General features: G+C 46.0%; 2 protein-coding genes across 2 annotated transcripts in view; both read right to left on the bottom strand.

The window, feature by feature from the left end:
• Positions 1-15,455: 15,455 nt before the first annotated feature.
• axin2 (axin 2 (conductin, axil)) lies at positions 15,456-54,224 on the bottom strand. Its single transcript, XM_084328162.1, has 11 exons — positions 53,963-54,224; positions 51,540-52,471; positions 48,586-48,717; positions 42,421-42,523; positions 36,755-36,895; positions 36,143-36,630; positions 35,751-35,927; positions 35,232-35,453; positions 34,605-34,742; positions 31,889-32,065; positions 15,456-17,321 (listed from the first exon to the last, which is right to left on the bottom strand). The coding sequence occupies exons 2-11, from the start codon at positions 52,349-52,351 to the stop codon at positions 17,195-17,197; spliced, it is 2,517 nt and encodes an 838-aa protein (XP_084184288.1). The 5' UTR covers positions 52,352-52,471; positions 53,963-54,224; the 3' UTR covers positions 15,456-17,194.
• A 13,546-nt stretch (positions 54,225-67,770) lies between these two features.
• The window catches only part of cep112 (centrosomal protein 112), a 395,959-nt gene continuing 391,640 nt past the window's right edge, over positions 67,771-72,089 (bottom strand). Inside the window, exons 26-27 of the mRNA XM_084329136.1 lie at positions 69,260-69,324; positions 67,771-68,021 (exon numbers count right to left, since the gene is read on the bottom strand). Of these exons, the coding sequence (XP_084185262.1) occupies positions 68,018-68,021; positions 69,260-69,324 (69 nt within the window). The 3' untranslated portion in view covers positions 67,771-68,017. The remainder of the gene's footprint in view (positions 68,022-69,259; positions 69,325-72,089) is intronic.

Here is a 72,089-nt window from a genome sequence, read left to right as displayed (position 1 = left end):
GGTTAAGGTTAGAACGGTTAAGTTTAGGCGTTGTTAAGGAGCTGGTTAAGGTTAGAGTTTGTCAAAGAGAATGGCAATAGACAGCCTATTTCTGCGCGACCTGGGCGCTGGGCGGCGGAAAATGAAAGGCGCATTACTGCACGCCACTACGGTAAATTTTTGCACTGCTTGCTTGGCATAAAGCTACACGCCACCCAGACGGTCCCCATTTAGACCGTGCTCAGTGGCCCACCCCAAGGGCGTGAGACCCCTCTACCTATGTTCAGATCTATTCCGTTAACATCCCCCAGATATGAACGAGAATTCATCGAGACAACCTAGTAAACTGGTGCTCGGAAGAGACAAAACTCCATCCCAGTTGCCCTATAAAAACGCTGTTTTAACAAGCAACCAAGGCGCACTTAGCCCCTGTGTGATTCTGTCACAGAAACACACCTGAGCCAGCACTATGTATGCGTCGAAACCCAAACACATCAATGGATAGTCTAGCAAGACACCAAACATTGTTCCTCCAAGTCGCCTGGGAGAACGACACGGAGCCGTCGTGCTTCATGTACCTTCCTCTTTTTATTCAAAAAAGAAAAAACACAGACTGACATGAATCCCTTGTGACGCCGCTGAGGGTAATTTTTTTTTACATTTTTACATCCCACCACCCTCCCATAGGGAGGAGACGGAAATCCCCAGAGAGACTTCCCACGCGAGCTGTATAGATTGAAAAGAATATATTGCAACATTGAGCCATGTAAAATTTGGGTTAGGGCTCTCCGAGGAGGAGGCACTGAACCAATACACACTCAATAATCGAATTGAATCGAATAACCACACAATAGAGCAGGACTCCTTTTTGAAGTTCTACTCACCTTGACAATCTGAGGAGGAGGCTCTGAACTCTGAGGAGGCTCCCTCATAGGGAAGGAGAGTCCTAACTCACAGAAGGCCCGAGTAGGAGCTTCGTGAGGAGGAGCCCTGACCACTCCCTGAAACAGATCCATCATATGGACCTGAACAACTCACGGAAGTCTTACCAACAGAGACGCGCACAGTGACGTACTCTATGGCGGGGGAATTTCTGCGGTGCACACGCCCAATCTTCCAGGGCGTGGGACCAGGAAACTCCCCCCCCCCCCCCTCTTACCCTGTAACGTGCCGAACAGCAACGTGACAGGAACCTTGAAGGACAGGAGGTTTTAACCCCTGCCCATCAAAAGGGGAGGAAAGGATTACCAGTTCACCCCTTTACGACCCCACACCCATGATACGATGTAATGACAAAAAAGAGCATGACACAGTCATAGTCAGCTACATGAAGTGTCTAACAGCTTCACACAGCTCATGTGCTAATCTGATTTTTACTAAGGAAAAAACACAGAATAGAGAGGGCCCCCTTAAGAGCCCCGGTACCAGACTTACACATGTGCTTCTGTGGCCAACCTAACCCAGTTGTAGATCACAAGACACACACAACCCTTTATCACAACAAAAAATGGCAAGTACACTCCTGCTACAGAGGAACGCCATTTTTCATAACGAGATAATACAGAATCCTCGATTAGTATCGGCCACAGGCCTTGCTAAGCACACACGAAAAGCGACCAAACAATCTTTTCTTTAGGAAAATATAGTTTCTCAAGCGGTTAGCACAACCCCAGCAACTAAGCTAAGGGTTACATCGTATCCCCACAAACACAGTGACACAATATATTGTAAACAACATGTCTGAGAGGAGGGTGGGGAAGCCCCAGGGAACCGGGGGGAACACCCCTCCTACCTTACCCTTGATACGGCCCAGTTGAACAGTTAACCCTGTTAATATGTGAACACACTGTTCATTGTCATTACAGGCTGAGAAAAGAATTCATTCTTCACTCATACGTCACTAAGCATAGCTTTATAGGTTAATTAACCCCCTTAGTTGTGAGTACACGGTACATGAACACACATGATGTTCTCAACACAACTAACCAGATCATTTTTACACATGTAACAACAACCCGATTTGTATGGAGAAGAAGCTATACCAGTGACAAGACAATTCACACACAACACGCGTCGTATCCTCAATGTATTGCAGCAACACCCGTTTTGGAAAACATTGTTATTTACAAAACATTTAGAAGGGAAGGAAGAAGACGTGTTTAAGGTCTGGTCGGGACCTTCCTACCGTGAGCGCAGGCCAAGCGAACTGCAGTCTGGCTAACGGGGCACCGACGGTAAACACAGCATTCCTGTGTTGACAACAAGGGCAGCGTCGCTGCGCCACCCAGCCGCTACGGTTCTCCATGTTGACGCAGTCCTCGCCGGCCGGGCTCCCGGTAGGTTCGACTAACATCCTCTGTCAAAGATGACGTCGTAGTCAGAGTGTTTAAGGCATGTTATAGTCACAGAAAACGTTCAACAGTGTAGTATTAAGCTAATAGCCGCTCTCGACCGATAGCAGCAAGCTAACGTTTCCTAGCCTAGTGACACAACGGGCTAGCGCCGCAGCTAACAGCTGACTGGCTAACAGGTAGGCCACAACTAGCATGCAAGCTAAGCAGCTATCACCTGAACTTGTACACAAACGACATAACAAGCCACACTTCAGACAGGCCGCCGTCTGAAACCCTCCTCATCCTTTAAGAGAGAAGAGAAAAAAGAGATGTCAACACAGTTTACAACGGTGATTTTACCAGACATCCGGCAGAGCCAGCACAAGTCCCATCTGGGCTGCAGCCGACTTGAACATGGATCTTCCGATAACGAACATCCATGCCCACATTTCCTCGTTAGGGTATACTTCCATTTGTATATGAAAGATGGGGCCTGCACGGTGACAGAGAAGAATCCGCTCGTCCAGAGAATCCTGGGATCACCAGTTCCTGGTCGCGGCCCACTAGTTGACTATAATGGGCTTCAGACCAAGATCCTCCGCGGTCGCCTAAGAGGCTGAACAGAGGACCCTAATCTGGGGCCGGCTTTCGTAAAAATTGTCAGCTAGCCCCCATAGCACTAACAGACAAGTGGTGCTCGCAAGCAAACATTACTCACCCAGGCTTGAAAACCAACCAGTCCCTCACAACAGACTTCCACAGTCCAGCTGCATAGCAGGAGGGACAAACCCATCCAGCCGCAGCAAAGGAGGACTGCAGTTTGGGGAGTATATTAGCGACGCGAGCCCCTAATACAAAAAACCGTGGAGGTTTAGAATGATCATCATCTTCCAGACACTCCAGTGACGAAGACAACATCGCCGTATTTTCTCGAAAATAGTGAGAGAGAAAATGAAGATATGATGTCAACATATCTCTTGTTTTCCAACTTTCTTCTACTAACAACCTCGTCAAGTGGGGATCTACCGAAGCCACTTCCTTGTGGTGAAAGTGAAGAAGGAGGCGAGTAGGTGACCACACACCTGCTTATGAAGGTAAGCGGAAGGGGGTGTGGTCAGACGGATGTTGGGATATAAAGGTACATGGTGGAATTTTTTATTCAGTGCATGTGCACAAAGTGAAGTACAGTGCAGAACAGGTGCTGAGCAATCCATTAACGTCATAGAACAACCAAAACCAGAGAAATCTCTGGTCTGGCGCCCAACCGCTGGCGAGTTAACCCGACTTATCTCGTGTTTGGCCTCCATTGTGTTCATATAACTTTATACAATCCTTCTATATACCTAAATACACATGCATATAACCAAAATAAGACTGCACGATAGCATGTAGACCATAGACTGTAACTGTTTTAGCTGATATTTTTTAATTATTTTAAAAGTTTTTTATTTTTACTCACATTTCTGTGAATATTGTTTGTATTATGTACTGTTTACATTTTGTACAATTGTCGTTTCTGTAAATGAGGGAAACCTCAGAGGCTTCCGATTTTAAATAAAGGTTGAAATGAAATGTACAATAATGCCTTATATACTGTATATGTATATATATATTTATTCTTACCGTATAGTATATATCCACATCTCTCTGTACATACCTGCATATAATCCTTTACATATCTGTAGATACTATATCAATAACTGTACAAATCCCTTACCTACTCTTACTAGTTACGCTGCTGGCAAGTATGACTACTACCATAGTGTCCTTATACCTATATCCCTGTACATATTAATACTACAACTCTGTACATACAGCTGATTAGCACTATACTCAATAGTACAAATTTATATATTTTAAGTATAAGTCTTTATTTGTCATCAGATTAACACACACACACACATGCGATGGGCGACCCACAGGAACACACACACATGCACTGAGTCGCTGACAAAATGTTCTATGCACTTCCCATCCTGTCGTCCTTCCCCCCAAGGGCAGCCGGGAGCAGACAAGGGCTGCAGCGAGCACCACGCCCGGGGACCAATCCAAGTGCTCCTGTCCATCTTCGTCAGGGACGCGACAGCGTTAGCGATCTGTTGTGCACGTTTTTCCATTAGGTTTATTTTATTGGGAGGGGAAACCCTTGCGAGCACGGGCAGAACATGCAAACTCCACACAGAAAGGCACTGTACTGTACTGTTACATTTGTACTCTGGTTGGATGGGGGACCCTGATGTAAACAAGACGAAAGTCTTTCTCTGGTCTGCATCACCTTAACAATTGTATGTATTGAGCCGTACTGTATTGTACCCATTCTGCAATCTGTTAATAAAGTTTTCAATTAATCAATCAATCAATGCCAAACCTCTTTTCATTGTTCTGTACTCGTGCTGTATAATGACAATACATTTTAATCTAATCTAATCTAATCTAATCTAATCCTCCCTGTGCATTCAGTAGAAAGCTCCGGATGCAAGCTAGCCTAGTTTAGCATAAATGAATGGAAACAGATACAGACCAGCTAGCCTGTAACACCGGACTAGAGAGCTGTGGCAGACATACACAAAAAGGCTACCGGCCTCCCCTCCTAACACGCCAACATCTCGCTATCTTCATCGCCGGCAGCACTAACAGCTGCGAATGACCCCCCCCCCCCCCTCCCCCCTGAGTGTGCGAGTCCACAGGATGCAGTCAGACACGGCTCCTCAGCAGCAACTGAGAGAACCCCTAGCTCTCTTTCTTTTAACCCCAGAGTCTCATGCAGAGTTTCACAGCCAAGACAGCTGTAGACAGTGCATGATTGCGCAACACCCTCCACAAACGTCTCCTCCTCTCACAACTGGTTTTACTACACTACTCTGGGGACTATCATCATCACACATGAATACGACTGGGCTCATTGGATCCGCAAGAGTATGCAAATACACCATTTTAAAAATAGGCGAAAATAACACTAATAAATAAAATAAAATAAAACTGTATGGTTTCGCCTGGTATTCATAGAACCCATTTTCGTTCAGATATCTTGAGGTAAGAGGTCAATGAACTTCATGCCATTTTTACCCTTGGCCAAAATGTAACCTTCGGAGAATTATTTAGCCCCCTTCCTGATGAGTATAACCCCAATGGATTCCTTTGGTTGTCTAGTTTCATGTGATACCACTGCCTTCATGCTAATTAAAGAAATTAGCTAGAGCCTGCAAAAGTCAGCTAATCAACTGGAGGGTCTGGTGGGATTATGGAGACAAAAGAAAAACACTAGAAGAAATATAGAGGACATGACTTTGGTGTCCTCATTGGTAGCTGGTCATCAGTCTGTAAATCAAAGCTGCATCCTTCATTAAACAGACTTGTTGGAGATACAAGCTTTCTTAGTGAAATAGTCCTCATTTAGCCTGATATTACATCTTCCCAGTGTTGGCCCACGCTCCCCTCTCCTCCCCTCCCCTCCCCTCCCCTCCCCTCCCCTCCCCTCCCCTCCCCTCCCCTCCTCTCTCCTCTCCTCCCCTCTCCTCTCCTCCCCTCCCCTCTCCTCCCCTCTCCTCTCCTCTCCTCTCCTCCCCTCTCCTCTCCTCTCCTCCCCTCCCCTCCCCTCCCCTCCCCTCTCCTCCCGTCCCATCTCCTTCCCTTCCCTTAATTCCCTCCCCCCCGTCCCCGGCTCCTCTCTGTTGCTGACCCAGGCTAATTTTCCTGTTTACTCCATTCAGTGTTTCACAGTTCAGCAGATCAAACACTCTGTTAAGCTGTGGGTTTGTTTACTTCTGCCCCCCCCCACCCACACCCAGCCAGAGACGTACAAGCACCACTGCGTTTTTCCACATTTAGCCTCTCTCTCTCTCTCTCTCTCTCTCTCTCTCTCTCTCTCTCTCTCTCTCTCTCTCTCTCTCTCTCTCTCTCTCTCTCTCTCTCTCCCCTCACCCCTCCTCCCCTCACCATGCTTCCCACCATGACACCAGAGACATTGTGTTTCATCTCTGTATCATCACCATTCATCTCTAGTAGCTGGCTATAGCAGAGACTTTTCACCAGCAAGATGATTCAACCCCCCCTCCCCCCATCCTGTGGGTTTCGTCACATGGGTTTCACAAGATGTGGGTATTACCCCCCCCCCCCAAAAAACAATATATACATTTATATATTCATACCATATCTGTCTGCATACACCTGCATATAACCCATATAACACCGCATGATAGAATGTACAATAATGCTGTATTACATCCCCCCCCCCCCCCCCCCCCCTCCAAATAGGTGTAACTTCCATTCACACCAACTGAGGTCATGTGTCTCTGCACACATTACAGAAGTTCTACTGGCTTGTAGACCCAGCCAGACTGGCTCAGCTATCTCAAGGGCCCCACGATAGTGTCCCTATAAGAGCCACACCCTTTAAGAAACTGTAACAGGGACCATTTTTCATGCCGTTAGCACAGCATGTGTTGCTTCATCTTCCCTATATATCTACCATCTGTGGTCTGACTGCCTCCTTCTGTTCCCTCTCCCTGCCTCTCCCTGCCTCTCACACCATCCTCTTCATCCTCTCTTATGCTCCTCCCATTTAAAATTGTATGCACACACACACACACACAAATTGCTCCCGATGTGCACGTTGGCACCTTGCATGGTTGCCTCCGCCGTCGGTGTCTGAGTGAATGGGTGAATGTGAGTCCTTTGGATAACAGCGCTATGTAAATGCACCATTTACCATTTTTCTCTCTCTCTCTCTCTCTCTCTCTCTCTCTCTCTCTCTCTCTCTCTCTCTCTCTCTCTCTCTCTCTCTCTCTCTCTCTCTCTCTCTCTCTCTCTCTCGCGCTCTCTCTCTCTCTCGCGCTCTCTCTCTCCTCCCACTCTGGTTCCCACAGATTAGGTAAAAGAGGAGGATGGAGAGATGACATCAGACCAGGGGACTCCAGGCTGGAACATTACATCCCACTTTAACATGCTGAGAACTAAACAACCAGCTTAAAAAAGTGCAGAATTATCACAATTATGGATGAACACACATATAGACACTTTACAATAAGCCATTTGAGCTTTGTATACGGGTCAGAGAGATGGATAGAGTGTGTACTTATGAAGTGTCCTGTTCCTCAACGCACAACGTGTATACCGCCACCTAGAGGCTCCAAATTCCTTCTGTAATGAGGTCTCTTTCCACTATACAGCAAGTAATGCATAATGTTCAACCTTCCTTCCGACCACCACTGAATCTCAAATGAGGAAGAAGCAGTGATGTCTTCCTGGGTAGGAAGCAGTTTTCTGAATTTGCCTCTAATGATGCAGTTGTTGTGAGACTGCATTGGTCGTACATTGTAGATAAAGGAACCAAACCGCTCTAGCTTTTTAATCTCTAATATGGTGCAGGTATTATGATGTTTCTTTCTAATACTGTTATGCCGGAAATTAGCAACAGCAAATGATGGAGATGATTTAACCTAAAAGATATAACAACAAAAATACAAGTTGGCAAATGCAGCGCTGAGATTAGGCTTTTATAAAAAAATATAATTAGCTGCGATCAGCCGTTCTATAGGGCACTCTTTCTTTTGATCGGTTGGTCCACAACATGTTCTCTATTCTCCAGCAGCCACAGTTTCTCCCCTGGGAGGCTGAACTCTGGCATGGAGGTCAAGTGTGTGTGTTCATGCCAATTGGTTAAAAGGGGGTGTGGCAACGCGAGTGGTCACAAAAAGGTCTCAGTTATTGTGAATTTGCGCTTGTTTTTTGTGGGGTTTTTCCTTACTTTGGTTCTTTCTGCTCTTGTCTTTCGTCTTTTATTCATTATTTGTGGACTTTATGTTGCCATCGGGTGCATAAGGAGGGAGATGAAGTATCTGGGCTGGATGCTCACACACCTGCCCAGATCGTTGTTCAGTGGTTCAGTTGTTCATGGGTTCAAATATCCCACCGACAGACATCTTTGTAAGTACAAGGCCATCATCCATCACTGAGAACTTAGCCGTGTTCAGTTTCTGCAGGGAATGTGCTCCCTTGTTCCTTTCAGGCAGTATAATATTGATAAGATGTAGCAGTTCCCTGGATAATAGCATTTGAGTGAATGAATGAAAGTTAAACGAGGTATCTTTAACGTTAACGATAATCCCTGTAAACCAGAGGCAGAGGCAATGGGTTCTTCTGACACTGGGAGCAAGAATCTCTCTAAATGACACAACGGGAGAACACAAAGCAAAGAGAATGCCACAATTACTGTGTGTGTGTGTGTGTGTGTGTGTGTGTGTGTGTGTGTGTGTGTGTGTGTGTGTGTGTGTGTGTGTGTGTGTGTGTGTGTGTGTGTGTGTGTGTGCGTGTGTGCGTGTGTGCGTGTGTGTGTGTGCGTGTGTGTGTGCGTGTGCAACACACAACCCAGCAGGCAGCGCTGCCTAAGCCTCCTCACACAGACACAAGGCAGGTTGTGGTTTGTATTTCACATGGTCTCTCTGTCTAACTTTACTACATCCAGCACAGACCCAGAGGCACAACACAAATCTGCTCCCTATCACTTACAACCAACCTGCTGGGAAACGTGGCCAGGGATATCTTAAAACATACAATATGGTGTTTTCTACCAAAGAAACATATGGTGTATTCTCAAAGATGTTACTGAAAATGGACCCTGCAAGTGTGTCTGAGTCTTTTATCTCTGAGAATAAACGGTGGCTTATTTGTCGGGACCCTTGTGTTGTTTGTGTGTTTCTGGTTCACATGGACAGGGCCATAGGAGTTGTCCATATTGTTTAATAATCAGGATGTTTAGAGCACAGATGCAGGTTGAAGCAAAGAGAAACCAGGCCTGCCATCTCTCCACACTGTGGCCCAAACAAGAACCACATGTCTCCAAGTCTCTCTCTCTCTCTCTCTCTCTCTCTCTCTCTCTCTCTCTCTCTCTCTCTCTCTCTCTCTCTCTCTCTCTCTCTCTCTCTCTCTCTCACTCTCTCTCTCTCCTTCTACTCCACTCCCCTCACTCCGCCCCACAACCCGTTCACTCTCCCCAACCCCTTACCCTGGGAGAAAAAAATACGTGGAAGCTCAAAGATCCCAAAACACATGTGGTTGGCTATAAAACTTCATATGCACTCTCTGTACCCCAACCCAGCTTCCAGCCCCCCCCCCCCCACCCCTCCTCTCCAACCACTCACCCAACCAACACATACAGCCCCACTGAACTAGGGGGAGAGAAAAGGCCTACATGAGAGCAGACACAGGGAAACAATGGGAGGAGAGGAAGCGACATGAGGCACCAATCTGAGCGGTCTGTCGGGATGAAAAACAAAAGAGGTTTGGGTTAGGTTGGGGGGGTGGGGGTGGAAGGGGCTTTTGGGTGGGGGACAATGGCGACAGTCAGAGAGAAGGTGACTGCAGGCTACCATTCCAGCATGGGGGGCAGAACAATGGCTATCCTGTGGCTCCGCAGGGCTGCGCTATGCGCTAAGGTGAAACTTAAGACAAACGTAAACACGAGAGGAGCACAATGGCGCTCACTCTGTTCACAAAAGATGCTTTTCCTGCCGCCACGGGGAGGATGCACCCTGTGAAATCCCCCAATGTGACCAGTGGCCCCGGCTGTCACACCTCACGTCCCCAATGTGACCAGTGGCCCCGGCTGTCACACCTCACGTCCCCAATGTGACCAGTGGCCCCGGCTGTCACACCTCACGTCCCCAATGTGACCAGTGGCCCCGGCTGTCACACCTCACGTCCTCAATGTGACCAGTGGCCCCGGCTGTCACACCTCACGTCCCCAATGTGACCAGTGGCCCCGGCTGTCACACCTCACGTCCTCAATGTGACCAGTGGCCCCGGCTGTCACACCTCACGTCCCCAATGTGACCAGTGGCCCCGGCTGTCACACCTCACGTCCCCAATGTGACCAGTGGCCCCGGCTGTCACACCTCACGTCCTCAATGTGACCAGTGGCCCCGGCTGTCACACCTCACGTCCTCAATGTGACCAGTGGCCCCGGCTGTCACACCTCACGTCCTCAATGTGACCAGTGGCCCCGGCTGTCACACCTCACGTCCCCAATGTGACCAGTGGCCCCGGCTGTCACACCTCACGTCCCCAATGTGACCAGTGGCCCCGGCTGTCACACCTCACGTCCTCAATGTGACCAGTGGCCCCGGCTGTCACACCTCACGTCCTCAATGTGACCAGTGGCCCCGGCTGTCACACCTCACGTCCTCAATGTGACCAGTGGCCCCGGCTGTCACACCTCACGTCCTCAATGTGACCAGTGGCCCCGGCTGTCACACCTCACGTCCTCAATGTGACCAGTGGCCCCGGCTGTCACACCTCACGTCCTCAATGTGACCAGTGGCCCCGGCTGTCACACCTCACGTCCTCAATGTGACCAGTGGCCCCGGCTGTCACACCTCACATCCTCAATGTGACCAGTGGCCCCGGCTGTCACACCTCACGTCCTCAATGCCCTCTTCTCTTTTTTTACCAGCAAGATTGTATTTCTGGCCCCAAACGTCAAACCCCTGTCTTCTCCATTTCCCAAAGCATTTGTGAGATACATAATCACTTCAGATCCTTGCCATGTGTTTGGGGGGAGAGAAATATAATTTATTTATAAAAAAAAAAACAGCCTACTTGTCAAGATTAGTTTCAGTCTTTAAAATGTTTTGGTCATTATGTTACCAGCAGCTCGTCTCCTCAAAACAGGAGCTATCTGATGTTTTGTTCCCAAGCCCATAGATCTAGAGGCCTAGATAAGCTTCCCTAATGGTATTCTGTGTTACCTCACTCTATCATGGGTACATCTACGTGACGCCTATATTCCACTCTGTTACGCCGACAGTAATACGAAAATTGAAGAGTCCTCGGAAAGCTAAAATAATAACCCCCCTAATTTGTTTTTGATTGATAGGTTCTTGTTCTTCATCGCCAAGCGGCTGTCATTCAAGGATGTCAGGGATGTGTCATCATTGGTTGAATACAAGGGCCTGGGGTGCCCTCATTGGTTAGAGCACAGGACCAGGCAGTATAGAGTCATGTGATTGGTCACATGTAAGGGGGTTCTGCTACCGCAATGGCGCCTGGCTGGGTGCCAGACGAGGCCCCCTGGTTGACCACAGTCCCACGACTGTCTGGGGAGATGCCTGAGTGGAACGAACGCATGGCTGAGCCAGACTCTAAATTAAGGGGTTCAAGACCCAAAATTGGGGGTTTGGGAGGGGGGAGTTAAGGTTCACAGTGACAGACAGTGAGCATGCAGGGTTGGTTCTCATGGCTTATCTGTGCTCAGCTGTACTCTGTACTTTGATGTCCTTCATCATGTTCAGTTATGTTGGACCTCCTGTTGTACTACTGCGCCATGACTTCCTCCACATGTGAAAAATACCTTCACTGTCTAAACTGATTGAATCCACTTAGAAAGACATCCCTCTTGGGGGATTTCCAGCTCTGCGTGGTGGATTCTGTTTGTTCTAAGGTCCAGGTTGTGTTCTTTCCTACCTAGAACAACCCATTTTGGAAAGCAATTTACCGGCAGAAATGGACGTCAACGCTTTGCCTCAGCCAATCGCGGCATATCTCTGTGATCCCAGTTCCACTTCCTGTTTGTGGTCCCAATGTGGCATGTTGGCCGACAGGGCCTTTGATCTCCCCACTCTGTGCTGGGCGGGACAGACAACAGATGTCGGTTATCATCACCAGGGAAACGATAGCAGACTGAGATGTGGACAGGAGGTGGTTGAGGTGGCAGACTGGCACAGAGGCTTGCCAATTCATTATAATCCATTGTTGATTTGTATTAGTGGGAAGTGCTGATAGCTGTCAGTGTTCATTGTCGGAGACAAGTTCCTGAGGGCATGGATGTATAGAGAAGAACAGACGTGTGTTGATTCCAAATGTGATTATGATGATAAGTAGTTCTGGCTGACTTTGAGAGGATGTTCAGGAACATACAATATATATACAGTAAATTTCGCTGAGTAAATTTTACTCAAACTGAGTACATTTTACTCAAACTGAGTAAAATATTACTTACTTGGGCTCAAATGGACTCAGTTTGAGTAAAATGTACTCTGCGAAATTTACTGTAGGGTCAAACAAAACATCAAAAGATAACAAATGTTACTTTTTAGTCTTCCTCAGAGATTCAAGGGTTACTATATTCAAATAAAAGGGCTTCCTACCTTCAAATGCATGCAGATCACAATGCCTCCTTGAAGGAAACCACCTACATGATTTTGAATAGCGATCCAGGGCCTACTGAGCCCAGTGCAGCCTTCAGAAGATAACCCGATCCAAAATAACCCTCTGTACAAAAAGCAGTTCACAGTCCCTTTGACTGGAGGTGCCACTGAATGAGAGGTTCACAGTTCTGAAGACTCCAAAGGACAGCCTTCAAGTGTATGCACTGACCTTTGCTGATGAAAGTAGAGAAAATGGTATTTTAACAATATCATGATGCCCTTTCAATATGAAAGGCAGCAGAAGGAACACTCTTAGCCAATGGAAGTGCAAAGAGGGAGGGTGGTGGGGGGTATGGGGGGGTGCAAAGGTTTGTGTGTGTGTGTGTGCATGTGTGTGATTCAGAAAATACAACCTCAAACCAGGTATATTGACAATAAGGGTTTCTGAGCCATTTCCAGAACAGCAACAACTTATGAGACATAATTGAGCATGGGAATGGCCCTTATACACTCTAAACCTTCAACATGTTAATGGGTGCCTAACCAAAACACACAGATTTATAACTAGACAATCTTGACACACATAGTGCTGAGCTGCATCCCAAATTAATCTTCAGGTTCCCAGCTTGCAGATGATGTGACCACTTCTATGTGGCGTCTACTGTTGACCTGCTATTTCCCGCTAATGACCCCCTGTCCCTCTAAATAAGACAAAATTGGGTCTGTGTGGTGGGCCAGGGAGAGACTTCAGTGATTTAGTCTAAAGTACAACACTGGAGGACACAGATTTAAGGCGATAAACTTTATTTTCGACGCAGGGTGTGTCTCCATCGGGGGCTTCATCTGCCCTACTCTGAGAGCACTGGACATGCCTATGTTTCCTATTTATGCGGGTTGGTTGGAGCGCGTGTAACTTCTACCTGGATCTATGTGGGTCTCAGAGGGTTAACCTGGCCCGCCAGATGGTCTGTTACACAGAATCATCTGAGAAGTCGTCCTTTGAAATTATTCGGAAAACAGGGCCGTCACTTTAAAAAAAACGTTTGAGTGTCTTTGCCTGTAGTCGCCAGTAGTTCCTCAAATTATGCTATTGGTCCGGGACTCCGGGCACAAGTGCACAACTTGAAGCCTGATAAGATGGATTCTTGAGTGAAGCCAGCTGCAAGGTTAGTAAGTTCTGAGCACTCTCTCAAAACGAGGCATCTTATGTACAGCATCGTATAAACCCACCAACCTTACCTCAACCCTAACTTGGACCTCATGTCCCACCTTAATTGCCCATTGAACACAGTACATGGCATGTTACATGACATGCCTGGTTCTTAGTGAATTTCCTAAATTCTGTTATATATTGATATATAAAACGTCCATGATCATAGAAGAGGGCCAGTAAACACATCATGACCAGTGTGTGTGTGTGTGTCCAAACCGCATGAACTTGGAGGAAAGGGTTTGAAATTATTATTCAATTGGATTTGTCTGATATAAGTTCAATGCACAACATTTCTATAACATTTGAGAAAAATTCCCAAGGCACACCTGGGGGGCTATATCCATAAAACTCCACTTGGAATCCATCTACAGCTTGATCTTCAAGGATGGGTTTGAGATTCCTGTCACCTATATATTATGTATCGCTCACGTACAGACCTGGCAACAGCCTCCGAGAACAATGAGCTCTGTGACGGCTGTAGTTCAGACGACGTGCCTCTGGTGCGAAGCCTCCTCGCTTCCAGCTAAAACAATGCCTCTGTATAAACGCTCCCGGGAGAAATCCCACTCGAAAAAGCAGCAGAAATAATCCTCTGAATGACTCTCGTCAGAAATGTTTTTGGGGATTGTTTTGTCATCTCTGGCATTACACCGCTTTGTATAATCACTTATACCTTACCTATACTTAGTTCCTTTTATTTATCACGTTTCACACATGTGTGTGCGTTAAGTCAGGAGGCTGGGGTAGAGCAGGGGAACTCTTTCATGTCACATTCCAGGTCTACAAATGACATTGACCTGATTTCCACCGTTCTTAGGTAGACCTTTCCGCACAGCCTTTTAAGAAAGGGTGCAGGCCTACATTACATCAACACAGCAGCCGAGCCAGATTTACCGTTCCAGTAGCGAGCTACATATAGACTGGAATGTAATCAGGCTCTTGTACCCATCCTAGCCGCTTAGGAGCAGTGGGTAGCCACAGACTGGTCCCTTCGACCCTCCAGGGACCAACTCCAGTTGTAATGTCTGCGCCTTGGTCGAGGCCAGTGGCCGGAGTGTACAGTACCTAGCATGCAGGTCTTGTATGGTGTGGGAGGAAACCTGGAGCGCCCGGAGAGAACATGCAAACCCAAGACACTGTTGCTGTGAGGCGAACAGCGCTAACCACTGTGTGATGTGTAACTTGTATTAGGCTCTAATCAAACGCTTACTACACTATACATTACACACACACACACATGCATGCACATGTACACATACATACACACACACCAAATTGTAAAGAGCCACAGGAGGCCAAATAGTTTACCATGTAAACAGAATGGTTCTCCTGAATGAAATCGGGTTGTGGCACATTTCTGCCTAATACCTCATTAACACAGTATTCTGTCTCAATCACACATGCTTGCTGCTTCTCTCTCTCTCTCTCTCTCTCTCTCTCTCTCTCTCTAACACACACACAGGCTCTGGTGGCCAAATTAATGCTGCATGTTTTAATTTCCAACAGGGAGTGAATTAAGAGCTGATAATGGATGTAAATTTGGCAGAGATGTCTCACAGGGTCCAGTGATCTTCTCTCTTCCACAGCAGGGTGTGTGTATGTGTGTGTCTAACACGGTTGTTCTGCATACACCACCATCCCTATGCCCTAATTAGGACTAGCATAAAATCCATAGAAACACATAGGAAATTGCACGGTTGCACACATACACAAACACATGTACACACACAATAAACCAGAGCAAGATGTTAATTCATTTGAAAAATATAACATTTTAATAAAGGCTACATCTCTTCATAATTACAATAATTAAAGTACCGAGGGATGTGTCCAACGGACTTCTATAGAATGCATCATTTACAGGGTTGTTGTTTTTTTACGAGTGGAACCCAAGAAGCCATGAAAAATATTAGAAAACATAAACATGATTAAAACGGATACTAAAAGGCATAAAAATATCTTTTCAACATAAGGCCCCTTGTGAAAACCAAGGGAGTAAGAGGACCCTGAAAACTGGGTAAAACACGGCATAGAATCCATGTAGGCACAGCTACTGTACTCAGTTACAACACTATCCACATAGTGTAACACCATCACCACCACCATCATCATCATCATCAGCATCATTATCTGCAGTTGGCAATGCAGGCTTTGCAATACACACAGATTAACTCTAGTCAACACAACAGGCAAAAAAGTAATTTGGGGTACACATTTTTAGAGCTTTTGTTGTAAGGGCATTAATATCGGTGCCAAGTGTAAACACATTTTAGGTACTCAAGGACCTCCTGGGGACGACACTCCTCTTACTAAAAAGGTAGGCTATTTGTGTGACGCCTGGGCCGCGGGGACTAAAGGCACTAAAGATGCGACACACCAAGGCTTAGCTGGAAGGGGTCCCAGAATAGGGGGCGTAGACGTTAATAGTATTTACTTTCTGTAGTACACTCGGGGGCCCTTCAGAGCAGATAGGGACACAGCCACAAATAGCAACAGGAGTGGGGAAGTGTTATCATAACGTAAGTGTATGAGAGATGTTCTCAAAAGCTTTGAGCGGTGAGGTCTCCAGCAAGAGAGACGTCACGCTGAAGCTCTGGGAACACACGGCCGACGCTTCCAAAGACGAGTTTATAGTCCAGCGCTACCGTCCGGAAAATTAAACCGTACACATGTAGATTCATAGGGGGGGATCTTGGTTTGAATGTCTGTTCTCGCATTTGGAACACTGGAGAACATTTCCCCTTGTTTAGTTTGGAACACCGGAGAACGTAAATTCTTGTTTCGTTTGGAACACCGGAGAACGTTTTTCCTTGTTTCATTTAGAACACTGGAGAAACATTTTCCTTGTTTCATTTGGAACACCGGAGAACGTTTTTCCTATTCCTCCAAGCAGCTTGCTGGACGTCCATATGGACAGTGGGGGTGGGAGGACGGGCAAGGACAGGAGAGGAAAGGGACATCTTCAATAAATAGCAATATAAATCTTTACATAGCAACACAAGTTATCATAATACAACTCAATGTACATGTATATCTGCATATACATTTATGGGGTGTGCCAGCGAACATGCCACTGGCGAAGACGGGGTCGGAGTAGGCGCGGTCAGTCTGAACTTTGACCCCACACTGCCCCGGTTCTTCCACAAGTGGTCATTCACCTAGAGAGTTCACTGAAAGTCCCAACGTTTTCTTCACTCCTCAAGGAGGGATATTTGAGTGAGTAGTCCTGCAATGACGATAACGTTCCTTCTTCCACCTTTCAGTCCGTTTATCCATCCATCCATCCATCCATCCATCCATCCGTCCATCCATCCGTCCGTCCATCCGACCTTCATAAGCCTACAGTCCTTCAGCAGCACCTCCAGTCCCAGCAGTCTTAGCTTAAAGCACACACACCGACCCTGCTTCCACTGTGTGTGCCAAGGAGATGTCCGTGGAAGTGAGTGAGGTGCCCGTAGGAGGGTGCATTCCGTGGGGTGGGGTTGGGATGGAGTGTGTGTGTGTGTGTGTGTGTGTGTGTGGGGGTCTCACTCCACCCTCTCCACCTTGCCCAGGATCTTGCCCTCGTAGGCGGGCAGCAGGGAGCAGTCGTCGGAGACCTCCTCGAACACGGCGCCACACTCAAACTCGTCACTGGCCTTCTTGAAGTAGTACCTGCAACACAGAGAGAGGGGGAGAGTTAATTCCAAGATACATGGAGCGACAGTATGGAGGGGATTCAGCTGATCCATCTCAAGACACAGCTCACACCGTTCAAAGTACATTTGGTCAAACAAAACGCTGTTGTAGTGGGCAAGGCACTCGCCACCAATGTGGAGACGCTGGGTTCGCGTGTTCGAATCGAGCTCTCCACATTGTTTTCAGTTTAGCTGGTCGTCCGCAGTAATACACATTGGCCGTATTACGGGGAGGGAAACTGAAGGGTGGGGATCGGGCGTTGTGGACAGTGACTCCTACAGGTCGGTTGGTGCGCCTGCGCAGTAGAATCAGGAAGTGTCGGGGGCAGCGTGAGCCTCCCACGCGTTACTCCTCGCCACTGAGAGATCGAGCTGCGCAGGTGAAAAGATGCGACTGCTGTTACCTCAAGTACCGGAGGGGACTTGTGCTATGTATGACTTAGTCCACATTGCAGCCGGCTTGTGGGAGGCAAGAAACAGCGTTCGTGACAGGGGAGGGTTGAATTGGATGATACGAAATTGGGATGGGAGAAAATATAGAAAATGGGAGAAAAAGTGGATAAAAAAAATAAAAAAAAACGCTGTTGTTGTTGTTGTTGTTATGCATTGAAACCTGCATATGTATGTACTTTTGTGTGTGTCGGCCACCTGTTTCAAGTTCAAGTTTCAAGTTTGTTTATTAGTTGTCACATATAAAATACATGTACTTTACGGTGAAATGCTTGATTCTGTATGAGCCCCTGGGAGTGTGCTTCATACTAGAGATGTTCCGATACCATTTTTTCCTTTCCGATCCGATTCCGATACCTAAGCTTTGGGTATCGGCCGATACCGATACTTATCCGATACCAGTGCATACATGGTAAGCTGCAATATGTAGCGCACGCAATTGGTTACAGCTCCGCTCCCGTTATCGTTAATTTCGTTTAAAAACCTTATTTGGACAGTACCAAAAGAGATTAGACCACATCGTATGTATTGATAAGACCTTCTACTAACTATATCAAAAGACAACATGGTTAGGGATAAGGAAAGGACGGGAAAGAAACAAGAAACGGCAAATCTAACGGCGCCGATTGAAACTCGGTCAAAGACAATGACAGGCGACGCTGTGGCAGTTCCGTTGGTGAGCCCCGGCGCGGGGAATATAGAGGAGAATACACAGGGACCAAAGACAAATGTCCCCGAGAGGGAGACAACAGATGACAACATAACAGGAACATCAGAAAAAAATACCGTGAAGGAAAAAGCAGGCGATTTTGAGAAGATAATAGCAAAATCATCCATCGGATCCCTCACTGCTCCAACAACATCAACTGACACAAGCAGTTCAATTACACAACCCGACTTCAACTCTCTGACTATCCTGATAAAAGAACAGATGGTCGCTTTCAAAGCACACGTTGAACACATCGATACTAAATTCGAAGAGGTTATGAGAGCGGTCGCTTTACAGTCCATGCGAATCACGACAGTGGAGAATACGGTGACAGAAATCACAAAGGCAGTCAAAGCGAACGAAGGTGGCATGACAGAGATGGGAAATGAGATGGAAAGAGTGAAAGAAGAATATCGGAGGGAAATACAAGGGCTTAAAAACGAAGCGGCGGAGAGGCTACTAGAAACCCAACGCTACCACAGGCGGAATAACATCCGCATTGTAGGGCTTGAAGAAGCAGTAAACTGCGAAGATTCCAACTTTCCAACAGTGTTATCAACGATTTTGAGTAACATCGATCCAAACAAAGTGCCAGAAGTGGACCAAGTTTACAGAATCGGTTCTCGGGGGCAAAGAATCAACGGGCCAAGAGTCATCATTGTCACCCTGCGGAAGACTACAACAAGGGATGACATCATCAAATATGCTCGCAACCAACGTGGGAAGCTGAATTATGGTGGTAAACCAATATTTATCTACGAAGATTTGAGCAAAGATGCCATCAACCGACGTCTACCATACAAAGATGTGATGCAAAAGCTGTTCAAAGCCGGTTACAAGCCAAGGTTATCATACCCAGCGCTGTTATCATTCTTGGGCAGTGACGGTCGCAGGTCAGATATACACACGCCTATGGAAGCTGAGGATTTTCTGAATCGAATTGGAGCAAATAACCCAAGGCAGGGCGAAAATGTCGGAAACATATAAGCCTCTTTCACATTGTATACCAGTGTTAGAATGACTTTATTGTGTTCATCAAGGTAGCAGACGATATGCAAGCCGTCTATAACAATGTGTATTGTGTATAATACGATTCATAATACATTATAATTTCAGACTCTGGTCTCTGAGGAGACAAATACATATTGCAAAAAGATCTATCTGGAATATTCTGGGTTTATCGCTCAAATACCCTGAGTCTCTTAGATCATTCTGGAACATAAAATAGTCTAGTCACTAGTATACTCTACAACCTTCTAGAATATAAGGCACCATGACAACGAAGCCTACAACTCTAACAATAAACATCCGGTGTGTATACACATAGCAGATAATAAATTAAATGAAGTTCTATCAGTCTTTAATAATATTTTAAAAATTAACCACACTTAAACGTATGAACACTACAAGGTTATTCTAACAATTTAAGTAATCACTCCATTGAGGGCACATTGAAGCTCTAAAAGGCGCTGCTTTTCTATCATATCTAATCTGTTAATTCGAGACTAGTGGCTTCTCCACGTTGATAATTATTCTATCTCTCATTCCTTATCTATATCTTTCCATTGATTTTTATTTTATTAAATTTTTTCTTCTCATTACTCTATATTTTTTAAAATATATTTTAACTTACATTGTTCTTTTCCAATGTTCTTCACATTAAGGTGTCAATATTGCTCAACAATCTTTTCCTTTTTTCCTTTTTTCCACACGTTAGTAGAGGGTTCAAATGAATATGTTGATAAAAGTTTATTCTCTTTTTTTTATTGTTTATTTTATTTTTTCTGTCATTTATCACAACACTTCATTACAGTAAGGGAAGGGGCAAGACCAAAAGCGACATTCTATTGCAATAGAATGGAAATGTTAGATCCTATGGCAATTAGCATAGGTAGATTAAGATTACAATGCTCAGTTTGGGCAATCCGGTGGACTATGGGAGAAAGTCAATCGCGGAGGATGTGTTCTTGGAACACAGGCCTGTACGACTTTCTGGGTGAGGGGAAATTAGGGGATTTTTATTTGTATATATATATGTTTTTAAGCTCGGCTCTCAACGGGACCTCATTAATTGGATGTACATCTATTGTAGCTTCACACTCCAGAAACATTACCAAAAACTACACAAAAACATGCATAGATTATGGCTAGTTTGAATATAATGGTATGGAACACCGGTGGGATAAACAAACAACACAAACGCAAAAGCGTGCTCACACTGATGAAAAAAGAACATGTGGACGTGGCTCTATTAAGCGAAACGCACATTTTAGAGGAAGACATAAATACGTTAGCGGATAACATATACCATAATATTAGTCACTCTTCTTTTGTTACGAGAACTAGAGGGGTAGCCATAGTCGTCAGACGCAAATTAAATATCGAATTGAAAGGGGTATGGTCGGATGCTGAGGGGCGCATAACTATAGCTAGGATTATACACAATAACAGGAAAATTGCATTAGCAGCGGTATATGCCCCAAATTTGTACGAAGTGGGTTTCTTCACTTCACTAACCGGAGAAATGTTAAACCATCCCGAATACTCATATATAATAGGTGCGGATTTTAATGCCATTTGGAACCCAAGGATGGACAAAACTTACCTTACCTTTTCCAGCGAACAAAAAAATTCATCTAAAGCATTAAAAGATTGGTCGAAATCAACAGGAGTAACTGATTTATGGCGTTCACTTAACCCCATGACCCGCAAGTACTCCTGTCGTTCGTCGAGACACAACACACTATCCAGAATTGATTACGTCTTTGCATCCCCGAGAATATTTGATAAATATGAAGTGGAAATGACACCCAATGCGCTATCAGATCACTGCTACTTAATCCTGAAAGCAACATTTGGTACACTATCTTCCCGGGCCCCAAGATGGCGTTTTAATTCTATGCTGCTTAACAACAATGAATTCATTACACAAATTAAAGAAGCTCTCACAATATTCCTACGGGACAATGCTAACTCGGTGCAAGATCCCAGAATATTATGGATGTCGGTAAAGACTATGATTAAGGATTTCTCGGATAGATTTTCCTCCATATTGCGCAAAAATCAAAACACAAAACTATCTGAAATGGAAACGCTTTACTCAACGCTTTTTAATTCTTTAAAATACAACAACTCTACTAGACTAGAAAACCAAGTAAACATTCTAAAGACAGAGATCAAAGCAATATACAGACAAAAATCGGAATTGCAAATACGCAGCACAAGACAACAGCAGTACTTCCAAGGCTCTAAACCTAGTCACCTATTAGCCATGCGACTAAGAATTAATGCAAAATTTGCAGATATAACTGCCATTAGGAAACAACAAGCCCTAGTAACAGAACCCAAAATAATAAACGATACATTCAAAGAATTCTACTCCGATTTATATAATTCAGAAACGACCTTTGATCAAGACAAATTAGACACATATCTTAATCAAATTACTCTCCCTAAAATTACGGAGGAAGACGCTAAACAGTTAGAAGTACCGATCACATTAGAAGAACTCAAGTAGGCCATATCCGGAATGAAAAACGGCAAGGCTCCGGGAATTGACGGTATCCCATCAGAAATGTACATTTCTTGCTGGGACATATTTGGACCCTTATTACTAAATATGATCATATACTCAGTCAAAGAGGGAAGCTTCCATAAACACCAAAATACCGCACTCATTTCAGTTCTTCACAAAAAAGACAAAGACCCCACTGAGTGCGGTAGTTACCGTCCTGTAAGCCTCCTCGGAACCGATGTCAAACTGTACTCTAAGATATTAGCCATCAGATTGCAAAAGCATATGACGTCTTTAGTTCATCCGGACCAAACAGGCTTCATAAAAGGTCGCCTGATCAATGATAACATAAGGCGAATACTGCACGTACTAGATGCTGACAAAGAGGACACCACACCTAAGGCGATACTATCCCTGGATGCTATGAAAGCATTTGACAGGTTAGAATGGTCGTTTCTATGGGCAGTATTAGAAAGGATGGGGTTAGGAAAAGGATTCATTGATATGATTAAAGTACTATACAAGGACCCATCGGCCAGGATTACAACAGGCACATTCATCTCCGATATCTTTCCGGTATCACGCTCAGCCAGACAGGGTTGCCCTCTTAGTCCCGGACTATTCGATCTATCATTAGAACCTTTAGCACAATTTATAAGACAATCCCAACACATAGAACCAATAGTAATCAAGGGCACACATCTTAAAATTAGTTTATATGCGGACGACGTAATATTGTTCATGCAAAACCCCAACAACACATTGCCGCATATACTCAAGTTGATAGAAAACGTTGGTGATTTATCGGGATTTAAAATAAATTGGCCTAAGTCGGCGTTTCTTCCTCTTAACACCAGTGCAAAAAAAGACACAACCCTCCCAGGTGCGATACCCATGGTCAAACATTTCAGATGCTTGGGTGTGGAAATATTTCCCACCATAAGACAAACGGTGAAGCACAATTACACAAAAATACAGAACAAAATCAAAGACGACCTGGACAGGTGGGCAAAACTTAAAAACTCAGTACAGGCAAGGGTATCAATAGTTAAGATGGATGTATTACCAAGAATCAATTTCTTCAGCTCAATGCTTCCGTTACCTCCTCCAGAGGGCTACTGGAAAAGATTACAAACCTCCACATACAAATTTATTTGGAATAACAAACCACCTCGCATAAAAAGATCCACCGCACAGAGAAATAAAGCAGACGGTGGCATGGCAGTCCCAGATTTTTTACAATATTTTAAGGCCTTCACTTTAAGACCAGTGAAGATATGGTTTGACCCCCAGGCTTTGGTATCTTGGAGAGAATTAGAAGAAAACATGGTAGCCCCACAGAGACTGGAAGACATAGCACACACTAAAATTTCAATCAAGCATTGTGAGCGAGAATTTGGCCCAATAATTACCCATGCAATCAGAACATGGCGGGAAACACAAAAGAAATATCCTAACCCTCAAGAATGGCATAATCACACTCCCATATTCAATAACAATGCACTCTTAATGGGAAAACGACCTATAAGATTCCCTATATGGGAAGAGAAAGGCATACACTCATTAGGGGATATTTTTAATAACAAGGGCCTCTGTAGTTATGTCGAAATATGCATAAAGTTTAACCTCACCGAGTCCACATGGCTTTTTTACATACAGTTACGACTTTGTATGAGATCTCACGGTGTTCCATTACTCGTACCAATTGAACACCACAGATACCACAAATTTTTCTATGAAAGAGATACATTGGGAGGTTTTGTATCAAGTTTTTATTATCAATTACTAACGTCCTCGTATGAAACCCTTCAAATAGACACTGTCTGGAGGAGGGATATACCAGACCTGGAATATGACTTTGATTGGCAAGGAGCCTGGGAAAATGTCCGACTTACATCAAGGAACCCGGATCATCAACAAATCAATCTGAACTATATTCACAGGACATACTTGACTCCTATAAGGCTGTGCAAAATGGGGCTTATACAAGACTCCAAATGCTCCCAATGTACAAATGGGAACGAAGGAACATTTATGCACATGTATTGGGACTGCCCACCAGTTAAGGCATTCTGGAAAGATGTGTCCCAACAATTATCAACACTCGTATTTTGGAATATACCTGTACACCCCGCGGTATTACTATTGAATGATGTTTTTGAGTTTGCAGTGAATCCACAACTAAAAAGATTGGTTTTATCGGGTATCACAGTAGCTAAAAAACTGATCGCATCACGTTGGTTTCAACCGGAAAAAATTTGCCGAAAAGTGTGGTTTCTTACATATCTTGATGTGATATATCAAGAAATATCTACAGCAAGAATTCTGGGGATCAATGAATCCAAAATGTCAATGTGGTTAGAAGTGGTGGAGAGAATAAAAGCTAGCTTATAATGGTGGTGTCTGGTTAGGAGTGAGGGATAATGGAGGTACTATCCAAGAGGGGGTCTGGGAGGGGGGGGTTTGAGCTGGAGCATGTGTGTAGGGTTTTAGAAAATAGGTATTAGGGGTATATTATATACTAACATTTATATAATTGTAATTTCGTTGGATATACACTGTATACGGCTAAAATGTTATTATAGACTATTTTTGTTTTATCCTGTTTCTGTACTTGCATATATTATAACCACCTTTACTGAAAGTTTCATTATGCATTGTGTGTTGAGTACTGACTTTTAATAACTTTTTGTTCTGCAATAATAATAAAAAAAAAAAAAAAAAAAAAAAAACGATATTATATAATTTTTTTATAAATATATATATATATATATTTTTTTTAACAAATACTGTTTTATATATACTGTTTTTTTGTAATAACTAGAAAGTAATGGTATTTATTCAACAACAGGTGATTGTATAGATTTGTATTATCATTAATCAATGAGTATGGGGCTTCAGCACTGCAGATATACCCTACTCCAATGATCCACACGGACATTATACGTTGCTGCACTCGCTACCCACTGGCTCTGCAGATATACCCTACTCAGTCTGTCTACAAGGCTCCGTTTCAGTAGCAGTCGATCTGTTGTGATTTTTGCACAATAAATATTCAACGTTCTCTTTTGAGACTCCGCCTCAGACTCTTATCATTTGGCACTAAAAGCTAAACATTGTCACCGATATGGCTGTCCGCAACATGTCATTAATTGTGTACGCGAGGTGGTCTCAATGACGACACCAACGTGAGCTAAGTTAGCATAGCATGAGCTGTCGGTATATGAAAAGACTGTAACGTTACTGGTGACATTGTGATTTAACGAATACTCCTTTGCCAACTTGCTGTACTTTGCTTGCAGGTCTGCAGCCATTATTGCTGGATTATATGAATAGCCCCAACTTTAGCCAAGGTAATGTTAAAGCTAGCTTTCGGTTAGCTGTTCAATGCTAATAACACCGGCCACCAAGCGAACCCATGAGCTCGCCGTCAACACCGCTCTGTCGGGACGATGACATTTAAGAAAGTATCTGCTGTTAAAATGACAAATGGCATTGACACTTTAATCGATTAAGCACACGTTTGTTTTATAATGCTTACTCAACAGACCACAGTGTTGTTGATAAATTACGTCATATGGTATCGGAGCGCAGCATTAGAGGGTACTCGCCGATACCGATACCAGCATTTTAGCCAGTATCGGCGGCTTTTCCGATACTGGTATCGGTATCGGAACAACTCTACTTCATACAGTAAAAAAGTAAGTAAAAAAGTAAGTAAAAGAGGAATATACAATACAATATACAATCTAAAGTACAGCTTAAGTACAATCTAAGTACAGTGAGTAAACATTTGTAAACAGTGAGGTACAAATGCAGACAATGAGGTACAAAACTTTAAGGTAAGGTGCAAATGCAAATGAGGTATGAATGTAGTGCAAATCTCTAAATAGATAAATATAATGTAGTGTTAAAGTGTCTAAAGTGAGTGTTACGGTGAGTGTTTGTTTAAAAGTGAGTGTGTGCATGTGGATGTGTGTGCAATGAGTGTAAGATGGTGGGTTGTTACATAGAGTCATTGAGCATCCTGATGGCCTGGGGATAGAAGCTCCTTCTGAGTCTCTGTACTGGCCATGAGACTCCGGTAGCGCTTGCCTGACCGCAGCAGTTCAAAGAGGCAGTTGTTTGGGTGACTAGAGTCTCCCTCACTAACCCTATCTAAATGAGCCATTGTTAGGCAGGGCAGAGGACGGACATGGCAGACGACCTGACCTGTAAGGTCGCATGGGGTCGAGCTCTCTCTCTCTCTCAGGCCTCAGCTCTGCCATGCACGATGTCAATCAAGCAGTCCGCTAAGCCTATAGAACCCCTGCCTTTCAGAAGGGGTGGTCTCTGCTGCTAAAAACAGGCTTAGCCCAAAATAAGGTCTCTCTTTCGCCTTCTTTCTCTCTCTCCCTCACTTTTACTCCCTCTTTTCCTTTCTCTCTCTCTGTCCCTCCCTCGGTTCTGCACAGCCCCAGCTAACAGGGGCCAATTAGGCCCTTTGCGCAAATGAAGGGGTTCTTTTACAAAGGCTGAAATTTTGGGTGCCGGCAAGTCTGCCTGTCATAACCCCCGACCCAAAAACACACCCACTCGTCCACGCGTTTGTCATGGCACGTACACACACACACACACACATGCACAAACAAACATACACACACACACACTCTCTCTCACTGCTCCTCATCCCTGCTTTATGACTGGATGAAGAACAAAGAAAAAGAACAGAAAGAGGATGAAGGAGAGGAATAAGTTCACTGTGTCCTGCCTTCCCCCTGTGTGGCATAGAGGAAGCCCAGCAGACGGACAGCTTGTGGTGTGTGAGGTGAGAGAGAGAGAGAGAGAGAGAGAGAGAGAGAGAGGTGAGAGAGAGAGATGAGTGTGTGAGATGAGAGTGTGAGATGAGAGAGATGAGTGTGTGAGATGAGAGAGAGATGAGCGTGTGTGAGATGAAAGTGAGATAGATGAGTGTGTGAGATGAGAGAGAGAAAGAGTGAGAGATGAGAGTGAGAGAGATGAGTGTCTGAGATGAGAGTGAAAGAGATGAGTGTGTGAGATGAGAGTGTGTGTTTAAGAGTGTGTGTGTGTGTGTGTGTATGTGTGTGTGTGTGTGTGTGTGCGTGTGTGTGTGTGTGTGTATGTATGTGTGGGATGAGAGTGTGTGTAAGAGAGAGTGAGATGAGTGTGTGTGAGAGTGTGTGTGTAAGAGTGTGTGTGTGTGTGTGTTCGCGTGTGTGTGAGAGAGTGTGTGTAAGAGAGAGAGCGATAGAGAGTGTGTGTGTGTGTGTAAGAGAGAGAGAGAGAGAGTGTGTTGGTGAAAGCAAAAAGGAGGGGTTTCTGGTCAGCCATGACTTCACTGGGCTGTTAATGATGCCCCCCCCCCCCCCCACACTCCTTTTAGAGGAAGAGGAATCAGCAGGGGGGGGGCTTCACTCATTAACTATGTAATGGAAAAATGCCTCATTTTGCCCCATGTGTGGCGTTGTGTGTTGGAATGTATGTGTGTATGTATGTGTGTGTGTGTGTGTGTGTGTGTGTGTGTGTGTGTGTGTGTGTGTATGTGTGTGTGTGTGTATGTGTGTATTTGTTTTACCTTTTAATGAGACAGAGAGAGGGGGGGGGGGTCTGAAAAAGTCATACAAACAATGCTCATAAAAAGAGAACTGTAGTCTTAAAAAACAAACTCCTCACAAAGACACACACACCAACTGGCATAAGGGGGGTCAGTAATAAAAGAGAAAAGAAAAAGCAGCTTCATTTGAAGCACAGGAAGGCTTCAACTAAACAAGGTGCGAGGGGTCTCCCTCACAGGACTGAAACACTCTGAGTCGTAGTAATAATAATGATGATGATGATGATGATGATGATGATGATGATGATGATGATGATGATGATGATAAACAGATACCGTGATAACAAAAAAAAGGATAATAATGGCTGTTGTTCCAAGCTGAACTGGGTAAATAAATAAGACGACATGAAGGAGAGACTGAGGCTGATAACTGTATCCTCCTTCTTTCTTTCTGCTACGGAGGAGGAGGAAGAGGAGGGGGAGGAGAAGAAAGTAAAAAGGAACCAACAAAAAAAATCTTCAAAGCGCCACAGATCTTATTTGCTCAGAAAGAGACAGAGAGAGACGCAGAAAGAGAGATGGAGAAAGAGACAGAGAGGGAGAAAGAGTGAGAGAGACAGAGAAAAAGAGACAGAGAGAGACAAAGACAGACAGAGAAAGAGAGAGAAACAGAGACACAAGAAAGACAGAGATAGACAGAGACAGAGAGAGAGAAAGAAAGAGAGGGCTTTCCATTGGAATATGTGGCAAGATAGTTTTTCCTCTTTCTCTCTCTCTCTCTCTCTCTCTCTCTCTCTCTCTCCGTTGCGCCGACATCTGGCACCAATATCGTCTGGCATCAAGGCCTGGCGGTACTGTTCTTTGTTGAATCGCTGCCATATTGAAATGACCCAACTTCGCGCATTCTCTGCTGCTATTAAAAGCCTGCACACAGCCTTCTGTCCAGCGATGTGGACAGCATGACACAGGAAGTCAGAGAGAGAGAGAGAGAGAGAGAGAGAGAGAGAGAGAGAGAGAGAGAGAGAGAGAGAGAGAGAGAGAGAGAGAGAGAGCAGACCGATAAGTAAGCGTCACACTCCATGATCAAAGATGTTACACACATCTGCCTGGAGGCCGACAAGATGCTTCAACTTCTCTTTTTGCAAGGAAACGCACAACTCAGTTCCAGGAATGGGTGACGTACTATAGTACTCTGAATACTATGCATAGCTACGTACCGCTGATCATAAAGACCAACGAGGTGAAGGTTCCACTCTTTCTTCCATTCTCCTAACAGCCCATTGGGGCGAGGGCAATCAGTCAACTCTCTCTCTCTCTCTCTCTCTCTCTCTCTCTTTGGGCCTCAAAACATGCCCTCTGCACTATCCCAAACATGCGGATCTGGTATTTAACAGTCCGCCTTTTCAAAAAATAAAAAATAGAGAGCGGGAGAGAGAGAGAGAGAGAGAGAGCGAGAGAGAGAGAGAGAGCAAGCCCTGATAGCATCGGTGAAGAATTTGCACGCTGGCCATTTGTGCAAGTCTTTGTTGGTGAAATGAAAGGCCCGAGCTTCAAAGCCATGCGTATTAAGTGTGCCTTAGCATGGAAATCAATACCAGATGGGACCCAAATCGCTCCAGTTCAAACTCTCCCACTAACCCCCCCCCCCTCCTTTTTCTCTCTCTTTCTTTCACTTCAACTCCCCTTCCCTCTCTCTCTTCCTCCTTCTCCCCTAACCACAAACACAGGCCTGACTCCGACTGAAGACTTGCGCACGCCACTTACACACACACACGCACAAATAAACACACACATGCACACACACACATGCATACAAATAAACACACACATGCACACACACACGCATACAAATAAACACACACAAATCCATACTGTGATGACAATGCTCCGGATAGACTTGTGTGGAATCAAAAAAAAAGATCTGGGACGGACTTCACTGGGAACTCTCTTCCAATGCCTGCGAGTGTATCTCTGTGTGTGTGTGCGTGTGTGTGTGTGTGTGTGTGTGTGTGTGTGTGTGTGTGTGTGTGTGTAGGTGTGTGTGTGCGCATGTGTGTGTGTGTGTGTGTGTGTGTGTGTGTGTGTGTGTGTGTGTGAGTGAGTGAGTGAATGAATGAATGAATGAATGAATGAATGAATGAATGAATGAAAGACATTTATGTCCGACGACCCATCCCTTACGGGGATTATTAGACACCAAAAACAATAATTGAATGTAACATTCACTTCCCAAGGTTTGTAAGCTACAGCTACACCATGCACACCATCAGAGGCCAAAATAAATACATCACATACCGGTATATGTTCTTTTCATACGTGTCGTTTATCCCAAGATTTCTCAAAATATTCTGCAAGTGCAAATACCCTGTGATCAAAAATCCATTTTAGTCTTTCTAATCACTCAAAAACTCAGTAATCACTCAACCACATTAACTCAAGATTTTTACACCTGTCAAATAACCTTTGATGCAACTCATAATATAATGTGTGTGTGTGCACGAGTGTATCCGTGTGTGTTTATAAAAAATAAAAAGATATATATATATATACTAATATATATACTAATATATACTATATACTAATCTTCTTACTGTCCTCTACAGTCATGCACTCTTCCTAATATACTACTAACATACACTCGACACTGTAGCACTCAAGTTTGAACACTTTGATGAACATTGTTCACACTCAGCTGATAGCGTTGTGCCCTTCCTGCTGACTTGTCGTACAAAACTTGTAAGTCGCTTTGGACAAATGACAAAATGTAAATGTAATGAGAGTGTATCCGTGTGTGTGTGTGTGCTATATGCTATATAAGTGTTAGTGTGACTGTGTCTACATACTGTATTTACCTGCTTGTACATTAAATGGCAGAATTATTGGGATACCCCCCACATAGTTTGTAAAGGACCCCAATCAGCACTGATTACTCCATTGAATTTGATTTGGATTCACAAGGTCCCGATTAAAGATTTGTCGCAGGGAAGCTCACTGTCCAAACTATTGGATCTATTCGCTATTGTTCTTTTAATGCTTGAGATTCTTCTTTAAATTGTTTGTGTCGTTTATGTGTTTGCAATCCATTGGTGCTGACAAGGATTAATCCCCTTGGAGATTATAGAATAACGTATCCATCTATCACTACTCAATTTACCCCTAAGGATTCATACATTTTTTTTTTTATCTATCTACATCTCTCTCTCTCTCTACACACTTTATCCTCTTTCTACACACTTTACCCCTAAATATTAGGGCTGTACCGAATGTCATTTTTTAACATTCGAAGCTTCTATTGAAGTATTCGAACGAAGCTTCAAATGCCTGTAAAAAAAAAATTAAATAAAAAAAAATTTAATTTAATTTTTTTTTTTTTTTTATGATTTTTTTTAACTAAATCCTCAATTTGAATAAAATGATTAATCTGATTAAATGAGTCTTTTTCTTTTATTAAATCAACTTTCTTTATCAGTTTCATCAACATAAATAATCCAATAAGGGCACGGTTGGTATGAAAGTGATGGTGACGTCTTATAGTATAATATTAGTGTAGCCTAATCTTTATCTGCAACTGTGAAGAAAACCCCCATTGGTTTAAACAGATTGAATAGACAGAATAAAAAAAAAGATAAAAAAAAATTTAAAAATAAAAAAACAAATTAAATAAAAAATTCTAATGTTGATTTAGAATTCGAATGTCAACATTATGATCGAAGCTTCGAAGGGGGCGGCTAGGTGGTGTAGTGGGCAAGGCACTCGCCACCAGTGTGGAGACGCTAGGATTCGCGTGTTCGAATCCAGCTCTCCACATTGTTTTCAGTTTAGCTGGTCGTCCGCAGTAATACACATTGGCCGTATTACGGGGAGGGAAACTGAAGGGTGGGGATCGGGCGTTGTGAACAAGCGACTCCTACAAGTCGGTTGGTGCGCCTGCGCAGTAGAATCAGGAAGTGTCGGGGGCAGCGTGAGCCTCCCACGCGTTACTCCTCGACACTGAGAGATCGAGCTGCGCAGGTGAAAAGATGCGACTGCTGTTACCTCAAGTACCGGAGGGGACTTGTGCTATGTATGACTTAGTCCACATTGCAGCCGGCTTGTGGGAGGCAAGAAACAGCGTTCGTGACAGGGGAGGGTTGAATTGGATGATACGAAATTGGGATGGGAGAAAATATAGAAAAGTGGGAGAAAAAGTGGATCAAAAAAAAATGATCGAAGCTTCGAAGCATTCGGTACAGCCCTACTAAATATGAATAATTATATCTATGTATCCATCTATCCATCTATCCATCCATCCATCTCCACACCCCTCACTGAACCCACCTGTAGTTGCCTTTCTTGCGGAGCTGTTCCTTGAAGTGGCCCAGAGTGAGTCTGTGGCTCTTCATGGTCCTGCGGTAGGGAATCTCCTCTCCACAGAAGAAATAGGTCACCACCGTCTCCCCACCGCCTCCGACAGGCAAGCCATGGCTCCCCGATACCTTCTTAGACTCCTTCAGCCTGACAGGAGGGAGAGAGAGAGAGAGAGAGAGAGTGAGGAGGAGCAAACACAATCCTAACTTTCACACAAACCAATGTAGGAATACGAGTAGTAATGTAACCAATGTGATGGTACAGCGATAACACTAGTAGTAATGTAACCGATGTGATGGTACAGCGATAACACTAGCAGAGAGAGCAGGAAGAAGGAGCGTGCTTGGGAGGGATCACTACTAGCAGACTACTGCCTACATAGCTGTGCATTTAACAGAGGAAAGCATTGGAAAGACATTGAACATGTCGTGGCACTACCCTGACTACTGGACAACACTAATGAGTGTGTGTGTGAAGGGGGGAGACTGTGTATAATCCATTCCCCTTTAGCCGTGTCCAAAGCTTTGTACGCCCACTTCAGAGGAGCTCTCTCTCTCTCTCTCTCTCTCTCTCTCTCTCTCTCCACTAGGCCCTGCTAGCCCCAGCCGGCTGCCAACCACTGAAGGGCAGCCAATAAAAAGAATTAAAGGGGTGCCGCAGTCAGGTGGTACACCATGTACACACACACACACACACACACACAGACACACACACACACACACATACAGTCATGCACGCACAAATGTGCACACACACAAACACACATTTAGTTTACTTTTGCAAAAGAGGTCATCCTTGTTTTGGCGGCTTTTGTAGTTCTTTGTGTGTTATGTTTGTATGTGTGTGTGTGTGTGTGTGTGTGTGTGTGTGTGTGTGTGTGTGTGTGTGTGTGTGTGTGTGTGTGTGTGTGTACATGTTGTTGCACATGTTGTTGCACATGAGTAGCCATCTGAATGAACTCCCTACATGTGCAGTGATCTAGAGACAGAAGTGATCTAAAGATAACAGTGATCTAGAGATAACAGTGATCTAGAGACAGAACTGATCTAGAGATAACAGTGATCTAGAGATAACAGTGATCTAGAGATAACAGTGATCTAGAGATAACAGTGATCTAGAGACAGAAGTGATCTAGAGATAACAGTGATCTAGAGATAACAGTGATCTAGAGATAACAGTGATCTAGAGACAGAAGTGATCTAGAGATAACAGTTATCTAGAGATAACAGTGATCTAGAGACAGCAGTGATCTAGAGACAGAAGTGATCTAGAGATAACAGTGATCTAGAGACAGAAGTGATCTAGAGATAACAGTGATCTAGAGACAGCAGTGATCTAGAGACAGAAGTGATCTAGAGATAACAGTGATCTAGAGATAACAGTGATCTAGAGATGATAGTGATCTAGAGATAACAGTGGTCTAGAGATAACAGTGATCTAGAGATAACAGTGATCTAGAGATAACAGTGATCTAGAGATAACAGTGATCTAGAGATAACAGTGATCTAGAGATAACAGTGATCTAGAGATAACAGTGATCTAGAGACAGAAGTGATCTAGAGATAACAGTGATCTAGAGATAACAGTGATCTAGAGACAGAAGTGATCTAGAGATAACAGTGATCTAGAGACAGAAGTGATCTAGAGATAACAGTGATCTAGAGATAACAGTGATCTAGAGACAGAAGTGATCTAGAGATAACAGTGATCTAGAGATAACAGTGATCTAGAGATAACAGTGATCTAGAGATAACAGTGATCTAGAGACAGAAGTGATCTAGAGATAACAGTGATCTAGAGATAACAGTGATCTAGAGATAACAGTGATCTAGAGATAACAGTGATCTAGAGATAACAGTGATCTAGAGACAGAAGTGATCTAGAGATAACAGTGATCTAGAGATAACAGTGATCTAGAGATAACAGTGATCTAGAGACAGAAGTGATCTAGAGATAACAGTGATCTAGAGACAGAAGTGATCTAGAGATAACAGTGGTCTAGAGATAACAGTGATCTAGAGACAGAAGTGATCTAGAGATAACAGTGGTCTAGAGATAACAGTGATCTAGAGATAACAGTGATCTAGAGACAGCAGTCATCTAGAGACAGAAGTGATCTAGAGATAACAGTGATCTAGAGATAACAGTGATCTAGAGATAACAGTGATCTAGAGATATCAGTGATCTAGAGACAGCAGTGATCTAGAGACAGCAGTGATCTAGAGACAGCAGTGATCTAGAGATAACAGTGATCTAGAGATAACAGTGATCTAGAGACAGCAGTGATCTAGAGACAGCAGTGATCTAGAGATAACAGTGATCTAGAGACAGCAGTGATCTAGAGACAGCAGTGATCTAGAGATAACAGTCATCTGGAGATAACAGTCATCTAGAGACAGCAGTGATCTAGAGATAACAGTGATCTAGAGATAACAGTCATCTAGAGATAACAGTCATCTAGAGACAGCAGTGATCTAGAGATAACAGTAATCTAGAGACAGCAGTCATCTAGAGATAACAGTGATCTAGAGATAACAGTGATCTAGAGACAGCAGTCATCTAGAGACAGAAGGTGGTAGAGTTAAAAGGTAGAAGTACACTGCAAGGTGGAGACTAGGGCTGAGAGGAGGAGGAGGAGCAGAGAGGAGGAGAGGAGAGGGAGGGCGAGACGCTAGAGGCATCGTACTCTTCTAATTGGAGGCCGGGACCGACAAGGAGGAGGCTGGTGGGGCTGGGATTGGCGGCTTGGGATGCGGGGGCGGGACCCCCACTCTGAACAGGCACTAGATGGCTCTTCTCTCTCTGGAGGCTGGATGTGGAATGCCTGGAGAAGGAAGACACAGGGAATAACTTTAACAACAGTTTATTAACTATGTAATGAACTGCTTATTAACCATTTATTGACAATGTTATCATCATATGAGAAACCAATGCAGAACCACAATTTGGAACTGATAATATAAATCATTTAAACTAGAGAAATGTTCGGATGACTGGTATACAGTATATATATATATTGAATAATGGGCCAAAGTAAGGCCAAATCAATGTACATTCATGCCACAACCACTAGCACATCGAGACATTCCCACAAACAAAATCCAAATAGATGCATACTCCGATCAAGACTCCACCCTTCAAAGTTCATCCGAGTCAGTCTGCATGACTGACGTAACGTTCAGATAAACATTCTCCTAAAAGTATTCGGAAACTGCCTGCGTGAAAATCGCATCGCATAACTGAAACATTTACTTTGTGTTATTGATTAAAACAGATCGTAGACGTCTTTTACAGAAGCCTCTGGTCGTCGTACCTCTGTTTGGGCGTCTTGGTGGAGACCTCCTCCAGCCTGCGGCAGGCCTCCTCCAGTTGGGCCAGGGTGTTGGGAGGGGGGAGTGGAGGCATGGCGGGGTCCTGGACGAACGGGTGGGCCGGCTGGAGCTGATTACGCAGCAGGCCACAGCTTCCCCCGCCCCCCCACGTGTGGGTCTGAGAGGACGAGCCTCCCCCGAACCACTTCTTAGTGCTCTGGGTGCTGGACAGAGGGACAGACACACAGCCAATCAGGTTAGGTTGGAAGGCAGAGGGACAGACACACAGCCAATCAGGTTAGGTTGAAAGGCAGAGGGACAGACACACAGCCAATCAGGTTAGGTTGGAAGGTCAGGCGTGGAATGATGGGATATGTAGCTTTAAGGTTTAGATCAGCTAGGAGAACTACAGGAGACCTATTACATTACATTGTGGGAAATACAGTTTAGATGGTATGTTCCTGATGAGAGTGTATGCATGTAGTCTTTAAACAGAAGGACTACAGGAAGGAGTCACTCACCTGTGGGACTTGTGTTTGCCCTGGCGCTCGCTCTCCAGGATCCACTGCCAGACGTTCTGGGAGCGGTCAGCGGTGTCCTGGGGCAGCTGGAGGGGGCCACCGTCCTCCACGCATCCCTCTGCCACGCCGTCCTCAGCCCCCGACTGGCACGTGCGCCTGGACAGCGAGCTGGAGCGCCTGTGTGGGTGAGAGGAGAGAGATTCCATGTTAGCATAATGTTAGCTTTGGCGCCGCACTGTTTTCATGCAACGCTCTGATGTCTTAGAACTGAAGAAGAGAGGGAGAGGATGATTTAACCCATTGAAATCGGGAAACACATTTGTGTGTATATGCAGGCTATATGATGCATTATTAGCAGGCGTTTTAGGTCTAAATGATTTAAAGGAACTGACCCCATGTTGCTGTCGGCCTCGGTGGCTCCACACATCTCCCTGCCCAGGCTGCGGCTGCGTGGGTAAGGGGGGCATGGCTGGCACTCGCTGCTCCCGGGACACAGGCCCTGCACCCTGAGAGCCGCCTCCCTCTCGATCTGCTCCTGGCTCTTAGGGCCGCCGTGGTGGTGGATGTAGTGGTGGTGGATGTGCTTGGTGCTCTGCCTGCTCACCAGGGCCCCTAGGCCGGGGCTAGAGGCCCCAGGTGAAGCCAGGGACTTGAGTCCTGAGCCTCCGCGGGTAAAGGGCCTGTGCTCTGGGGAGAGGGAGCGGGGCGAGTGGCGGATCACGGCCGGGGACTGGCAGCCGGGGGTCTTGAGGACACGGGAGAGGTGCTCGTCCAGGATGGCCTGCGGATCCTCATCGGAGGAGCCCGGGAGCAGGGCTAGGGAGTGAGGGGAGAGCTGGGGGGCGCTGCCTGGCATCTCCGCCTCCTCTCTCTCCTCTTCCTGCAGAGACATCATCCAACAACACTCTGTTTAGTAAGATGTCCACAACACACTTTTCAACATCACATGATCACATCCAGCTACTAAGCCCCACCCTGCCAGACATGCAGCCTGGCCACCTCACCTCTTGGATCTGCTGTAGTCTCTCCTCCAGAGAGCTCCTGGTGTCCTGCTCCCTCTTCAGGCGCTCCAGGCGAGAGATGAGCTGGGAGGCAAACTCTGCTGGCTCCACCGGGACCATGTCCTTAGGGGGACGACGGGTCCTCTACAGATGGAAGAGAGAGACACACATTGAGTATCTCCACAGTAGGGACAAAGAGACACATTGAGTATATCTACAGTAGGGACAAAGAGACACATTGAGTATCTCTACAGTAGGGACAAAGAGACACATTGAGTATCTCTACAGTAGGGACAAAGAGACACATTGAGTATCTCCACAGTAGGGACAAAGAGACACATTGAGTATCTCCACAGTAGGGACAAAGAGACACATTGAGTATCTCCACAGTAGGGACAAAGAGACACATTGAGTATCTCCACAGTAGGGACAAAGAGACACATTGAGTATCTCTACAGTAGGGACAAAGAGACACATTGAGTATCTCTACAGTAGGGACAAAGAGACACATTGAGTATCTCCACAGTATGGACAAAGAGACACATTGAGTATCTCCACAGTAGGGACAAAGAGACACATTGAGTATCTCTACAGTAGGGACAAAGAGACACATTGAGTATCTCCACAGTATAGGGACAAAGAGACACGTGGAGTACTGCTCTATCTCTCTTCCTTTTTTCTCCTCTCTCCATCCATATCCAACCCCCCTCCCTCCTTATGTGTGCCCGCTTCAAAAGTGACCATGCCAGCCCCCCCCCCTCTCTGTCTCTTCCTCCATCTATCCATCCCGGGCTGGAGTGGGGAGTTGTATGTTATGTGGAGGACATGGCAGGGTGAGGTGGGGTGGGATGGGATGGGGTGGGGTGGGGTGGGATGGGGTGGGGTGGGGTGAGGGGCTCCCTCTGTCATCAGCAGGCGTTCTAAAGTCTGCTCACTTCAAAGGCTCCCTCGTCAAATATCAAACGCTCACCAGGGAGGGAGGGATGACGGCAGGGGAGATGGGTGGCATGGAGGGAAGGATGGAAAGAGGAAAGAGAGGAGGGAGGGAGGGAGGGGAGGTGCTGGCTTTCCATCTAGGAATAAAAGTCACATATCGACAGGGGGGGGATTAAAGAAGAGAGGAGTTGAGATGGGGAGATGTGTGCTGGCGGGAGAGAGAGAGAGAGAGAGAGTGGGAGAGAGAGAGAGAGAGAGATGCATGGGAGGATTGGGGCAGAGATATAAAGGAGTGAAATAGAGCAGGAGATCAGAGGAGCAGGTAATTTAGTGTCACATGCTGGGCACCTTGGAGGCAACGTTACAGGTCAGTATAGTAACGATCTGGCTGTGTTTGTGGACTTTTTTCCCCCTTCTTTTAAAAATAAATCATTTACATATTTTTGCACTGTGGCTTTCTAGATTTTCTCCCTCTTTTTTGTTCCTTCCATCACTTTGTAGTGGATAAAGAGGAGAGAGAGGGAAACAGAACATAGCTAGATAGGTAGAGAATGAGAGAGAGAGGGGGGGGATATGAAGAGAGAGAGACAAAGAGAGAGAGAGAGAGAGAGAGAGAGAGAGAGAGAGAGCGAGAGAGAGAGAGAGAGAGAGAGAGAGAGAGAGAGAGAGAGAGAGAGAGAGAGAGAGAGAGAGAGAGAGAGAGAAGCAGCCTGGGGCTGGTGCATCATGGGAATGGAAGTCATCGACAAAATCAGAGGGGGAACCAAAACAAGGGAAGAGAGAAAAAAAAAGAGAAAAAGAAAACGAGGGAAGGAGAAAGAAGGAAAGATAGAGAAAGAGCGATATGGAGAGAGATAGAGAGGGAAAGAGAGAGGGAGAGAACCAAACAGCAAACCATCCTTTCCTCACCCACTCCCCAAGAATAAGAACATTCTACATTCGTTTCGACTTTTAGTCCCAGGAACTATTTTTCAAGGAACTAAAAGATCTGTTCAGCCCATTGTCGTCTGTGTTTCCACTGCGCTCTAAAGATCTGTGAAGATTAGGCAAATGAGTCCGCTGACATAGGAAAATAGTCTCAATCAGGCATTCCAGTGTCTTAATAATAGTTAATAGTAATAATAATAATAATAATAATAATAATAATAATAATAATAATAATAATAATAATAATAATAATAATAATAATAATAATAATAATAATAATAGTCTAACTATACTAGAATACAAAGGATGATCTATGTTATCACGGTTAAATGAACAGACCAATGTTCCCTGTATACTTTTGCCATATATTGAACAGGAACGTGCAACAGACCACACAATGCACTGGCAACTCACACGAGTCCAGATGACTCGTGGTATTTCCAAACAGAGCTTTGTAGAATGTTTGGAGTGCAAATCACTCTCTCTGCACTCAAGTTGGGTTCCAAATTCATCATAGCCATGCGGTTGTTGTTGAATAATTGTCTCTTTTCATATGGAATAGGAATAGGCTTGCATTTGATTTTCAATCCGCTATGAAATGAACGTGACGTTGTGTCTGTCTAGAAACAGCGCAATGACCTGTGTTAGTCATATCATATCTTATCCCTAAAGGGTAGACGCTGCATTTTTTATACTCTACTGGGTAAGTGTCAATATCAATATCAAATATATGAAGATTTTTTATTATTGGCTCTTTTCCTCTCAAGGAATAGGCTTTAATTAGATTTTCAATCTACTATTAAATGAAAGTGACATTAGTCCTATCCCATATTATACCCATCGATGCTGAATTTCGGAAATACTTCACCTATAATCACAACCCTGCTTAGTGCTTAGTGGGAATCACCAGTTTCATCACGATACGATACGATATCGATTCTTTGGACAACGATACGATATTATCCGATATCACACAGTCTGCCACGATACGATACGATTCAGGTGCCTGCGATCGATATGAGACGATATTATATGCCCATTTAACACAATCAGTAACATTTAAATCAACAAAAAAAGGCAATGGAAATATCATTTGACATTTTTATTTTTGAGCTCTTCCAGACATTTAAATGAAAAACAATCTATTGTTTTTAATACAAATAGACCTCCTGTTCACTGTTTTTGGTTCGTTTTTCTTTTTTTTCTCGATATTAATATCCTATTCACTGTCACAGAGCTGTATTTTGGCTGGAAAAGCCGGCCAGATCCTGTTAGTGGGGCTATCCCGAGAATGCACCCTCCTTCCCAGTCCCCACTTCTCTCTGCCTATGGCTCTGGGTTAGCTTGTTAGCTTACGCTAACGTAACGTTATCTTCTATCTTTAACGCGACGTGGGCATAATGGAGTGGCGAGGATTGCAAAGCAGGTTAGATGCATTGGACCCGTTGCGGAATAAAACAGCAGGGACATGTTTTGGGTCACAGAATAGGCACAATAGTCTTGCTCGGCTCTGGGTTAGCTTGTTAGCTTACGCTAACGTAACGTTATCTTCTATCTTTAACGCGACGTGGGCATAATGGAGTGGCGAGGATTGCAAAGCAGGTTAGATGCATTGGACCCGTTGCGGAATAAAACAGCAGGGACATGTTTTGGGTCACAGAATAGGCACAATCATAGATATCTAGTGTTCTATATAGATATCTATGGGCACAATAGTCTTGCTCTAGTGACGCTCTGTGTGCTGTTGATGTTAAACGGAGTTTCACAACACTGGGCGCGGGGCGATGACGTCGCCGGATTTTCAAAATAAGAGTATCGCAATATGAATCGATCTTTTTACGTGGCATCGATCCTATTTGATTATTGATAATAGATCGATATCTGGATCGATGTATCGTCCCACTCCTAGTGCTTACACAATGTTGTTGTAACTAAGAGATTTGTCTGTGTACTGCTTCATTCATAAAACAAGGAAGTACTCTAGTATCAATTTAGGACCAGTTTAGGACAAGAGGAAGACATTTCTCTTTGTTTGATAATGTTAAAAGTAAAGTTAGGCTTTGTTGTCGGCGTGCCAACTCATTTTAAGAAAGATGAGGCAAAAAAGAGAGCGTGCAACCAAGCTGAGAGAGAGCTGCTAGGGGTCGAGTGAGGAGAGGGAGCGGCTGCAGAGAGAACAAAGCAGGAATGAGAAAAATTAAACATTATTTTCTCATTGTTTCATGGCGGTTACGTTTTAAAAGCTCAAATAAGTAACCATCAAAGACTCAACAGATGATTTACTGTGGAAACAGTCAGACGCTATTACAGTTTAGTTTTCCTCCTCTGCCTTTTTTCCTTTTCATTCATTCATTTTCCACTATAGGGTGCTGTTTTAGCGAACCTCATATTGTCATTGATATAATAATCAATATAATAATAATAGATTCATCATCTTCTAATACGATTTTCACGTGAGCTAATTTCCTGGTTAGGGTAACTAGGGTATTAATTAACAAAGTACCGGAAGTTCCAGAACCGGACGTTAGGAACCGGTTCCTATTAGAACCGGTTTCGGTGCCCAACTCTGCAGTGTTTTCACCTCGCCGTCTGGTTCTGCCTCAACTTGCTTGGTACTGCGACAGAGGTGATACCAAAAGTACCATCATGTACTATCCACAACGTTCTCCCAATGGAAAACCAAAGTAAGTAAAGTAGAGTTGAGCTGAGCTGGTACCGTAATGGAAAAGGGCCATTAGGCCCTGGTTCCTAGTTGCTAGTTCCGAGTTCCAGCAGTGGAAAAGCACTAAAAGTTGTGTTACTGCAAGACACAGTAGTAGTCCAACTCTCTCCCTATCCCCCTGGCTCATTCTACCCCTCCACATTCCCTCCCTCTCAACCTGAAGTTAGCCTCTCTGAAGCCTCTACCTCCCCTTTGACCTGCAGAGAGCTCACATGACATGCTCCAAACTCTTCCCTCAGATCCCTCGCTTTTTTTTAGGCAAGGGAGGAGGGGAGGGGGGGGGCATTGGGGGTGCCAGCTGAGAGAGAGAGAGAGAGAGAGAGAGAGAGAGAGAGAGAGAGAGAGAGAGAGAGAGAGAGAGAGAGAGAGAGAGAGAGAGAGAGAGAGAGAGAGGGTGTTGTGGAAAGAAAAAGGAGGCCAGCACTGTTGGAAGTTGTCACTTCCCTGTGTGCTTGCTCCATTCATCCTCTGATCAAAGCGCTGCGTGCTTGTGTGTGTGTCTCTAACTGTGTGTGTAGGTGTGTGTGTGTGTGTGTGTGTGGAGGAGCCTGGCTGATTTCAGAGCCCTCGGGGATAAAGCAGCCAGAGATCTTCCCCATCTCTCCCTATTCTCCATATTTACAGCGTTGGTGAGGAAGATGAGGAAGAAGAAAATAAACTAGTGTGTGCTGAGCACCAAAGCGATAAACAGCTTAGAACGTCCCCCCCACACGTATCCCGCAGACTTCAAGGAAACCTAATGTCGGGGAGGGGTGTAGGTGACACCAAAAGGTAGTGAGGATGCTCTAGGTGTGTGTGTGTGGGAGGGTCTCCGACATCTGTTTGGCTCTCAGATGTTTGTTGGTTGTTGTTGAACTGAGAATGCAGCGTACAGTTTCAGCTACTATTCATAGAACCAGGGGAGAGAGCGGAACATAGAGTATGGAAATTACACTGTGGGACCCAGGTTAAAAAAAGACTTCAGAGGGTGTGGGTGTGTGTGTGTGTGTGTGTGTGTGTGTGTGTGTGACGTGTGTGTGTGTGTGTGTGTGTCTGTGTGTGTGTGTGTGTGTTTGTGTGTGTCTGTGTGTGTGTGTCTACTTACAGGGAAGGCAGGCAGGGAGACTTGACTGTTCATCCTCATGTTGCGCTGCATCTCTCGCTGGAGCTGTTTCTTGGAGCCCAGTTTATATGGAGGGATGCCGTCTCTAAAACAGAGGAGACACATCAGACCAATCGATTAGCCCATCAGATGTGTCGATAGAACTCACACATTCACAAGGTGGCCAGGTGCCTGTCTGGTAGATCTAAGTGCAATCCTAATTGGGAGAGGAAATGACATTTGTAAATTATTCTATTTGTATGCTGCTGCCCCCCCCCCCCCCTACTATTGAGAGGTAAGTCGTGCCGCTAGTGTGTCATCTTGTGTTTTTGGAACAAAGTGGGTGAGATGTATCTGAGAGAGTGAGTGTGTGTGTGTGTGTGTGTGTGTGTGTGTGTGTGTGTGTGTGTGTGTGTGTGTGTGTGTGCGTGCGTGTGTGTGTGGGGGGGGGGGGGGTGTTATTGCCCTAGAAATTACACTCAGAGCACTGGGCACCCTGCCAGCCTCTTCCTTTAACACTTTGAATGCCCATCACGAGATATCTCGGGTTATCAGCCCGCCCCCTGAATGCCCATCACGAGAATTAGCGATCTGAATTCATATTTCATCAACCGAGTCTACCGTTGGTAAACCTGCCCCACCAGGCGCTCAGATGTGAAAAAAGCGCCCCCTATCGTCTCCCAGATGGTAATGCACCCTTTTGGATTGGACTCAATGAAAATGGATGAGAGAAAAAAACTCCGGAATCCACATTTTACTTCTCACGCAAGTAACCGGAGCCGATCAGATTCATTGTGGACCCTCAGCACAGCGTGTAATATGTGTTTTACAGTATACGCGTTGGATCAATAAAAGGATAGATTTTTGGAATGGCGATCAGGAATTGGAATAATCCATTTGGATACCATCTGATCTCAGGTAAGGAATCTATTTTACCAGTCTTAGGATAATCAGACCTGTTTTCACGGAGATATAAGCTTTTCCCATATGTGTCCCCCAGGCTGTTTGACTGTGCGTGCGATCAGGAACTAAGAGAATCGATTTTCAGCTCGCGGCACCAGCGTGCATACGTACGTACACATATACTATCGATAATCTAGCGTTTATTTGAAAACGATTAATAAATAGGCCGAAAAATGACAACGTTCTAGAATATTAGAGTACAGGGCGTTTTTATCACGGATTCTTTTTTTCCCCCTTGAAAACGAGGGCTTTTCAAAATGCTATAAAACGGAAATGAACCGATAAAAAAACAATCCGCTTCGACAATGTTGACTGGAAAATGAGTCATTGATAAGCGACGGGCAGATTAGACACATAACACATAACATTAGGCCATAATTTAAAACATAGATTAGGCGATATTAATGCTAACATTGAAGTGGATGGTGGGCATTCAAGCACTAAATGTGCGCCCCCTGCTGGGCACTGAAAGTGTTAAACACACATAGACTGTCACTGACTCACACACAGCGTGGCCATACAGCATCAGCATTAGCATTGTGACTCTGGTGGTGGTGAGCAGAGGAGAGTTGGCGTGGCCAGCCTGGGCTAAAGTGATCTAGTGGAGGACACGCTGACTAACAGCTCTACCATCATAACCAGGGGAACTCTGAAAGCTGGATGTTGAAACTCAAGCACTTGACAAGGAAAATCACAGTATTTTTTCTCCGCACTAAACAGCCGTTTTCTGGTGACCTAACTGAGGAGCGCTATCCACTGTTGCTTTGAAAAGCCACAGTCATGCGCATAAGCCCTCCCCTCCCCTCCCCAGCCCGCACACCCCCTCCGCTCCAATCTTCATTTGGCAAGCGCTGCCGCTGCCTCTCTCTGATCTCCGCACATCAAAAGGCTGGTTTGTAAGATAAGGTAATGTTTGAAGTCTGCGCAGCTGCATTCCCCAGCGTCCAAGCAAATCCATAAATAAGATATAAGCAACCCCCCCCCCCTCCCCACCACCACCACCACCCCGCACTTTCCTCTTTTCTATTCTTTTTCTTTATCTGTAAATGAGATTCAAATGTTTCGGTGCTGGGCTCTTTTAACCGACCTAAAGAGAGAGCGAGGCAGATATTCTGATCAAGGCCGGGGCGACCAGAAAGTACCGCTTTTTATTTTTATTTTTTATGGCTGTGTGACTGAGGCTCTGTCACTACATGAGGCTCTGACTGAGGCTCTGTCACTACATGAGGCTCTGTCACTACATGAGGCTCTGACTGAGGCTCTGTCACTACATGAGGCTCTGTCACTACATGAGGCTCTGACTGAGGCTCTGTCACTACATGAGGCTCTGTCACTACATGAGGCTCTGACTGAGGCTCTGTCGCTACATGAGGCTCTGTCACTACATGAGGCTCTGACTGAGGCTCTGTCACTACATGAGGCTCTGACTGAGGCTCTGTCGCTACATGAGGCTCTGACTGAGGCTCTGTCGCTACATGAGGCTCTGACTGAGGCTCTGTCACTACATGAGGCTCTGACACTACATGAGGCTCTGACTGAGGCTCTGTCACTACATGAGGCTCTGACTGAGGCGCTGTCACTACATGAGGCTCTGTCACTACATGAGGCTCTGTCACTACATGAGGCTCTGTCACTACATGAGGCTCTGACTGAGGCGCTGTCACTACATGAGGCTCTGACTGAGGCGCTGTCACTACATGAGGCTCTGTCACTACATGAGGCTCTGTCACTACATGAGGCTCTGACTGAGGCTCTGTCACTACATGAGGCTCTGTCACTACATGAGGCTCTGTCACTACATGAGGCTCTGTCACTACATGAGGCTCTGTCACTACATGAGGCTCTGTCACTACATGAGGCTCTGTCACTACATGAGGCTCTGTCACTACATGAGGCTCTGTCACTACATGAGGCTCTGTCACTACATGAGGCTCTGACTGAGGCTCTGTCACTACATGAGGCTCTGACTGAGGCTCTGACACTACATGAGGCTCTGACTGAGGCTCTGTCACTACATGAGGCTCTGACTGAGGCTCTGTCACTACATGAGGCTCTGACTGAGGCTCTGTCACTACATGAGGCTCTGACTGAGGCTCTGTCACTACATGAGGCTCTGACTGAGGCTCTGTCACTACATGAGGCTCTGACTGAGGCTCTGACACTACATGAGGCTCTGACACTACATGGGGCTCTGACTGAGGCTCTGTCACTACATGAGGCTCTGACTGAGGCTCTGACACTACATGAGGCTCTGACACTACATGGGGCTCTGACTGAGGCTCTGTCACTACATGAGGCTCTGACTGAGGCTCTGTCACTACATGAGGCTCTGTCACTACATGAGGCTCTGTCACTACATGAGGCTCTGTCACTACATGAGGCTCTGTCACTACATGAGGCTCTGTCACTACATGAGGCTCTGTCACTACATGAGGCTCTGTCACTACATGAGGCTCTGTCACTACATGAGGCTCTGACTGAGGCTCTGTCACTACATGAGGCTCTGACTGAGGCTCTGTCACTACATGAGGCTCTGACTGAGGCTCTGTCACTACATGAGGCTCTGACTGGGGCTCTGTCACTACATGAGGCTCTGTCACTACATGAGGCTCTGTCACTACATGAGGCTCTGACACTACATGAGGCTCTGTCACTACATGAGGCTCTGACTGAGGCTCTGTCACTACATGAGGCTCTGACTGAGGCTCTGTCACTACCAGCGTTTCCGTTAGCCGGTAATTACCGGTATTTGACCGGCAAAATCTGTTGAAGTCCGACATATTTAATCTCTCAGGTCTTAATGTCCGGTGAAAATAATTCCCTCTAAGCACAATTTGATTATTTGAATTGTATTAAAATAGGCTAAAATTAAATAGCCTATGCGATGAACGAAACAATCATTACATTTGTTACATCGTTGCTTCTAATAATGACAACGACGTTGTCAGCGAGAGCTTAGTGCTGAGTTTGCGAATGCATGTGCAGCTGCAGAGCCGGAGCAGCAGCGGCACAGTGCAGTACTCCAATTCAGCCATTGGCAATTCATCTGTTGGGTGGGGGGAGCTGCTGAGCGGTCCCCAGATAGAGCCAAAAAACAGCTGAATCTGCTGCTCTGCATCGACATACTCTCGCAAATAAGTCGTTGGGAGGTGGAGAGAGAGAGTCGTCACGCAAACCCACGATAATGTTGCCGTCTCTCTCTGCCAAATTTCTCAGTTCTTCGCTTGATATAATTAATACAAATGTCCAATATAACGGAATTCGTTAGCTCATAAAAATGTGATTATAACAGACTGCTGTTTATTAATGTCGGGCGACTGCCCACAGACACCTATTTGATTTAAAGTCGGCAGCAGCACGGAGTCTCGGGACTTATTTTATTTGGATAATGATTGTATAAGCAAAAGTAGCCTAGTTTTAAGTAAAAATATTATAAATCTACATGCCTTGATGATGTCATTCTTTTGTTTTGTTGTCATTCTTTTGCCTATCAATTGTTTTTAAGCTCAATAAACTCTGACCGGAATTTCTCTCATTTGACCGGTAGATTGAAATCTACCGGACACTGAGGCCGGCAACAATTTTTTCTAACGGAAACCCTGGTCACTACATGAGGCTCTGACTGAGGCTCTGTCACTACATGCACGCATGGTGAAAGTACAGCAGCCCAGGTCTAACTAGAGCCCAGGTCTATAGAGTCCCCAGATCTAACTAGAGCCCAGGTCTAACTAGAGCCCAGGTCTATCTAGTCCCCAGGTCTATCTAGTGCCCAGGTCTAACTAGAGCCCAGGTCTAACTAGAGCCCAGGTCTAACTAGAGCCCAGGTCTAACTAGAGCCCAGGTCTAACTAGAGCCCAGGTCTATAGAGTCCCCAGGTCTAACTAGTGCCCAGGTCTAACTAGAGCCCAGGTCTATAGAGTCCCCAGGTCTAACTAGTGCCCAGGTCTAACTAGAGCCCAGGTCTATAGAGTCCCCAGGTCTAACTAGAGCCCAGGTCTATAGAGTCCCCAGGTCTAACTAGTGCCCAGGTCTAACTAGAGCCCAGGTCTATAGAGTCCCCAGGTCTAACTAGAGCCCAGGTCTATAGAGTCCCCAGGTCTAACTAGAGCCCAGGTCTATCTAGTGCCCAGGTCTATCTAGTCCCCAGGTCTAACTAGAGCCCAGGTCTATAGAGTCCCCAGGTCTAACTAGAGCCCAGGTCTATCTAGTGCCCAGGTCTATCTAGTGCCCAGGTCTATCTAGTGCCCAGGTCTATCTAGTCCCCAGGTCTATCTAGTGCCCAGGTCTATCTAGTGCCCAGGTCTATCTAGTGCCCAGGTCTATCTAGTCCCCAGGTCTAACTAGAGCCCAGGTCTCTCTAGTGCCCAGGTCTCTTTGATGCATGATTTTCTAGAGATACGCCCAAGTGGAGACTCCCTGTCGTAAAAAAGAAAACAACTCTTTATGGCGGCATGTTCCTCTCTGACCTCTCCTGTCAGCTGTAAAAGGATATCGCTTGTCGGCCTCATGGTGCTTTTAGCTTAATCATGGCTGCTGTGGCGCTGACATCATCCGCCTAGACCTTGACACGTCCCGTGGGAGTGCAGGTAAAGGAGAGCTCCAGCCAAGAGATGCCGTGTTCTCCGTTGAAAACAGCTGACCTAAGCGGGAGCCCGGCCTTTGAGACGAGTGCCGCGCAATGACTTCATACTTCATAGTGCCTTGCAACACCGCAGGTGACAAACAAGCAACACCCGAGCAATCCCCGGGGACGTCTCGAGGACTTGCACGTACACATGAGTGAATGAGGATATTGGCACGTATACGCTTACACAAACACAGATCACATATGGAACTGGGTGCACACCTTTGGTCCTGTTTCAAAGCGCTATCTCGCCGACATACGCATTCCGCCTGTGAAGCAATCCTATTTAACAAACATCCATGCATTCTCCTTACCCCCCCCCCCCCCTGCCTGTTACTAGGGGGGGGGGGGTAAGGTGAGCACTGATTCAGCCCTTTGGTAGGTCAACTTGCACCAAAGCGCCTAATGGCGGTGTGTGTGTTGGGGGGGTCCTAGATGTTTGCTCGAGGGTTTTAGGTTGCGGGTATGAATTCTAACCATATTCTGGATGTCCCCCGGCTCGGCTCCACCATGGTCTTGCTACATTATGAAGAAGGGTCACTCACACACACACACACACATATTTGGTGGTGCCCACTTACACACTGCTGTCTGTCATGGACATGGAGTCGTCAGTCATGGCATCGCTGGACACCTCGCTGTCGTTGGTGCTGGTGGCGGGGGCGAAGGAGCCCACATGGTAGGGGTTCACTGGGTCCCCTCTCCTGTACGTCCTACACACACACACACACACACACAATGTAGATGAAAGTTAGTCTATGTCTCTGTAACAGGTAGGTGGCATTTCACTTATCATGCTGAAATCTGTACAGCTGTTATAGTCTGTGTTCTGAGGGTCTAATGAGACAGTGGTATGACGTGGTGGTTGAGTGAATGCAGATTACTGTACACTATGTGTACATGCTGCATTTATGTTGCCACTGCAGAAGACTATACTGTTATTTATAGGGGCATAGCTCCATAGCAGGAGTGCCTACATCATAGGTTCCTAACGCTTTCCAGCTCACGACCCAAGAGGTTTAGGCTTGTTCAGGCTCATCCCGGGGTGAAACCCAGGCGCTCAATAAACAGGCTCACGACCCAGAAGAAGGCCCAATGCTGTCGCCTGCCCAATTTTTTTTAGTCCCGGCCCATAGTTTGAGAAACATTGGCCTACATTATGATTGTGTAGCATACTGGAGCACCAAGTGAGCTTTGGTTTTATACTCCTTCCCGTCTGTAGACACCAGGACCGGCTTTTATCCCTTTCTTATGTAGCTCACAATTTCTCCCTCGTCTATGTCTCTCATTCACTCTTTTCCATTGCCTTCATCTCCTGCTGTGCATGCATTCTTGCAATGGTACAGGAGGGAGAGAGAGAGAGAGAGAGAGAGAGAGAGAGAGAGAGAGAGAGAGAAAGAGAGAGAGAGAGAGAGAGAGAAGTGTGAGAGTGTGTCAGAGAAGGGGGGAGAGCGAAAGGAAAGAAACGGGGAGAGGAGAAAAGAGGGTGGTGAGGGAAGAGAGAGGGGGGCCTCTTTATGAGCAGGCCCTACTGGCAGAGAGAGAGAGAGAGAGAGAGAGAGAGAGAGAGAGAGAGAGAGAGGAGAGAGAGAGAGAGAGAGAGAGAGAGAGAGAGAGAGAGAGAGAGAGAGAGAGAAAGAAAGAGAGAGAAAGAGAAAGAGAAAGAAAGAGAGAGAAAGAGAGAGAGAGAAAGAGAGAGAAAGAGAAAGAGAGAGAGGCCCAGCATGACTAAAGCTCCAGGCCCCAGTTCCAGGCTGACCTTCAGAGGGGCTCGCAAAGAGTCAGGTATTTAACACAGCTGGCCTTGCATTCTTCCCTCCCTCCCTCTCTCTCTCTCCCTCTCCCCTCCTCATTCATTCTTTTACTTTCTTTCATGAGGCACACGCACCCCTCCTCCCCCCTCTCTCTATCCTTCCATTCCGCCCCCCCCCCCCTCTTTCTGCCCCCCCCCCCCCCCCTCTCTCTTTCTGTCCCCCTCACACTCTCTTTCTGGCTTCCAGGAGCATGCCTAGTAGTCCCCATCACTGCCTTTACAAAAGGAAAAGATAAAAGAAGAGAAGGAGAGAGGGGGGGGGGGGGCAAAGGAGGGAATCAGAGAAGAATGGACGTAAACAAGGAAGGAGGGAGAGGGGAGGAGGGAGGGGAGAGATGAGGGGACACTGACAGGCAGACTTCCATGTGCTGCAGGGTTTTGTGGAGCGGTGACAGACGAGCAGGAGGATCAATCTCCTCATTTCTGCTAGGAGCAAAGAATAACTGAACCCACGTGTCCAGTCCACTCATCCCCTCTCATCCGATATCAATAATGTCCCATACCAGGGGAATCCTCTTTCCTGTTTGCTAAAGCCCACCGCGTCCTCGCAAATTCAGGTCCAATTTGGATGACAGGGCGACAGTCATTCATCTCAAAGTCTGTACATTAAGCCTTTCACTACCACACTACCAAATGGTTAACCCTTTCACTGCGACAATACAGAAGGTTAACCCTTTCACCGCCACACGACAAATGGTTAGCCCTTTCACAACCAGAATACATAAGGTTAACCCTTGAAGGGGTTAACCTTCTGTAGTGTGGTAGTGAAAGGGTTAACCTGCCTGGATCCAGACCCTGAGTCGCCGGTCACACTAGTCCCTGCCTCCTTTAAATACATTTAGTGAATAATGAGGTGAAGCGGTACATTAACTGCCTCATTAGCACCGGTGCAACAACTAGTTGATGCTAGTTGACTACACTTCTGATGTCTGAAATAGTTGTAGCTAATGGTTTCAGAAATACTGGACTTCCAGTGTGTGCAAACTGTGCATAGTCCATTTTATTTGTTAATATGAAAGAAGCGGTTTCCACAATAACTGATGTGCTTTTTCAATGTAAACAATGCTTTTGCACTTCTGAAACAGGGCAGGGATATATAGACATGGCCATAAATAATGCCATGGAGCACACAAAAAGAAGAGGCTGTAAATTATCCACTCCAAGGCAGCCATCCACAATGTTATAGAGTTATACCCCTGCAAAAGGGCTTAAGGACAGTGTGTGGCTGAGGAAGCATAGCACAGCAATGGCATCATCTATTATTTGCTGGCTGGGGCCGTGCTCGTGCTCTGTGAACTTCCCGTGGAAGACGATCCCTCTATCTGAGGAACTAGTTCAAAGCCCCGGAAACCAGGGCGAGCCAGAGGAGCGCGCGCACCAGCAGAGGGCTGCTCGAGACGGAACGCCGTTTACTTCACAGAGAGAGGGAGAGAGAGAGGAGAGAGAGAGAGAGAGAGAGAGAGAGACACTAAGAAAGGAAGAAAGAAAAAGAGATGGCCCTTGTACAGTGTTTCACCACCTATCAACATAACCCAGAAACGGTTTTGTAACGGTACAAAATGGACTAACTTGTTTGTGCACTTTTAGATTTGCTGTCTGCATCTAGCTGAAGGTGTCTACAGTTGTCAGGAATAGCATGAATGTATTAATAATAGTGGAAAAAAACAGGAATGTCCCATTATGACCGAGGTAAGCAGCACAGAGTAAGAGTGGCAGCCTCACCTGTATCCCTTCTCCATCACCTCCACTGCTCTCATGGACACGGTGGCTCTGAGCGCCTGAGCCGATAGTCCAACCAGCGCTTTGGCTTTGAAATCACTACAAGTCCACTCCTCTTCCTCGTTCAGAGTGGGCAGGTATCCACATACTACCTTCAGGTCCAGTCCGTTTGGGCTGACATGACTCGGGTTCTCTCCCCCAGTCCTCACGTACTCGAGGTAAATGTCAGAGGTCAAAAACATCTGGTAGGCGGTCTCCTCCATAGTAGTTTGAATCTCGGTCTGTGCCTGGTCAAACATCGCTGAGTCTATCTGTTGCTTCTTGATACTATCCCGAATGAAGGTCTTGGTCGCAGGCTTGAGCTGCTTGGCGACTATGCTGTTGTTTTCGATATAGCGCTTATAAATGGCTTTGGCAACTCGCTGCGTTTTGGTATCCTTGAGGTCCATTTGCCTGAAACCATTGCAGGCGAACCAAAAGTCTAAAGTGTCGACACATTTCTCCCGCTCCAGGAATGTCCTGAAAAGAAGAGCACCGTCTTGGTCGCCGAGGAGAGAGTGCAGAGACTTGGTCCATCGGGAAAGCGGCGAATCCGGGGAGGCGCTCCCCTCGGGCTCCCCAAGTCCATCCTGGTTTCTCCTCGCCGAGGAACCGGGAGACTCCAGCGAAACCGATTTGGCGGTGTCCAGGCAGGGTCTCATCATTAAGAGTTTACCGGGGCAGCAGGACGCCTCGCCCTCCTCCCCGGGCACCGGGGGTCGAGGAGCATCTTCTCGGAAACTACCGGCGATGTGGTCCGAAAGCGCCCGGCTCATGGCTCCGGAGGCAGCAGCTGAAAGCCCGTGTGTTGTTCGCCTCCTCTGAGCTCTACTGTGATCTCCTCACTGTCTTGTGTCAGCAGGGGAGCTTCTTCTCTCTGCCTGCCCGTCTTCTCTCTGAAACACAAAGTATTGATCTAATCAAAACCAGATCCGCCCCAACTTCAAAAGGGAGACACACAGCCGAGAAGTCTGTTCAGACCCGCGAAGACTTCCACACAGAAAAGACACGGGCTGGTCAAGAGAAAACGGTGCGGCAGCTTTACATAATAATATACCACTTCGTCCAGTTTGATCTGAACCATCTACTGGGACTGCTGATGGTTATGCGTGAACATCAATTCACATGGACATGTTAAACGGCAAACGGGCACATGTAACTATGCATAAACGAGCATAGAACCAAACCAATGGAGCGAGTGATGCATCGTCTCGCTTCCCTTCATTAACTACACGAGAAGCAAGAAGAACATGTCCCAGGCCAACTACGCCTTGTACGAGACATCAGCTCTGCAGAAAGTGGGCACTGACTGACTGCACATGGACAAGGGTTCAATGATGCTTCTGTATCACCTCCGCTAATAGCTGGTCATCAAGGTTGGTGTGATGATAGCCAGGAGCCTACAGCCGCATGCAAGCACATGTAGTCCCCCCCCCCACACACACACACATCCACAACGCGCCCTCCACCACACTAATGCCAATGTATAGGCTATTATCTGTCGTTCTTGCATCACAAGTAACCACTCTGTGATCCAGTCACATCAACACGTTGTCGCTGATCTGAGACTAAACTCGAAAAACGTGACCAAAATAGTTCATAGGAGTTGAGCTACTGAAGCCTATGCGCGTCTGTTATACGTTACTTATTACACCATCAACATGATCAAATAGCAAAAGCATCGTAAAAAAATAATAAAAAACGAAAGTCCATAATAAACAATAATAATAATATCTAATCTGACTGCCCAGATGTCTGTTCGCTTATACATGGTCGCTTCCACACTGCAGCTATGTTACATTGTAACAGTGTGCAACGTTGTAGATACTATACAGTACACATGTAACATTGGTGCAATAGGGGTTCCTATCAAAAGAGCAATGGACTCACAGATTTGCCATATCACAACATTTAACAAATAGAAATAGACTACTATAGTCTCAAATCAATCAACCAGGCCTCATACAAGTGTCTCCAAAACAAGACATTTAGTCCCAAATCGAAAAGACAAACTAAACATTTTCACGTATAGCCATAACCAAGAAGTAGGTAATACATAGTTTATGAACACAACTCAGCTAAAACACAATCCCTTTCGACGTCCAACCCCAAGTACATAGAAAAGTCTCAGATCTTGTGGGGGAGGAATTCCACAGAAGGAATTCTGTCGAAATAAATACTTCTCTAAAGCCTCTTTTAACTTGAATTTTGTTTGAATAAAAAGCAGCCCAAACACTTGGCCATAGTAAGAAAATGATACAAAGTACTTCATTGTGTTTGTTGTGGTTCTAAATGTAGCAGTAATAGTTGTGTTTTTCCCAGCAAACATGACTTCAAAGCGAGTGAACAGCACATCAAAGGAGCTCCAACAGGAGCCGCACTCTTACCATCGATCCACGAGTTCGCTCCTAAAACTAAAAGACTCCAGTTTGTTATCCACAAAAAAAGCATATAATCCACAGTTCCCGAATCCACGGCGAGTCCACATATACAGTCCCTTCAGTTTCGAGTTGGTTACAGACAGAAAAAAATGTAATCGTGGCTTCGTCCTCTCAAGGAAAAGAAAAAAGACTGCTTTCCCCCTTTTCTTCCCAAACGGTGCAGGCTGCCATCATGCCATACGGCGGGTCTCTCTCTCCTCCTGCAGGCTCCTCCGACGCGCACTGAGCTGCGGGGACAACAGCGCACTTCAAAGTAACCAACCGACTGCCGAGTCCCGAAAGCTACATAGAAAACAACTGCCGCCTTAATTCCTCCTAAAAAAATAAAAACAGGCCACTAACATTTCGAGATACAAAATATCCACTTACCGTTTAACGTGTTTTAAAGATAGTGTGTCGTCGGCTGCGGTGGGTTTTTTATAATAACGCGTTCTTGTATTTTCACCGAGGTTTTCACAGATCACAAAGTTACTACTAAGTTGCAAGGACCTTATCAAAGACAAGCAATCTTGAGCCAACTCCCCCGAGGCGTTGGAACGTCAGAAGTAACTGATCTGCCGCCCCAATAGCATTATCCCTGCAATCCCTCTGTTGCTACATAAACTTTAAAGACGCAGGGCTCTTTTCTTTTTAAGATCCGCATAGTTTGGAGATTAACTCATCCGAGTCCCATGGATGCGTAAAAGATGCACCGGTCTCTATCCAATCGCACATTCATATGCTGATGTGAATGGGAAATATGCCACATATAGATATAACTAGAATATACCGTATTGAGATTATGTGGCAATTGGGATCCGAGCACATAGATTAGCCTACTATCGCTCCACAGCTCCTACCAGTGGCCATAGGCACATGTACATACGGTACACACACATTGAGGGATGTTTGAAATAATCTGTTCAATGAGGATAACTACTTTCCTGAAGGATATCATATCATAATGAGCCAACAGAAGAAGCGTTGGATTAGTTTATTTATGTATCACCCTCTGCTCTCCACAGTGCTCCACAGTGTGCATCACATTAGTTGCTGTGAGACAACATTACAAAAGGAGCGGACAGAGCATAGACAACTCAGCCATTCAGCAATACACATCCATTCAGTGGTCCAACTGTAGGTTCTTGTTTTGATCAGTGGTAGTGGGAGGACAGGACGTTTGGACATTAACAGGCCATCTAGTTTAATCCTAGCACAGTCATTAAACTGTTTAGGGTAGCTTTTCAGTGTTCAAATGAGCTGCCATAGGGGAGACTTTGTACCAACCGGCTATATTCTTGAAAGAGAGACAGTGGGTGTTTGTGTGTCCTTGTCTCAGTGGACAGTGATTCAAAGTGCACCACAAAGACAGACAAACACTTTGATCAATGTTTCGCTAAAGGTGGTCTGGACTATTCCCCCTCGGCGCTTTGCATCCCATCAGGGGTAATAAAAAGAGGAAATGGATTGAAGTCTGAGAGAGAAGGCATGGTGAGTAACGCAAGTTCAAAGGCTGCTGACGGTGCCTCCGTCGAAACTCTGCGTGCATTCACATCCTGCATAAACATATCCACATTGTTCTTACATCAAACTAATCGCCCATGTGCCAGCGAAACGATTGTGTACCTGGAACTGGCATCTTGCCAACGGGGAGGCAGTTATGAATCACAAGTAAGACAAGTCTCCACACAGCATGACGGATCATCCTAAGAACACACCTAATGTAGTCCTGTTCCTCTTATACCAGACACTTCATAGCCACCAGAGTCCATCAGGCTATTATAGAATGCCGACCAGACAATGTCAGCCTTTGTTTAGTTTGGAGGGAGGGGGACTGACCTCTGACAGTAAACACACCGGGGTGAAACCATCTCCATGGCGACGTCCCGGACCCCCTGCCAGTGCCAGGGGCCAGTTGGGCCCTCACGTCCTGGTCAGTCCCCTCCTCTGGCTCTTTGATATGGCAAGCCCCCCCTAGGTGGGGTTCTCTCCCTGGCAACTCTGAAGCTGTGACCCCTAGACTGTGACCAGGGCTTGGGCCAAGGGTGACCAAGGCTCCTGGCTCTATAATAAGACCCTTGAAGGTGTGTGTGTGTGTGTGTGTGTGTGTGTGTGTGTGTGTGTGTGTGTGTGTGTGTGTGTGTGTGTGTGTGTGGAGGGGGGGGGGGGGGGTTGAAAGGGGAGGTTAGGGGGTATAAGTGTCTTGTCTATATGGGGAGATGTTATTACAGAGACAGGTCAAATTGACTACAGGCCCACCATGAATGGAGCCAGTGGTGTAAATCATTGTGGGTTCAATCAATACTTTCATGCTGTGTATATTTTCTATTCCAACATGTACAACACGTGCAGTACATGAAACGTCCTTTCCTATGTGATCAATGATGTAGTCTGGTGGTTACCAATGTCACCTACTTTTTAAGCAACATTAGAGCTTTAGATATTTTTATTTTATTTTTACGGCTGTGGTATATGGCCGATCCTGAGCCTTGGCCTGTTGTAACTGCGCTACCAGCCACCTTAGCTGCCGTCGTAAACACTCCAGAGAAAGAGAGCGAGAGCGAGCGAGTGTGTGAGTGTGTTTGTGTGGGGATGTAAGTGTGTGTGAGCAGAAAGAGTGTGTGCGTGTGTGTGAGCAGAGACAGTGTGTGTGTGAGCAGAGTGTGTGTGAGCAGAGACAGTGTGTGCGTGTGTGTGAGCAGAGACAGTGTGTGTGTGTGAGCAGAGTGTGTGTGAGCAGAGACAGTGTGTGCGTGTGTGTGAGCAGAGACAGTGTGTGTGTGTGAGCAGAGTGTGTGTGAGCAGAGACAGTGTGTGCGTGTGTGTGAGCAGAGACAGTGTGTGTGTGTGAGCAGAGTGTGTGTGAGCAGAGACAGTGTGTGTGTGTGAGCAGAGACAGTGTGTGTGTGTGAGCAGAGACAGTGTGTGTGTGAGCAGAGTGTGTGTGAGCAGAGACAGAGTGTGTGTGAGCAGAGTGTGTGTGAGCAGAGACAGAGTGTGTGTGTGAGCAGAGACAGAGTGTGTGTGAGCAGAGACAGTGTGTGTGTGAGCAGAGACAGTGTGTGTGTGAGCAGAGACAGTGTGTGTTTGAGCAGAGACAGTGTGTGTGTGAGCAGAGACAGTGTGTGTGTAAGTGTGTGTGAGCAGAGACAGTGTGTGTGTAAGTGTGTGTGAGCAGAGACAGTGTGTGTGTGAGCAGAGAGTGTGTGTGTGTGTGTGAGCAGAGACAGTGTGTGTGTAAGTGTGTGTGAGCAGAGAGAGTGTGTGTGTAAGTGTGTGAGCAGAGACAGTGTGTGTGTGAGCAGAGACAGTGTGTGTGTAAGTGTGTGTGAGCAGAGACAGTGTGTGTGTAAGTGTGTGTGAGCAGAGACAGTGTGTGTGTAAGTGTGTGTGAGCAGAGACAGTGTGTGTGTGAGCAGAGAGTGTGTGTGTGTGAGCAGAGTGTGTGTGTGTGAGCAGAGACAGAGTGTGTGTGAGCAGAGAGTGTGTGTGTGTGTGAGCAGAGTGTGTGTGTGAGCAGAGACAGTGTGTGTGTGAGCAGAGTGTGTGTGTGTGAGCAGAGACAGAGTGTGTGTGAGCAGAGAGTGTGTGTGTGTGTGAGCAGAGTGTGTGTGTGAGCAGAGACAGTGTGTGTGTGAGCAGAGACAGTGTGTGTGTGAGCAGAGTGTGTGTGAGCAGAGACAGTGTGTGTGTGTGCGTGAGCAGAGACAGTGTGTGTGTGTGTGCGTGAGCAGAGACAGTGTGTGTGTGAGCAGAGACAGTGTGTGTGTAAGTGTGCGTGAGCAGAGACAGTGTGTGCGTGTGTGAGCAGAGTGTGTGAACAGAGACAGTGTGTGTGCGTGTGTGAGCAGAGTGTGTGAACAGAGACAGTGTGTGTGCGTGTGTGAGCAGAGAGTGTGTGAGCAGAGTGTGTGAACAGAGACTGTGTGTGTGTGTGTGTGCGTGCGAGCAGAGTGTGTGTGTGTCTACCAGTCCTGTCCTCTCTGCACTGTGGCTCTGTGATCAGTAACTGCTCTCAATTACCGTATTGTGTGCCGCTCCATTCAGCGCAGGGTTAAACTCTTAGCAGGCCCCTTTGAAGTAGTCATCCCTTTATCTCAAGTCAGAGCCAAGAATTTGGGGGAGGACAATGGAAAATGATACCAAGAGGGAAGCTTATGGCAATTATCAACCAGGGCCATGAGGAGGGAAGTGCGAATGTCCGCTTGCAGACGGAGGGAGAGAGAGAGAGAGAGAGAGAGAGAGAGAGAGAGAGAGAGAGAGAGAGAGAGAGAGAGAGAGAGAGAGAGAGAGAGAGAGAGAGAGAGAGAGCAGAGAGCCGGAGCCAACATATAGGACAGAGGGGGGTTACTGTTTCAAGCTTGTTTGGTGTGTACACACCACCGGGCAACAACCGACCGCCGAAGAGAGGAAATGGAGGCTCCCTCCTCAGAGTAGGTGACAACAGGCGGAGACAATGGCCTCTGAAGGAGCAAGGAGCTGATGAGAGGAGCACTGGTGGGGAGGAGGAGGAGGAGGTGATGGTGGATGGGAGGATGGGAGAATGGACGATGGGGTGGGGTGGGGGATGCAGAAGTGCTGTTGTCAGCAGAATCAGACGGCACACAGAGAAGCCGGAGAAGACACAATTAAAGTGTGGAGCTAAGACGGTCTTTGAAGTTGGACATGGTGCTGCATAATAGCCTTAAAAGTTGAAGAAGGGCAACAATTCAGCCAGCTTGTTATGGGGGGGGGGGGGGGGGGGGGGGAGAAAAGAAAAGAAAAAGGGAGGTGGAGGATATGAAGAAGAGGTGTGTGTGTGTGTGTGGTTCAATTTGAGGGAAATAAAGTTGGGAGTTTCAAGCGCAGATTGACCTCTCAGAAGGACTGCCTCAGCATGACGGCAGCGGCGGGCGTGGATTCGGGAGTGTGGCGTTTGCACCGGCAACCTGTGCGTTTTGACGATGAGGACAACGACGTGTGTGAAGGATGGAGGGATGAAAGTGGGAGATTAAGAGAGGGAGAGAGAAATATACAGGGACCCAGAGGTGAGATGGAGAGAGCTGAGGCAGACAGAGAGGGTGAGGCACAAGACAGGTGATGATTGGAAAGTGTATGAAGAGAGAGGAAGAGAGGGAACAGGGGAGTGAAGGAAGGGAGAGAAGAAAGAGCAAGGCAGAGAGAGAGGAGGGGCTGTTGAAGGTTATTTATTGGTCTTTTTTCCCTTATTTTAATCCTGTTTTGCGCTTGACTTTTAAGTCGACCAACGTAAAGAAACAATGTGGGATGCTTCGTCTAATCCCGTTTGGGCCATGAAGCTCCACTCCCACAGTAATGACTTTCATTTCCTCTGCCACTCACACAGAGACACCATGCAGACACGCCGCAGACAGAGACGACGCCACTGTTCCGTCATGCTCGATAGGACGGCGGTCCACTCTGGACACAGAATCGGAACAAACTCTCGAGACCCGAGGCTCGTTCACGCAGCCCTTCTCCACGACTTGAACCGCCGTCTCTACACTTAGAGATTTAGATTTTCAATAAAAAAAAAGGGTTTCGCCTTCAATGGGTTACTTGATGGGCTTGCATGAGAAAATGGTGTCATAAAACCATTCCAGTTATATACCTCCATTGAATTGCACTTGCATAGCAAACAAATCCCTACAAGAGGCTGGCACCAACCCTCCCACCCCCCTTCCAATCTTTTTTTAATAATAAATAACCTTTTGAATTTTGTACGAGGGGGTGATTAGATATTAACTCAATCAGTGCCAGCCCCGAGGAAAGTCGGGTTAACTCGCCAACCGTTCAGCGCCAGACCCGAGTATAGTCGGGTTTTCATCGTTATTTCTTTTATTCAATTATTTTGATTCATTATTCATCCAGGGACCTTGGTGTTACCATAGGGAATGAGTCTGAGATCGCCAAAGTGCAATACCGGCCGCATCCAGCTAGACGGCGGTATCGAGCACCCTTCGTAACCTTGTATCTTGGCCTGTGTAACGGCCAAATGTCTCCGGTCTCACTTTTCCTTGTCGGCCGAGTGGAGCGGTTCTCCCGGTTCCATTGAAGCGCGCCAAATATCCCCGATCCATATGTTGTGGTGGGTTATGGCGTGGACCAAATGGACATCGGATATACCAGATGGCGATCAAACAATTGTAATATTATTTTTGGAATACTCCCGATCACAGGTAAGGACTATCTGACGTCAATTTTAGCTTGATCCTGCAATGCTTTTATACCGATCGGGCTGATAAGCGTTTTTAGTGTTCAATACGAATGTCGTTACTGACAATCAAATAATCAGAAACGACCCCCCCCCTTTCATGCATTCATGATGAAACATAATACCTATGACATAGATGTGATTTGGGAATAGTAGCGTGTACAGGCAAGAAACGGCAACGTCTATAGTAGAATTTACGTATAAGGCCATAACTCAGCATTTCGGGATAACACGGTATAACACGGGAACGCATGGATGGAAACATTTATTCTTTTTCACATATTGAACGATAGATAGGTGATGTCAAATGGGCCATAGTATTGTATCCATAGCTATAATATAGAATATAGTTATAGCTCTACAAGGTGACGCACTCCTATCTTTTAAAGCGTGGCCTTGCTATGACGGGCTCCGTCTAATTAATTATGTGATAAGCCTCTAAATAAAAAAATTAAAAACAAAAAAAAACTGGACCATCCCTGTCAACTGGCGGCGCTGGGGACTCAAACTTCCCTGCTGGCTGCCTTGGGAGCTCAGCTCAGGGGCACCCAGATCAGTAGGGATGATAAACCCGCTCATCCATTCTAAAGATGTCACACTGTGGCTCACTTCCTGCTTCCTGTTCCTGCATTAGCGGAGGTCTGACTCTGAGCTATAGCAACAGTGTGATCACCATGGTGACAGAGGCCTGCTGTGATGTGGATCAGGACAAGGCGATGACAGCAGGACCAGAGGGGGGAGGGGGCTGTCTCTTCTCAACTATCTTGACGACGATGGTGCAGCTCAATGGGTGTAAAGCTTGACAAGAGTATTTGGAACCTCAATAGTGTCGGAACGTTTCAAATGTAGTCTAGGTTGTGTACATCTCTCTATGCAAGGTTCTGTTGTCACTGTGGTGTCTGTGGTGTCTGCTGTCTGTGGTGTCTGTGGTGTCTGTGGTGTGTGGTGTCTGTGGTGTCTGCTGTCTGTGGTGTGCTGTGCTGTGGTGTGTGCTGTGGTGTCTGTGGTGTGTGCTGTGGTGTGTGCTGTGGTGTGTGCTGTGGTGTGTGCTGTGGTGTCTGTGGTGTCTGTGGTGTCTGTGGTGTCTGCTGTCTGTGGTGTCTGTGGTGTCTGTGCTGTCTGTGGTGTCTGTGGTGTCTGTGGTGTCTGTGGTGTCTGTGGTGTGTGTGGTGTGTGCTGTGGTGTGTGGTGTCTGTGGTGTCTGTGGTGTGTGCTGTGGTGTCTGTGGTGTCTGTGGTGTGTGCTGTGGTGTCTGTGGTGTGTGCTGTGGTGTCTGTGGTGTGTGCTGTGGTGTCTGTGGTGTCTGTGGTGTCTGTGGTGTCTGTGGTGTGTGCTGTGGTGTCTGTGGTGTCTGTGGTGTCTGTGGTGTCTGTGGTGTGTGCTGTGGTGTGTGCTGTGGTGTCTGTGGTGTGTGCTGTGGTGTCTGTGGTGTGTGCTGTGGTGTCTGTGGTGTGTGCTGTGGTGTCTGTGGTGTGTGCTGTGGTGTGTGGTGTCTGTGGTGTGTGCTGTGGTGTCTGTGGTGTGTGCTGTGGTGTGTGGTGTCTGTGGTGTCTGTGGTGTGTGCTGTGGTGTGTGGTGTCTGTGGTGTGTGGTGTCTGTGGTGTGTGCTGTGGTGTCTGTGGTGCGAAGCTCTTCTGTGAAACCTGTTGCTGATCTCTCTGCAACATTGTTACCTAAACACAACTAACAGTACATTCATTGTCTGGTGAAGAAAGGGTTTGTGATTCTGAGTAGGTGTGAGTGTTTGTGTGTGTATATAACACACACATATATATATATACACACGTGAGTGAGAAGAGTCAGACATGGAGCGGTAGACCTAACTAGTCATATAGACACACAGTGAGGGAGACACACGGACGAGCTGCCCACACAGTCTCATATGGACGTCCTCATAGCATTCCGTGCCCTCAGCACCCAACTCTACTCCACGATCCCTGACAGAAAATCCATGGCGCACTCACATGGAGCGTTGATCTCTTGCCACTCAGGTGAGTGTAGCCTCGACTCCACTTGTTGTCAAACCAAAATTCCACTATTTTATTTGTATTATTATATATATATATATTTCTTCTTCTTTTATTTTATTTTTTTTAATATCTGGTGTTTGATTGACAGCTCCTTGGGGCGTGGGGGATGGGGAAATGATTTCCATGAATATCATCTGAACAAGGACAGAATGATACACACTAGAGGAGGAAAGACGAGGGGGGGGGGTATATGATGGGAGACACACAATAAACAGAAGAGTGTGGTGTGTTGAGGTGTGTGTGTGATGTGTTGAGGTGTGTGTGTTGTGTTGAGATGTGTGTGATGTGTTGAGGTGTGTGTGTTGTGTTGAGGTGTGTGTGTTGTGTTGAGATGTGTGTGATGTGTTGAGGTGTGTGTGTGTTGTGTTGAGGTGTGTGTGTTGTGTTGAGGTGTGTGATGTGTTGAGGTGTGTGTGATGTGTTGAGGTGTGTGTGATGTGTTGAGGTGTGTGATGTGTTGAGGTGTGTGTGATGTTGAGGTGTGTGATGTGTTGAGGTGTGTGATGTGTTGAGGTGTGTGATGTGTTGAGGTGTGTGATGTGTTGAGGTGTGTGATGTGTTGAGGTGTGTGATGTGTTGAGGTGTGTGATGTGTTGAGGTGTGTGTTGTGTTGAGGTGTGTGATGTGTTGAGGTGTGTGTTGTGTTGAGGTGTGTGATGTGTTGAGGTGTGTGTTGTGTTGAGGTGTGTGATGTGTTGAGGTGTGTGATGTGTTGAGATGTGTGATGTGTTGAGGTGTGTGATGTGTTGAGATGTGTGTGATGTGTTGAGATGTGTGATGTGTTGAGGTGTGTGTGATGTGTTGAGATGTGTGTGATGTGTTGAGGTGTGTGATGTGTTGAGGTGTGTGATGTGTTGAGGTGTGTGTGATGTGTTGAGGTGTGTGTTGTGTTGAGGTGTGTGATGTGTTGAGGTGTGTGATGTGTTGAGATGTGTGATGTGTTGAGGTGTGTTGTGTTGAGATGTGTGATGTGTTGAGATGTGTGTGATGTGTTGAGATGTGTGTGATGTGTTGAGGTGTGTGATGTGTTGAGGTGTGTGATGTGTTGAGGTGTGTGATGTGTTGAGGTGTGTGATGTGTTGAGGTGTGTGATGTGTTGAGGTGTGTGTTGTGTTGAGATGTGTGATGTGTTGAGGTGTGTGTGTTGTGTTGAGGTGTGTTGTGTTGAGATGTGTGATGTGTTGAGATGTGTGTGATGTGTTGAGGTGTGTGATGTGTTGAGGTGTGTGTGATGTGTTGAGGTGTGTGTGATGTGTTGAGGTGTGTTGTGTTGAGATGTGTGATGTGTTGAGGTGTGTTGTGTTGAGATGTGTGTGATGTGTTGAGGTGTGTGATGTGTTGAGGTGTGTGATGTGTTGAGGTGTGTGTGATGTGTTGAGGTGTGTGTGTGTGTTGTGTTGAGGTGTGTGATGTGTTGAGGTGTGTGTGATGTGTTGAGGTGTGTGTGTTGTGTTGAGGTGTGTGATGTGTTGAGGTGTGTGTGATGTGTTGAGGTGTGTGTGATGTGTTGAGGTGTGTGTGATGTGTTGAGGTGTGTGTTGTGTTGAGGTGTGTGATGTGTTGAGGTGTGTGTGTTGTGAGGTGTGTGGATGTGTGTGTGTGTGTGTGTGATGTGTTGAGGTGTGTGATGTGTGAGTGTGTGTTGTGTGAGGTGTGTGAGTGTGTGATGAGTGTGAGTGTGGTGTGGTGTGGGTGTGTGATGTGTTGAGGTGTGTGTGTTGAGGTGTGTGTGTGAGGTGTGTGAGGAGTGTGATGTGTTGATGTGTTGAGGTGTGTGTTGTGTTGAGGTGTGTGAGATGTGTTGAGATGTGTTGATATGTTTGTTGAGATGTGTGTGTGTGTGTTAAGCACTCTGGGGTCACTGGGGTGTCATGAAGAGCGCTATATAAATCCAATCCATTATTATTATTGTGTGTGAGATGGGTTGAGGTGTGTGTGAGAGGAGTGTTGGCAATAAACAGGTTTATTTATGCAGGCAGTGTAGAGAAGCCAAACACAGGCCTCCCAAAACACGTCTATAAACAGTCCCTGTGAACCCCCCCCCCTCCCCCACACACACATTGACTTTGTCAATCAATCACAGGTGTAGAGTCAATTCCAAATGCTTGTCTTGGATACACATCTAGGTACATACAGTACATGCATGTCCTCGCCTGCACACACACACACACACACACACACACACACACACACACACACACACACACACACACACACACACACACACACACACACACAGAGTCATGTCATACGGTCATGTAAAAGTCATGGAAAACAGAAGTGACCGCACATCACCCTAAACTATGTTGGAACAAGAGAACAGCATCACATTCCAAAAGACCGCAGGATCTCTCATGTCCTCAGGTAACCTACAGTTACCTCTTATCTTACAGAAATAAAACACCCAAAGACATAAAACTGGCTCGTGGCTCTTGAGGTACAAAGCTATATTTTGCAGTGACAACCTCTCTCTTCCATTGGGTTGATATGTAGAGTCGATAGTACAGTCCTTTTTTCAATAGGTGTGACTTGTATCAGAGGGCATTTGTCAATACTGGAGGATCACTGGCTATGCAAGTAACTGAGAGCATAAAATTACCATTATAATGACCCATGTACACATGTAATCCTTCAATTCAATAAAAACCACCAGACTCACACACACAACAGCGGTGTTAAACAGAGCGCAACCACTAGGGTGGTTTAGTCGAGGAACTAACCCCTGGAGCGGAGGGACTTCCTCCAAGAATAAGGTTGTGCTTAGGCTGTACACCTGCCAATGTGAACGGAGGAGGGATACAGGAGAGCAGTGGAGGCTCAGGGAGCTCCCTGGCTGCCCTCCTCACAGTGTCACAGAACAGCCTCTGTGTCTGATGGGGAGATAGCGGAGAGGGAGCGGGAGGAGAGCCTTTCATCCTTAATGGGCGCCGTGTCGGCCGTTTGGAAATGAAATTCACGGCCCGTAGTTACACAAAGACAATTATGAAGGGCTATTTCATCGGGCAGACGCAATTAATTGGGACATCAATATATTTTAGAGAATGGGGTGGTTGTCTAAAACAAACAATGCAGATCAAAGGAGGTGAAGCCTGTTGAGAAGCGCCCTCCAAGTAAATGAGCCAAGTTATGACTTAACACCGGAGAGGAAGGACAGTCTGCTTTGACCTTTAGCGCCAAGAGGAGCTCCAAACTAACTCCACTGACACACACCAGCATGAGCTCACATAAACACAACACACACACATATATACACACACACACACACCAGCATGAGCTCACATAAACACAACACACACACATATATACACACACACACCAGCATGCGCTCACATAAACACAACACACACACACACACACACATATATACACACACACCAGCATGCGCTCACATAAACACAACACACAGACACATATACACACACACCAGCATGAGCTCACATAATCACAACACACACACACCAGCATGAGCTCACATAAACACAACACACACACATATATATACACACACCAGCATGAGCTCACATAATCACAACACACACACACCAGCATGAGCTCACATAAACACAACACACACACATATATATACACACACACCAGCATGAGCTCACATAAACATAACACACACACATATATACACACACACCAGCATGAGCTCACATAATCACAACACACACACACCAGCATGAGCTCACATAAACACAACACACACACACATATATATACACACACCAGCATGAGCTCACACACACATATATACACACACCAACATGAGCACACATAAACACAACACACAGACACACATATATACACACACGAGCATGAGCACACATACACAACACAGACACACATATATACACACACACCAGCATGAGCACACATAAACACAACACACACATACGTATATATACACACACACCAGCATGAGCACACATAAACACAACACACACATATCTATACACACACCAGCATGAGCACACATAAACACAACACACACACATATACACACACACCAGCATGAGCACACATAAACACAACACACACATATATATACACACACACCAGCATGAGCACACATAAACACAACACACACACATATATATACACACACACACCAGCATGAGCATACATAAACACAACACACACGTATATATATATACACACACACCAGCATGAGCATACATAAACACAACACACACATATATATACACACACACACACACACCAGCATGAGCATACATAAACACAACACACACACACACACATATATATATATACACACACATACATATACACACACACACACACATATATATACACATACATCTTCACAGTACACACATCCCTAGAATGCGATGTTGCAACAGTTACGTGGCCTCTGTGCACTCCCTCCAGAAACAACAGACCCTACAAAAGGCTTTGTGCTGAAAGACTAAATTCCTGATTCTCAGATGTCAGCCTGACAGTCTCTTCTCTCCTCTCTCTCCCCGCCTGGGCAGCAGGAATCAGCACATCAAATAAATAGAGCGAGGGGTGTAGAGTTTCGCTTGGAAACAGCAGAGCGGGTCACGGACAATGGGAGCATGTGGAAAGCACGCAAACTGCATGCGTAAAAAGAAAGCAATTCCAATACAAATATGTGCGTAGGGCCCCCTTTGAAATCAAATCTGCTTTTCCTTTTTTTAACATAATAACATAAATATTTTTATAAAAAGATTCCATTGAAGTGATCAGTATTCAAAACCCATGCATTCCTCATCGACCAGAGACACAAAATACCAAAAGAGAGGGATAGTTAGAAAGCCCATCCTTTGGTCCACCGAATGTTATTATCATCATAACCCCCCCCCCCCCCCCCCCCTTACACACACACACACAGTTTGGAGACAGCGGAGGAGACTTGGAGAGACACGGTGGCCATTTTGTGGACTGAAGCGTCTGGGTCATTCCTGCTTGGGGTTCGAGTGGAGCCATTGGTAAAACACAAAGTGGTGGCAGAGCCAGAGGACGCCAGGCTCAAAACGACTGTAGTGCTTGGCCCGATCTTCAAACGGTCCGCTTCCCAGAGCTCTTTATCTGAAATGACCACAAACCCCCTAACTACTCTTTACAGTTCAAACAGGGGGCTTTGATGGAGAGAGAATAATGCTGAGCAGCGATGGGAGGATTCAAGGTCTCTTGACTTTGGTTTAAAGTTACGGCGGCTAATCTTTCCCCGACATGCGTGTTGTGGTAAAAAAAAAAAGAAGAAAAACAAGACCAATGGCATGACCTCATTTAATTGACGGATTCATTAACAGGTATTTGATGAAGATGAAAAAAAAGAAAACAATGCACAGACTGCAAAAACAAGCATGACAAAGAAGAATGATCAAAAAAATAAATAAACATACTTTAATAACCATGTTAATGTGGTGTGTTTTGATATGGATGGCACATTCACAATTGAAAAAGAATAATGTATATAATAAAAAGGCAATTTCCATACACCAAAATGGAACTGTAAAAAACAAAATCATACAGGAGTGGTTAAAAAAAAAAAAAACATTATTTAAAAAATGATTTGACTGCCAACACGACAATGTAAACAAAAATCTGGTAACAAATAAATAGTGTTCACAATGGATCAAACCATGACAGATACAAAACTGAAGGTGATTTGGTCCCAACGGCAGGACAGTCGTGTGAAATGCCCGGTAAACAGTCAGTCAGTGATGCTCACATCTCGATCAGACGCCTGATCCTTCATGTCCGGATGGAGGGCTTCGCTACGGCACTCCATGGTCACCTGTGTAACGGGAACGGACACAGAAGGATCATCGCTGTAAGTTAGCCCAGTGAGAGTATGTATAAAAAATAAATCATTCTGGTCATAGGTTTCACTCTCTCCATTGTTATCTAGACACCCACTGTGTGATTGATTGATTGAAAATTGTATTAACAGATTGCAGAATGGGTACAATACAGTACGGCTCAATACACACAATTGTTAAGGGGATGCAGACCAGAGAAAGACTTTCATCTTGTTTACATCAGGGTCCCCCATTTTAAATTCATCATAATATATATGACACACACAACATACAGACATACAGATATATCATGACATTTATGACATACAGATATACAGTATTGTTATGTATACAGTTACGGAATTTTGTACTAAATCATTGCTATAATAACAATGGAAATCTTCTCAAATGGTCGTCCCTCTGCCCAACATCTTCTAGAAAGGGGGTCCCTGGCCTACATGTACTGGAACCACACTGTCTCTGTATGACTGCTATCCATGTGAAGAGTAACATTGGTCTTATAGGAGACTGACGGGCCTCAGAGATGAGCGTCGAGATGTGATCATCAGCATCATTTGACTAGGGCCCGTTATCGCCGGGGACATATAGATGCTTTCCATAAAGCCATGACATGGCTCTTGACAGTATGATTACGGATGGAAGGCAAATCAATCAATCAAAGTTATGCTTTGAAGAACACACACATGCACGCTCCCACATGAACACACACACGCACGCACGCACGCTCCCACATGAACACACACACGCACGCACGCTCCCACATGAACACACACACGCACGCACGCTCCCACATGAACACACACACGCACGCACGCACGCTCCCACATGAACACACACACACACGCACGCTCCCACATGAACACACACACGCACGCACGCTCCCACATGAACACACACACGCACGCACGCTCCCACATGAACACACACACACGCGCACGCACGCTCCCACATGAACGCACACACGCACGCTCCCACATGAACACACACACACACGCACGCACGCTCCCACATGAACACACACACACACGCACGCTCCCACATGAACACACACACGCACGCACGCTCCCACATGAACACACACACGCACGCACGCTCCCACATGAACGCACACACGCACGCTCCCACATGAACACACACACACACACACGCACGCACGCTCCCACATGAACGCACACACGCACGCACTCACACACAAACAAACACAAACTCTCACCTCCGGCTGCGACAGACATCTAGATCCTCCTGTAGCAAAAACGCTCTCTTCTGGAGGGAATTGACCTACAGGACAGACAGACAGTCTGAATATTAGTACAGTAGCAGATTAGATACAAAGAAAACACCCAACACACAATTGAGATTCACTGGTGGCTCTGGGGGTGGCAAGGTAAGGTAATGATCTAGTGCACAAGTGCTAGGTTACTGGAACAGGGGGAGGAGGCTGGTATGAGGACTTAGGGTGGTTTGAGGTTTTGGGTGAAAGAGGTTAGTTAAGCAGAGAGAGGGGGGGGGGGGGTGCAGGAAGAAAGGCTTGGTTGTTGAGCGAGGAGGTCAGGACAGCAGGGGTTGAGGGGTCAGGAGATTAGGCCACAAGGTTAGGGCACAAGGGGACAGAGGGGAGATTATGAGCCAGAGGTTATAGGGGCACGGCAGTAGGAGGCCACACTTAAGACCATTCTTATGTTTGGCTACAAGGTACCAGTTTATTTATCAAGTGTCACTGACTGAATGAGAAAATAAACCCCATCTACGTTTACAAGGCATCAGGAGCCCAGCGGCACAAGCAGCGCTGAGCCCACAGACTCCTCACTGTTCTGGAACTACTGTCCTACTGGAGTCTGGGGTAGAATCCTCACTGTTCTGGGACTACTGTCCTACTGGAGTCTGGGGTAGAATCCTCACTGTTCTGGGACTACTGTCCTACTGGAGTCTGGGGTAGAATCCTCATTGTTCTGGGACTACTGTCCTACTGGAGTCTGGGGTAGAATCCTCACTGTTCTGGGACTACTGTCCTACTGGAGTCTGGGGTAGAATCCTCATTGTTCTGGGACTACTGTCCTACTGGAGTCTGGGGTAGAATCCTCACTGTTCTGGGACTACTGTCCTACTGGAGTCTGGGGTAGAATCCTCATTGTTCTGGGACTACTGTCCTACTGGAGTCTGGGGTAGAATCCTCACTGTTCTGGGACTACTGTCCTACTGGAGTCTGGGGTAGAATCCTCATTGTTCTGGGACTACTGTCCTACTGGAGTCTGGGGTAGAATCCTCATTGTTCTGGGACTACTGTCCTACTGGAGTCTGGGGTAGAATCCTCACTGTTCTGGGACTACTGTCCTACTGGAGTCTGGGGTAGAATCCTCATTGTTCTGGGACTACTGTCCTACTGGAGTCTGGGGTAGAATCCTCACTGTTCTGGGACTACTGTCCTACTGGAGTCTGGGGTAGAATCCTCATTGTTCTGGGACTACTGTCCTACTGGAGTCTGGGGTAGAATCCTCACTGTTCTGGGACTACTGTCCTACTGGAGTCTGGGGTAGAATCCTCATTGTTCTGGGACTACTGTCCTACTGGAGTCTGGGGTAGAATCCTCATTGTTCTGGGACTACTGTCCTACTGGAGTCTGGGGTAGAATCCTCATTGTTCTGGGACTACTATCCTACTGGAGTCTGGGGTAGAATCCTCATTGTTCTGGGACTACTGTCCTACTGGAGTCTGGGGTAGAATCCTCATTGTTCTGGGACTACTGTCCTACTGGAGTCTGGGGTAGAATCCTCATTGTTCTGGGACTACTGTCCTACTGGAGTCTGGGGTAGAATCCTCATTGTTCTGGGACTACTGTCCTACTGGAGTCTGGGGTAGAATCCTCATTGTTCTGGGACTACTGTCCTACTGGAGTCTGGGGTAGAATCCTCATTGTTCTGGGACTACTGTACTGTACTGTACTGTACTGGAGCCTGGGGTACATTCCTTTCTGTGGGGGGGGGGAACCTCAGGAAAACTTCTAGCGTTTCATTTGGCGCTTCACTCCAGTGCAGTATATATGCTAAAACCTCACTGAACTGTGGTCGGATGCTGAGAGAGAGAGAGAGAGAGAGAGAGAGAGAGAGAGAGAGAGAGAGAGAACCCCCCCCCCCCCCCGCCACTTTTTTTTCTTCAATGTAAAAATAATGCGCTGTAATGTGCAAAACCCGAGACGTCGTCGATGAGAGGGGAGGCCGTTCTGGTCACGAATTACATCGTATAAACATATCCGATCACAGGGCTGCGGTCTGCGCACTGAAAAGGGATCTCGGCTGAGCTATTCGAAGCAGGCGCTGGTTCGAGAAGATCACCCGACCCAGCTTCCCCCACCCCCTCCCCCACTCTCTGCAACAACGTGTTGTATCGAGGGCCCCTCTCTCTCCGCTACAGAGAAGCCTCTTTTGTTTACATTGTAAATGCGGAGGAACTGAAAGCCCTTCGCCGCAATTCCATGTCGAACAAGGCCCAGAGAAACTAATAACAGACAGGGTTCCGAGAGGCTCCAAGGCCGTACTAATGTGGTCGGGGGGGGGGGGGGGGGACTGTGTGATCTGATGGAGAGATGGAGAGAGAGAGGTAGAGAGAGAGAGAGAGAGAGAGAGCGAGAGCGAGAGAGAGAGAGAGAGGAAGAGAGGAAGAGAGAAAGGAGGGGGCTTCAAAGAGGAGTGGAAGCATCCAAAATGAAAGCCACGTCTATGATCTCGTGCTACACCACCACCGCCCACCACCCCTTCTCTTTGGTGTAGTCCAAACAAATCAAGCAAACAGCCCTGACATGCATATTCATGCTGAGTGTGTGGGTCGACTTTCTGATGGTTTTGATCAATTTGTATCTGGAGAAAGAGAGAGACATAGGGATGGAGAGAAAGCGAGAGAGACATATGGAGACAATAGCAGCTCAAGAAAAACTAGGGACTTTGAAGTTTTGCAAATTAATCATATTTTTTTTATTTTTTTTTAACTGCCCGCAGACCCAAATTCTGACAGGCCTTTTGTGCTGTCACTCCTAATTCCACCAACACTGG

The sequence above is a fragment of the Notolepis coatsorum genome (genome assembly GCF_963971535.1).
Source record: "Notolepis coatsorum genome assembly, chromosome: 14".
NCBI lineage: Eukaryota > Metazoa > Chordata > Actinopteri > Aulopiformes > Paralepididae > Notolepis > Notolepis coatsorum.
This window is presented reverse-complemented; position numbering and strand designations above follow the sequence as displayed.

Excerpts from the sequence above, each read along its gene's own strand:
- axin2 (XM_084328162.1), bottom strand. The coding sequence starts at position 52,351 with ATGAGCCGGGCGCTTTCGGACCACATCGCCGGTAGTTTCCGAGAAGAT. Across the intron at positions 34,743-35,231 it reads ACCAAGACGCCCAAACAGAG|GCATTCCACATCCAGCCTCC; the intron begins GTACGACGACCA and ends TTCCTTCTCCAG. Across the intron at positions 32,066-34,604 it reads CCCGGCCTCCAATTAGAAGA|GCTGAAGGAGTCTAAGAAGG; the intron begins GTACGATGCCTC and ends CCCTCCTGTCAG.